This window comes from Mobula hypostoma, chromosome 11 (assembly GCF_963921235.1).
Source record: "Mobula hypostoma chromosome 11, sMobHyp1.1, whole genome shotgun sequence".
NCBI classification, from domain to species: Eukaryota; Metazoa; Chordata; class Chondrichthyes; order Myliobatiformes; family Myliobatidae; genus Mobula; species Mobula hypostoma.
This window is the reverse complement of record NC_086107.1, coordinates 47,948,839-48,020,927: the sequence shown is the minus strand read 5'-3', so window position 1 is coordinate 48,020,927 and position 72,089 is coordinate 47,948,839. Positions and strand designations below refer to the sequence as shown.

Genomic DNA, 72,089 nt, shown 5'->3' with positions numbered 1-72,089 from the left:
CATCTCCTTTGTCTACCCTGCTTGCAATTTCCTCAAAAAATTGCAGTAGGTTAATCAGGCAGGATTTTCCTTTCAAGAAACCATGCTGGCTTTGGCCTATCTTGTCATGTGCCTCCAGGTGCACTGTAATCTCATCCCTAAAGATCGATTTCAACAACTTCCCAACCACTGATGTTAGGCTAACAGGTCTATAGTTTCCTTTCTGCTGCCTTCCACTCTTCTTAAATAGTGGAGTAACTTTTGCAATTTTTGACTCATCCAGTACAATGCCAGAATCTACTGATTCTTGAAAGATCATTGTTAATGCCTCCGCAATCTCTCCAGCTACTTTCTTCAGAACCCAAGGGTGCATTCCATCAGATTTATCCACCCTCAGACCATTAAGCTTCCTGAGAACCTTCTCAGACATAATTTTCACTGCACAACTTCCCTGATGCTCTTGAATGTCCGCTATACTGTAGATATCTTCCACTGTGAAGACTGGTGCAAAATACGTATTCTGTTCCTCTGCCATCTCTGCGTCTCTTATTACAATATCTCTACTGTCATTTTCTATTGCTCCTATATCTACCCTCAACTTTCTTTTACCCTTTATATACTTAAAAAAGCTTTTATTATCTTCTTTGATATTAGTCACCAGCTTCCTTTCATAATTCATCTTTTCCTTCCTAATGACCTTCTTAGTTTCCTTCTGCAAGTTTTTAAAAGCTTCCCAATCCTCTATCTTCCCATTATCTTTAGCTTCCTTGTATGCCCTCTCTTTTGCTTTTACTTTGGCTCTGACTTCACTTGTCAGCCATGGTAGTGTCCTCCTTCCATTCGAAAATTTCTTCTTGTTTGGAATATATCTGTCTTGCACTTCCCTCATTTTTCGCAGAAACTCTAGCCATTGCTGCTCTGCTGTCCTTCCTGCTGGTGTCCCTTTCCTAGCAACTTTGGCCAGTTCCCCTCTCATGCCATTGTAATTTCCTTTATTCCACTGAAATACCGATACATTGGAATTTAGTTTCTCCTTCTCAAATTTCAAAGTGAACTCGATCATATTGTGGTCACTGTTCCTTAAGGGTTCCTTAACCTTAAGCTCTCTTATCACCTCCAGATCATTGCACAACACCCAATCCAGCACAACTGATCCCCTAGTGGGCTCAACAACAAGCTGTTCTAAAAAGCCATCCCTTAGACATTCTGCAAATTCTCTCTCTTGAGGTCCAGTACTGGCCTGGTTTCCCAATCCACGTTCATGTTAAAATCCCCAATGATTATCATGACATTGCCCTTCTGACACGCCTTTTCTACCTCCTCCTGTAATTTGTAATCCACATCCCGGCTGCTGTTTGGAGGCCTGTATACAACTGCCATTAGGGTCCTTTAACCCTTGCCATTTCTTAACTCAACCCATAGAGACTTTACACCTTCCGATCCTATGTTATCCCTTTCCAATGATTTAATATTATTCCTATACACAGGACCACACCACCCTCCCTGCCTACTAACCTATCTTTCCGATACACCATATATCCTTGGACGTTAAGCTCCCAATGGCAGCTATCCTTTAGCAAAGTTTCAGAGGTGGCCACAACGTCGTACTTGCCAGTCTGTAGCTGAATTTCAAGATCGTCCATTTTATTCCTTATGCTGCATGCATTCAAATGTTACACTTTTATTCCAGTATTTGTTGCTTTCTGTTTTAACTGCACTACACCTCTGTTGCCTTGTAATTCGACCCACTGGCTGTGATTATGCTTCATCTCCTGCCTGTTGTTTCTATCATCTCTGTTGCACGCTATCTTTGATTTATTTGTTTCCTCCTTCCTCAGCCCTATCACTCCAGTTCCCATCCCCCTACCAAATTAGTTTTAGCCCCTTTGGCCAAAAGTTATGCCAATCTTATAACCTACTCTAATGTCAATAATCAAACCGTTCCCTCCTACATTGTTCTGTCCTCCAGCTACCTATCTAAGAGTTTCTTAAAGGTCCCTAGTGTATCCACATTACCACCATCCTTGGCAGAACATTCCATGTACCCACCATCCCGGTAAATCTCCTCTGAACCCTCTCGAAAGCTTCCACCTCCTTCCAAAAATGAGAAAACCAAATGAGAACACAATACTCCAAGTATGGTCGAATGAGAGTTTTACAGAGCTGCAAAGTTAACTTGTAGCTCTTGAACTCAATCCCTCGACTAATAATCCCACACCAAATGCTTTCTTAACAACCCTATTGACTTGCATGGGAACCTTGAAGAATCTATGGATTTGGACCCCAAAATCCCTCTGTTCCTCAACATTACTATGAATCCTGCCATTAATCCTGACTTCTGCCTTCCAATTCACCCTTCCAAAGTGAATCACTTCACTTTTTTTTACGGGTTCAGTTCCTCCTGCTACTTCTCAGCACATCTTTGTACCACACCAATGTTCTGTTTTAACCTACAACAACCTTCTACATTACCCACAACTCTACCAACCTTGATGTCATCTGCCAACTTACTAACCCACCTTTTCATTTCCTCATCCAAGTCACTTATAAACATCACACAGAACAGGGGCCCCACAACAGCTCCCTATGGTACACTACTGGTCACTAACCTCCAGGTAGAATATGTTCCATCTAAACCACCTTCTGCTTTTTATGGGCAAGTCAATTCTGAATCTACACAACCAAGTTTTCTCAGAATCCTATGCCTTTTGACTTTCTGAAGAGGTCCTTTATCAAACACCTTACTAAAATCCATATGCACCATATCCACGGCTCTACCTTCATCAATATGCTTGTCACATCCTTGAAGAATTCAGTTTGGCTTGTGAGGCATGACCTACCCCTCACATAGCCATACTAACTACCCCTAATCCAGTTATGCTTCTTCAAATGCTCATAAATCCTGTCTCTAAGAATCTTCTCCTATAATATGTCTACCACTAAAATAAGACTCAATGAGCTATAATTCACAGGTTTATTCCCTAATTCCTTCTTTGAATAAAGGAATAACTTTTGCCACCCTTCAATTATCAGGTACTACTCCTGTGGCCAATGCGAATGCAAAGATCATTGCCGAAGATGCAGCAATTCCACCCGCCACTTCTTATAGTAATCTGGGGTATATCGCGTCCTGCACTAGGGAATCCTAATACTTTTTAAAAGTTCCAGCACATCATCTTTCTTAACACCGACATGTTCTAACATATCAGCATGCTTTATGCTGACCTCACGAATGTCAAGATCCACTCACTGGTGAATGCTGAAGCACAATGTTCATTAAGGACTCCCCCACCTCTTCTGACTCCAGGTACGTGTTTCCTCTTCAATCCCTGATCGGTTCTACCTTGACTGTAGTCATCTTCCTGTTCTTCACATATATGTAGAACACCTTGTGGTTTTCCTTATCCTACTCACCAAACAAAAATGCAAAGTTCTAAGTAAATTTATCAAAGTACATGAGTTTGAGTACAGAGAGGAAATTAAGAACCTGGTGGCATGGTCCGAAGACAATAACATATCCCTCAACATCAGCAAGATGAAGGAATTGGTTGTTGACTTCAGAAGGAGTAGCGGACCGCACAACCCAATTTACATCGGTGGTGCGCAAGTGGAACAGGTCAAAAGCTTTAAGTTCCTTGGGGTCAATATCACAAATGACCTGACTTGGTCCAACTAAGCAGAGTTGACTGCCAAGAAGGCCCACCAGTGCCTTTACTTCCTGAGAAAACGAAAGAAATTTAGCCTGTCCCCTAAAACCCTCACTAATTTTTATAGATGCACCGTAGAGAGCATTCTTCTAGGGTGCATCACAACCTGGTATGGAAGTTGTCCTGTCCAAGACCGGAAGAAGCTGCAGAAGATCGTGAACACGGTGCAGCACATCACACAAACCAATCTTCCATCCATGGACACTTTACACCGCACGCTGTCGGAGCAGTGCTGCCAGGATAATCAAGGACACGACCCATCCAACGAACACACTTTTCGTCCCTCTTCCCTCCAGGAGAAGCTTCAGGAGCTTGAAGACTAGTACAGCCAGATTTGGGAACAGCTTCTTTCCAACTGTGATAGGACTGCTGAACGGATCCTGACCCAGATCTGGGCTGTACCCTCCAAGTATCCGGACCTGCCTCTCGGTTTTTTTGCACGACCTTACTTTCCGTTTTTCTATTTTCTATTTATGATTTATAATTTAAATTTTTAATGTTTACTAATTTTTACTATTTTTATTATTTTTAGTATTTAATATTTGTAATCCAGGGAGCAGGAAGTGCAGAATCAAATATCGCTGTGATGATTGTATGTTCTAGTATCAATTGTTTGGCGACAATAAATTAAAGTAAAGTAAAGTAATATGACACAGCAAATGAACACTGATGCAGCCAACTGGTTTTTGAAGTCACATAATTAGTTAAATGGAGATCTGTTTTTGGAGACCTGTGTGTAGTCATGGTGTTTCAATTGATAGTAGTAAAAATACACCTGTATCTGGAAGGTCCAACTACTAGTGAGTCAGTATCCTGGCAAAAACCACACCATGAAAATAAAAGAACACTCCAAGCAACTCCATGAAAGGTTATTGAAAAGCACAAGTCAGGAGATGGATACAAGAAAATTTCCAAGTCACTAAATATCCCTTGGACTACAGTTACGTTAATCATAAAAAAATGGAAAGAATATGGCACAGATGTAAATCTGCCTAGAGCAGGCTGTCTTCAAAGACTGAGTGATCATGCAAGAAGTGGACCAGTGAGGGAGGCCACCAAGAGACCTATGACAACTCTGGAGGAATTACAAGCTTCAGTGGCTGAGATGGGAAAGACTGCACATACAACAACTGTTGCCCTGGTGCTTCACCAGTCACAGCCTTATGGGAGAGTGGCAAAGAGAAAGCCACTGTTGAAAAAGGCTCCCATGAAATCTCGGCTAGAGTTTGCCAGAAGGCACGTGGGGGACTCTGAAGTCAGCTGAAAGAAGGTTTGATAGTCTGAGGAAACCAAAATTGAGCTTTTTGGCCATTAGACTAAATGCTATGTTTGGCGTAAGCCACAAACTGCACATTATAAAAGACACACCATTCCTATCTTGAAGTATGGTGGCGGCTTCATCATGCTGTGGGGATGCTTCACTACAGCAGGCCCTGGAAGACTTACGAAGGTAGAGAATAAAATGAATATAAAAAAATACAGGGAAATCTTGGAGGAAAACCTGATGCAGTCTGCAAGAGAGCTGCAACTTGGGGAATTTGTTTTCTGGCAAGACAATGACCACAAGCATAAAGCCAAATCTACATAGGAATAGCTTAAAAACAACAAAGTTAATGTTCTGGAGTAGCCAAGTCAGAATCTAGACCTCAATCCAATTGAGAATTTGTGACTGGACTTGAAAAGGGCTGTTCGCTCACGATCCCCATGCAATCTGACAGAGCTGGAGCAGTTTTGTCAAGAAGAATGGGGAAAAGTTGCAATGTCCAGATGTGCAAAGCTAATAAGAGACCTATCCACACAAACTCATGGGCTGTAATTGCTGCCCAAGGTGCATCTACTAAATACTGACTTGAAGGGGACGAATACTTAAGCAATCAATTATTTTGTGTTTTATATTTGTAATTAATTCAGATCACTTTGTAGAGATCTGTTTTCACTTTGACACGAAAGAATCTTTTTCTGTTGATCAGTGTCAAAAAAGCCTAATTAAATCCATTGTGATTCAATGCTGTAGAACAATAAAACATGAAAACTTTTGAGGGGAGGGGCAGTTGAATACTTTTTATAGGCACTGTATATATACTTACTGAATTTTATAGTTTTATTATGTATTGCAATGTACCGCAATGTTCACACCATATGCCAAAGATATTAATCTGATTCTGATTCTGATGGAAGCTTAATTCTGAGGAAACCTTTAGGGGTGTCACAAAGAGGGAGACTAAAGGGATACAATCAAATAGGACTGAAGTAATTGCGTAGTTCCATGGTAAGACCACTCATAAAGTACTGTGACGATTCTGGTCCCTTATTGCAGGGAAGGTTTAATGGTTTTCAGATGAATGCAACAAAGATTTTCACAGAAAATCATGAGATATAGGGGGCAGTCTTGTGGAAAAAAAATGAATGTAATTGGTGTGTATTCTGCAGAATTTTGTAGAGTTTAATGTAACACTGTGAAGGAGCTTGATAGTATGAATGATGAGGGATTATCTTCTTTGACTGGAGAATTTAGGACTTTGGTCTCAGGATAAGGAGTTGAGCATTTAGGACTAGGATCAGGGGAAATTTCTTCTTTCATCGCGCTATGGCTCCTTAGAATCCTATCCCCTTGACAGCAGTTTACATTCAGTTATTGTGCTCCTATAGATTTAAGATCAATAGGTGGGATTGCAGAATATTAGATATGATCAAAGAGCTGTATCGTCTATTCTGGTTCTGACTTTTTATGTTCTTCAATAGGTGGAAGCTTTGAAGAGTGGGAATGCACGAGTTGTAAGATTTGGAAAAGATAGGTGTGAATTTAGAATTATGGTGAAAGAGTGAGTTAAGGCTGTAGAGATGATAGGTAAGGGCTGAGCAGAGCTTCAGTGAATTTGTTTATGGAGCTTGGAAAGAAAGAGGGTGTGCAGGAAAGGAAAGGTGTAGTAAATTGGTTTATTATTGTCATACTTACTGAGGTACTGTGAAGAACACATCCTGCATTCATACAATTCATTACAACTTTGCATTGAGGTAGTCCAAGGTAAAACAAGGGCAGAATACAGAACAAAGTGTTACTGTTACAGAGAAAATGCTGTGCAGGAAGACATAAGATGCAAGATCATAATGAGCTAGATTTTAAGGTCAAGAGTCCATCTTTTCATATTAGGGAACTGTTCAATAGTTTTATAACAGTTCTTAAGCTGTTCTTAACCCCGATTGCATGTGCTTTTAGGCTGTTGTAACTTCTGTCTGATGGGGTGGGGGGAAGGAGAAGAGAGAATATCCAAGTTAGGTGAGATCTTTGATTAGGTTGCCTTACTGAGACAGCAAGAAATATAGACGGAATCCATGGATGGGAGGTGGGGGAGGTGGTTTCTGTGATGTACTCTGAGCTGTGTTCACAACACTCTGTAGTTTCTTGCAGTCATGCAGAGCAGTTGCCATACAAAGCTATGGTGAATCCAGATAGGATGCTTTCTTATATACATTGATAAAGTTTGGTGATGGCCCAAGGGGCCATGCGAAATTTCTTTATCCTTCTGAGAAAGTAAAGGCGTTGCAGAACTGTGGTTGTGGCATTTACTTGGTTGGACCAGAAAAGGCTGCTGGTGATGTTCACTCCTAAGAACTTGAAGCTCTTAACCCTCTCAAGGTCAACACTGTTGATGTAGACAGGAGCATGTGCACCAAACAGCCCTTTCCTGAAGTCAATATCTAGCTCCATTGTATTGCTGATGTTGAGAGAAAGGTTGTTGTCATGACGCCACGTTATTAAGCTATCTCTTTCTTGTACTCTGACTCATCATTATTGGAGATATAGTCTGTTATGTTGATATCACCTGCAAAATTGTAGTTGGAGTTGGTCTAGAATCTGGCCACACGATCATGAGTACACAGGGGAATAGAAAAAGGGGTGAATATGTATCCCTATGGAGTACCAGTGTTGAGAATAATCATGGCAGAGGTGTTTTTTATCTATCCTTGTTGATGGTGATCTATTGGTTAGGAAGTCAAGGATCCAGTTCCAGAGGGAGGTGCTGAGTCCCAGGTCTAGGAAGTTTAATTGATCGTGAACAATCATAAGTCTTACTGGAAAATATGTGCATTTCCCACAATTGTTTTGTCACATCAGAAAGAAAAAAAGCAATGGCATCAGGTAAAATTACTTGGTTATAGTCATCTACTGATAAAATATTAGACAGAAGCAAGTAGACAAAGAAACATAAAGTTAAGCTATAATGTTTTAAGTTCATAACAATTTAATAATATTCTTCTGTAAACTTGTACTGTTTGCTCCTCATTGTTGGATGAAATAGCAGTTGATTCTTCACATTTAAGAAGAGATATTGCACTTACATGATGTTAATGACAATTTGATCATGTTAGAAAACATGGAAACAGCAGTCTTTACACCAGTGGTATTTTTGAAATGTTTTGAGCTCTTAGTGTGGTGTTGGAATGGAAGGATCTGCAAGACTTCAACCTGTATACAAATACTTCTGATTTGCTATGGAGGATATTTAATGAAATGTTAATTCTACAAATACGATAATGCCTAGAAGGATCTATTTATTTAGTGATACAGTGCAGAGTAGACCCTTCCAGCCCTTCAAGCCACGTTGCCCCAGCAACTGAATAACCCTAACCTAACCACAGGACCATTTACAATGACCAGTCAACCTAGCTGGTATGTCTTTGGACTGTGAGAGGAAACTGGAGCACCCAGGGAAAACTTATGCATTCCATGGAGAGGATGGACTCCTTACAGAATGGCACCAGAATTGAATACTGAACTCTGGAACATACTGAGCTGTAAGAGAGACATGCTAACTTTACACATTGCACATTATTCAAATAAATGAGTTATGATCCAAGGTATTGCTTTCCACTCTGAGTACGAATAGAATAATGCTTGTTGCACGTCAGAAACCATTACCGTTGGTAAACACAAGAGATTCTTCAGATGCTGGAAATCCAGAGCAACACACACAAAGTGCTGGAGGAACTCAGCAGGTCAGGCGGCATCTATGGAAATGAATAAACAGTCAATGTTTTGGGCTGAGATTCTTCTTCAAGATTGGAAAGGAATGCCAGAATAGAAAGGTGGGGGAAGGAGAAGTGGGAGGGATTAGCTAGAAGGTGGGTAAGAAAGGTGAAGGGCTGGAGAAGAAGGAATTTGACAGGAGAAGAGAATGGACCATATAAAACAGAGAAGAAAGAAGTGCTCCAGGGGAATATGATGGGCAGGTGAGGACAAGAGTTAAGAGGCCAGAGTGAGGAATAAAAGAAGAGGGAAGAGGGAGGGAAAATTATCAGAAGGAGAAATCAATATTTATGCCATCAGACTGGAGACTGACTCGATGGAATATGAGGTGTTGCTCCTCCACTCATCATGGCAGAAGAGGAGGCTGTGGACCAACATGTCGGAACAGGAATGGGAATAGGAACCAAAAGTGTTGGCTATCGGGAAATTGCGTTTTTGGCGGATGGAGCAGGGGTGCTTGACAAAACTGTTCTCCCTTTACGCTGGGTCTCAGCAATAGAGGAAGCTGAATTGGTAGCACTGGGTACAAAAATTGACCACAACAAATTCAGAGGTGAAGTGTTGCCTCACTTGGAACTGAATGAAATAAGGAAGGAGGCAAATGGGCAGGAGTATCTTTTCTGTCGCTTGCAGTGATATGTGCCAAGAGAGATTACCATCAGTTGCGTAAATAGGGAACTGCTCCAGATAATTGACAGATTTACACTTTAATGTTGTTTATGTTACAATAGAAAAGAGAACTGAAGATTCTCCCCCTCGGAGAAAGGGAAATTGTAGACTAATCTGGGAAACAATGTTGAATACCAAGGCAATTAATTCAGTTACTTTGAGATGACATGGTCTCCAGAGGACAATGGACTAGCACAATAATTACAAACTAAGTAAATAATTTATCAGCTCAAATCTGGTTTCTGTTTCCAAATCTTAACACTTCGCAGCACCTAGACACTGCACTTCCTAAAATGAAGTAGTTCATCTTAGAAAGTGGTGGCGGACGGCGGAGGAGCTGTGTGGCCCCAGTTGTAGTGAGGACTGGGCCTCAACTCGCAGTGTCACCTGTTTACAGCTGCCAGGTATTGAATCCAGTGCGCTCCTCCAGGGGCCGTGTGGTGTGGAGTCCAGGCTGGAGTGGGTGCTGTAACCCCACCCCCCAAGTATTCGCTCGGCAGTAGGCAAGCTGTATTGTAGTTGACTGCAGATTTCTGCGGCATTCATGGACTCAGGGCCTCAAGCTGTGGTGTTGACTGTTTAGAGCCACCAGAAGAGAGGCATCAGAGCCAGTGCGCTCCACCAGTGGTGGTGTGGCAGGGCATCTAGGCTGGAGTCAGTGCTGCACCCCAGTGTTTGCAGAAGACTAAATGAATTGTGATTGACTGCAGGTTTCTGTGGCATTCATAGACTCAGGGTCTAAACTACTTTTTTTCAGGGCTGTATTTTACTGATACCTTACATGTGCCTGCTATCTTGTATGTGCTATGTGTGTTTTGTGCTGTGTGTGACTGTTGGTACTGTGTTTTGTACCTTGGCCCCGGAGCAACACTGTCTTATTTGGTTGTATTTATGGATATTCATGTATGGTTGAATGACAATTAAATATGAATTGAATTAAATTGAATTGATATTTGCACAATATTTTTTTCATCTTTATAGAATTATATGATTTCATTCAGACTCCTGGAACTCGCTCTATTTTGCTAATCTCCTGTCTGATTGCAGCAGCAGATATTTGCTTTCCGACTATACATACTTGAAGAATCATGGCTTCATCATGCATTCCTCTGAAGTTTCAAATCAATTTAAAAACTGGAAGACAGAATTCTAATTTGAAGGTTTAAGTAAATCCTGGATCTCTGAAGCATGTGTAATTGATTTGGTGCAGTATCTTAAACTAGTCTATTGCTTAAAAATTATCTTTTAAGTTCCCAGAACATATCCTTAGTATGTTGACTGAAATTATTCTAATTTTAAATTAGAAAACAAATTGAGTTCATCAAAGACATTTGAACAGGTTCATAATTTTATAAATTGCTGAAAATGACCCCAAGTAATCAGTCCTGTACCCCATCTTGTAATTATTCTCTCTGAACTATTTACCAGCCTTTTATTCATTGCTATATTTTCTATTGGTGTGCCATTTGTTAATGTGAATGGTTCATCTGTATCTATCATACCAGCAGTCCTTGCCAGAAGCCATAATTAGCTTGATGTTTTCTATCTGATCTTTGCCATCAGCTGGCAAAAGTTTTGAGAGGACAGTCATTGAAATAATTATGTTAATGAAGTTTTCAATAATAGAAAAAGAAAATCTTGTAAGTATTCAGCAGGTCAGGCAGCATCTGTGGAGGGAGAAATAGTTAATGTTTCAGGTCTGGGACTGTTAGAAATTGGAATCATGATGAAGGGTCTGAGACCTGAAATGTTAACTTTTTTCTTTACTGAGTGTTTCCAGCATTGTCTGTTTTTATTTCAGATTTCATGTGTAGACTTATGATATTCAATTAAGTTTTCAGGTTCTGTCTTAAGTTGTATGTCAGTCATCAGCTTATTACTTCAGTATTGACCCAGAAGTAGGATACGGAATGCTGACAAGCTCAGATCTATAGATACATACTTTCTCTTGCACGTTCCCATTTTTAAGCTCATCTGTACATCGCAGCATATTTAAATATTATTCTATTCCATGTTTGCTTAACCATTCCAATTAATCTATCTTACTCTGATATGGTTTTCTGGAAGTAAACTTCCTAGATTGGTGCCACTGAATCCACTTGCTCCTGCTGGTTATATTCTATGAATTCGGTTTGGGACTGTAAGAAAGATTCACAACAGGAAGTCCTAATGGAATTTTTTGCTTGTATTATTCAAACTGAAAGTGATCACAGGCAAGATGTACACCGGGTCAAATCAGTTTTCAGTTGAGTTCAACTGAGGAAAAAAAAATCAACGCTATGCAATCCAGTTTCCAGGTATCAACCCCCTTTGGTTAGCACACCATTTTCGTGTTGATTCAGAATGTGAATAGGGTTTAACTTCATTGGTTTATGTCGAGAAATTTGTTAACTTTGTGGCAGCAGTATAATACAATACATGATCAATATAGAAAAAAGAATTACAGTAAGTATATTAAATAGTTATATTAAAATAAGTAGTGTAAAAACAGAAATAAAAAAACTAGTGATGTACTGTTCATGGGTTCGGGGGTGGGGAGGGGGTAAGAAGCTGTTCTTGAATCGCTGAGTGTGTGCCTTCAGGTTTCTGTACCTCCTTTCTGATGGTAACAATGAGAAGAGGGTATTTCCTGGGTGGTGGGAGTCCTCAATGATGGACGTGTCATTTCTGAAGCACCGCTCCTTGAAGATATCTTGTATACTCTGGAAGCTAGTACCCACAATGGCAATGACTATTTTTGCCACTCACTGCATTTCATTTCTATTCTGTGCAATAGCCCCCGCTCGCCCTCCACCATGTACCAAATAGTGATGCAGCCAGTCAGAATGCTCTCCACAGTATATCTATGGAAGATTTTGAGTGTATTAGGTAACAAACCAAATCTCTTCAAACTCCTAGTAAAATGTAGCCGCTGTCTCGCCTTCTTTATATTTGCATTGATATGTTGGGACCAGGTTAGAGCCTCAGAGATATTGACACCCAGGAATGTGAAATTGCTCACTCTCTCCACTTCTGATCCCTCCATAAAGACTGATTCATGTTCCCTTGTCTTACCCTTTCTGAAGTTCACAATCAGCTCTCTAGTCTTACAAATGTTGAGTGCAGGATTGTTGCTGCGACATCACTCAACCAGCCAGTATATCTAGCTCCTGTACACCTTCTCATCTCCATCTGAGATTCTGCCAACAATGGTGCTTCTATCAATTTTGGAAATATTTTCTCCATAATCAACCTTCCTTTTTTTTTATGAATATCTTTTCCCAACAGCTCACTGGGGTGGTTAAAATCTGCACCTGTGCTTTAGGCACCAAAGTGACTCTAGTGTAAGTAAACTTTATGATCTTGTTTCAGAGATTTTTACCTGCAGCGTGCAGAAATTGTCTTTCCTGTTTTAATTATGCACCACTGCCCTCACGGGTATCAAGAGCACCACACCATCCATTATTGTGATTTGTTCCATAGTTGTTGGCAGAAATAGAAAAAATTGAAGTGCTGGATTGGTCTAGTGGGGGTGGGGTAAAAGTTCTTCTGATGTCAGGGTTGACTAATGGGAGTGTATCTGGATTTAATTAACTGTGCCATGACCTGGAAACAATTGTCAGTGATTCCAAGAACACATTATGTAGAAGTTCTGTGTTCCCAAGCATTAAAACTAATCAGCTATATTTTTAAAAATTTGCCTCTACTCAAGCATAAATTTCATTACAATTTATTTTCTGCAATTGATGCCAGGTTAATCCTTTGAAAGAATATACATAATAAATGAGAAGAGTGAGTGAAATTCTTTACATCTGCTTTGGAATATGGTGGTAGTGCACAGACTCAGACCCAAGCAATGTAAGCCAAATATTAAACTGTGAAACTACCTCACCACAGATCAAGTTGCATACAGATTAAATTGTCAGCAATGTTCTTTAACTGTAGCCAACAGAAACAGAAAGAATGACTGAAACAGTTTTCCTCTTTCCCTTTCCTTATAGCCTGCTGCTTCTGGCAGAATTTAGAGTTCTAGTATTTTTTAGGAGAAAACGAGTAGAGGGTGTATTAGGTTTTACATCGCATCCTGCACCCTCTCCAAACAGAAATCCAAAGGAGGAGTTTCCCTCGGTGCAATGGCAGGAGCTCAATCATAGTTTTATTTGCCAGCTGCAGTAGGCCAGTTAAATTGGTTAATTGGTTTGTACAGTGAAAAATTTTGTTTTGCATGCCATCCATACAGATCATTGCATTACATCAATGCATTTAGGTAGTACAAGAGCAAACAATAACTGAGTGCAGAAAAAGGTGGGACAGAGAAAGTGCAGTAAGAGCCCATTTTATTGTTAAGCCACCAGCTGACTTTTGAGCATGCAGTTCTTTGCAAGAGAAATGAATGTGAAAAGGACCAGAAAGCTTTAGTGGAATGATCCGATGCAGGATGTTGGAGGAAGAGAAAGACTAGTAGAGAACAATTGGAAACGTTGGAGGGAGGTAATTTGAAATGGTAGGGAAATGAAGAAGTTTGGTAGGGTTGAGGAAGGATTGATTGGAAGTCCATGCAGAGTGATTGATTATGTGGAGGGAGGATTTATTATAAGGAAACTGACTGAATGAGACCAAAAGGCACAGTTGGAAGTTGTAAGGAAGGAGATTTCAATGACTACTTGGCACAGCAGATTGGGTGGCTTGGTAGGTGAAAGTGACAGGATTTGGAGCAAGTGGGTTCACTTATAGAGAATCTTCTATTTTTGTGGAGATTAGGGAGAAGACCTAATAGTGGCAATATGATGAAACAGGTTAGTTGTTACAGGAGTGAAAATACTGTAAACATTGTTTTAAAGATCAAGCATCGTATTATGCTTCCATCTGGAAGGACAGTTGGATGCTCAATTTATCATTCTAGCTGGAGACAGCATTGCCATATTTGGAACATTCTCTCTGTACTACAGTGGAATGCCAAACTTGCTTATATGCTTAGGTGTCTGAAGTGGAATGTGAACCCACAAATATTTGTCTTGGAGATGCACTTGTGCACCTGCAGTTTGGTGCTTTATAGTAGAACTGGTTCTCGGAATACTTTTGTCAGTCTAACATGCGTGTATACTTCAGCACTGTCAGGGCCATCAATGGGTCAAACACCTAAGGGTACACCTCACAGAGAGCCAAGAATTGCAATGAATTTTTCAAGAACAAAGAAGGAGGCAACCTTTGGCAATAACACTGCAGAAATGTCTTCAAATGCGATTTTGTCCATAATGTGAAAACCTTAGACTCTATCCCAGAGTACTCTATTTGGTCCAGCCTTGACTGACTCAGTGCAGAAAAAGGCCATGATGTAACTAAAGAATAATGAGACCTTGTGTAGAGATGATTCCCTGCTAGTATTTTAAAACCTGCTGGTGAAGAGCTTTAGTTGTAAATCCACAATCACAGCACCCTCATCTGGGAAGAAGAGGTTATACTCAGAGATTCTGTAACTATGAACACCATCAAAAAAGTTAAGTGTAATTGTACATAGGTGTCTCCCTGTTGTCAGCCAATTGGATAATCTTTGCAGGAACTTCCTTAATGGCTTCAGCCTCCTCCCGCTAGCCAAAATGTTATTCCTTAAAATGCAGTATACATTTTGCCTATCTAGAATCATAAGATTTTTAATATGTGACAATTCCAACTCCAACAGCTCCATTAAGAATGCAGGCTATAACCCCCAAAACTATACTTGATCCATTTTCACCTTTTTAAGTTTCTGACTCCATCAAACTGATCATGGGATGCTTTCCAGACAAACTCAACTGACAGTAATTTGCCAACCATTAAAACAGGAATACAGCGGACACCATCTCTTTGGCCCATACTCATCTCTGGAAATTCTGGACAGTAATGATACCCATGCCAGTCTATTGTTTACTGTTACTGTTCTGCCTTCAATACCATTATTTCAAGCAATCTTATCATCAAACTCCAGAACCTGGAAATCGTTGCCTCCCTTTGCAACTGGATCGTTGATTTCCTGACCAGTGGACTACAAACAATAAGGATAGGCAGCAACACCTGCAGCACAATTAACCTAAACACTGGTGCTTCAGAGGGTTGCATTCTCAACCTCCTACTCTACTCCCTGTACACTCATGATGGTGTGGCCAGATTCTGCTCTAACTCTATGAGATTGAAAATGATACCACTGTAGTGGGCTGTATCTCAAATAACAATGAGTTGGAATACAGGAAGTGGTAGGGAGCATAGCATGATATCATGAAAACAACCTTTCCCTTAATGTCAACAAACAAAAGAGCTGGTTATTGACTTCAGAAAGGAAGGCAGTGCATGTACTCCCGTCTACATCAGCATTATTGAGTGAAAGGGTTGAGAGTTTCAAATTCCTACATGTGAAGATCTTCAGTAGCCTATCTTGGTCCAATCATGTTGATATCATGGCCAAGAAAGCTCAACAATGGTTCAACTTCCTCAGGAAGCCAAAGAAATTTGACAGGTTCCCATTGACACTGAGAAATTTTTATTAATGCACTTTAGGAAGGATTCTATCTGGAGGCATAATCACTTGCTATGGCAACTGTTCTGCATGTGACTGCAGAAAACTGCAGAGAATTGTGGACACAGCTCAGCACATCAAGGAAACCAGTCTCTCCTCTTTAGACTCTATATAATTCTCGCTGCCTCTCTAAAGTGGCAATGACAGATGAGAGAAAATCTGCAGATACTGGAAATCCAAGCAAAACACACAAACTGTAGTCCTGCTGAAGGGTCTTGGCCCGAAACGTTAACTGTATTCTTTTCCATAGATGCTGTTTGACCTACTGAATTCCTCCAGAATTTTGTGAACATAATCAAAGACCCCACCCAACCTAGACATTCTCTCTTCCTCCCTGTCCTATTGGGCAGAAGATACAAAAATCTGAAAACACAACCAAGGACTCTTCTATTCCTCTGCTATCAGAATCTTGAATGGACCCTTCATATGACTCTTGCATTTTATTGCTTACCTGTACTGCAATTTCTCTGTAGCTTTTATACTGCATTCTGCATTGTTATTATTTTACTTTGTTCAACCTCAATGCACTGTGTAATGATTTGATCTGTATGACCAATATGAAGACATGTTTTTCACTGTACTCAGAACGTGTGACAATAATAAGCCAATACCAATACAAGTACAAATGCCTGAGCACAGTTTCCTGAAGCAGATGCTCTTTTCTGAGCTCCGTCTTGGGAAGAAATGCCCAGGTGGATAGGAGATTCAAAGAAATGCTTAAAGCCCCTTTTAAAACAAGCACCATCCTTACTGACTCTTGAAAATCGCGAGATTATGGCTGCTCAGTGGAAAAGGAGTTTGTGGAAGAGTGTTGAAAATCATGAGCAAATGCACTGGGACTGCTCAGAACTGTATAGATGGTTGAAGGGACAAACCAAACTACCCATCTGCCCTCCCTGTCAGGAATCTCCTGCCCTGCCAGTGGAGACATCTGTGGTTTCTCCATTAGTCTCATAACTAACAAGATCCAAGTGGAAGCAACCTACGATCCTGAGGTACCGTCAAAGAAAAAAATGAGGTGATCAACTGCCTTGGATAGACACTGGTAAAGGTCATTTATGGAAAGGAAACTGCTCTATGTAGAACAGAAGGGAGAAGAGAAAATAAAGTGGGGAATTGCTTAAGTTAATTTGTCTAATGAAACAGGTTCAATTAACATTACTTTGAGAAAATAGGGAATGTAAAATGGCGGAGTGCTGTTGTGTGTGTTTGGGCTGATCCCGTGCAGTGAAATTTATGTTCTGGCTGCACTTTAGGGAATGTGACCTTTCAGATTCAGTCTGTCCAACTATATTTAGGTGCATTATTGAAATACTGTATAAAATATACCATTGGAAAAGATGCAACATGAGAGGTGTGTGTGGAAGTGACGCACTGAACTTCCTTTATAGATGAGACCCTGAACTCTTGCGGTCTATAGTCTACAATGAAGGTATGACTTGTGGGGTATCATTTACCCTTAAAGGCTGCTGTAACTACTGCAGTATGAGCTTTAACCTTAAAGATCAGTCTATAAAGAAAGAAAGAGGTGCATTTATATAGCATCTTTAATGATTACAGAATTCTTTTCACAAGGACGAGGAGGTCACTCAGCTGCACAATCTTGCTTTGCTATTTAATAAGACATGGCTGGATTGGAGTGAAATCTCCACTCTTATTTTATTCAAACGGACTCGCCTTTCACTCCTGTTATCAAGTACCTTTCTAAATCTGTTTTGAACATTTAACATCTGCTTTCATTGCCTTTTGAATATGAGAATTTCAAAACTTCACAACCCTCAGAGAGAGAAAAAATCTACCTCACAACTATCTTTATTGGGCAACCCCTTATTTTTAAACAGCAGCTATGTTACTGCACAGATGTAATTCCCAGATGTAAGTCAGATCAGCTGAAAGATAATTATCGGCAAGGACATCATGGATAATTCCAGTGCTTTTTGAAATACTGCCATGTGATTATTCACGAAAATTTGAGAGGGCAGAGGGCACCTCATTTTTTCCCCAAAGAATGATACAGTACGCTCAGCTCAGGTTTTGTTTTCATGAATCTGAAGTTCTTACATGGAGGCAAGAGAGGTGATATCTAATCAAATTATTCTATTCTATTTGTTAGTATTCATATTCTTTGCCCTATGATCCCACGGGCCTTTGCTACCTTTCAGCATGTTGCCTAATCAGCCATTCTTCATGCATGAGGTTTGCCTGTGTGTCAGCAGGCTGCTTAACTGTTGACTGTATTAAACCTGAGCCAGATCATGTCCTTGTATCAAAGTTCATAATTTGCATTCTCTAGCTAAAAGGTGATGAAGGGCAGGAAACCAAACTGCGTCTTTCTCACTCTCTCTCCCTCTCTCTCTCTTTCTCTCTCTCTCTCTCTCTTTCTCTCTCTCACTCTCATCTCTGACAATTGTGAGCCTCCTATTTTGACCCCACTGAATTAGCTACCTCAGCTTCGATCAAGGATTGGGCTTGGAACCCTATACCTCAAGCATAACAGAAACAAAGTTGGAGTGAAGCAGCTCATGAGAGCTGACTAAACTGAACCAAAATCTGTAGAATGAAAGATTTGCTGCAGCTGTACCTTAGCATTCTGAATCAATCCAAATGTTACTGGGAATGCTGGTGAAATCTCTCCCACAGAGTGTTTTTGCTTTGGACCCTTCCTCCTTGAGCACAAAACTTTAAACACAGAATTAACTATCTCCTACCAAACCAAGATTGATGTAGCATATATTTAGAGCACAGAAGAATCTGGGCTTAGGTTTCCAATGCAAAATCTCTCAGGCCCTGAAGCCACGTCATGGAATGCTACTGTATGAACACTTAATGCTGCTTGTCTCAAATTCCACGGGCTGCTCTTTTAGCAAAGGCATTAATCTGTTTATTTATTAAAATGGCTGAGATAAGAAAACCAAGCAAACTCCATTAAATGTTTGTAAGCTCCCATGCTACAATTTTGCAGAGATATAAGTTTCTGATAGAAATGATTGTTAATGGTATGTATTTTATAATAGAGAACATGTCCCTAAATTATTACTACTACTAGGCATCCGTTAGTCTCGTGAGACGATGGATTTGCGTCTTGGAAGGTTTCCAGGGTGCAAGCCTGGGCAAGGTTGTATGGAAGACCAGCAGTTGCCCATGCTGCAAGTCTCCCCTCTCCACACAACCGATGTTGTCCAAGGGAAGGGCATTAGGACCCATACAGCTTGGCACAGGTGTGGTCGCAGAGCAATGTGTGGTTAAGTGCCTTGCTCAAGGACACAACACTTTGCCTCAACCGAGGCTCGAACTAGCGACCTACAGATCACTAGATGAACACCTTAACCACTTGGCCACGCGCCAATACACCCTAAATTATATTTCTCACTTAACATTGTAAACTACTGATGACTCAATTCACAAAAATTGCACTGCTGATCTTATATTGGGATCTAATACTTTCAATACTTCCTTGTTTATGACAAAATTTGCTAAAAATATATACAATAAGGTGTACTAAAGTGTGTTGTATTCTTTCCTGCAGTCACTCCCAAGAAGAAAGGATTGTGGACTTCACTATGTTTATAGACAACTTCTTCTTGTGTCTGAGGAGTTAATGTCTATTTGTTCATTATGAGACTTCCATCTATCTCTTTACCATATTTCTCATCTCCTGGCTCACCTTACTTGATTGACCTGGCTTACACAGCGTGTCCTAAGCTGACCTTTCTGTAGTTTATCCAATATTCTCTGCACTAGTGTGATTTGAAGTTTCACTTGGAAGAATAGTCCATGGGACGAAAGCATCTTAGTAAATTTGGGTCCAAAGTTGGTTTGGTAATAGGAGACAGAAGGCATGATGGTGGACGTTATTTTTATGCTTGGATGCTTGTGAACACAGGATCAGGGCGGGGACATTTACTGATTTTAAAAAATTATATATTTTTTAATGACTAAGATGTAAATACAGGATGTATTATTACTACGTTTACAGATGACACAAAAACTAGTGATGTTGTTGATGTCATGAGCCCTATGGGTCTCTGTGACAAGCCGTAGACTGTTCGGCTACTAGGTTTCTCGAGTACCTATATTTACTAATTGTACCTTAACTAGAGCCATTAAGCCCTTGTGCTGTCTGTTTAATCTTGTCAAGTTAATTGTGACTGGCATGAGTTTTCAGCTTTCTATGCTTATTTAATTTCGACTCTCGATTAGTGCCGTGCTGCGGCGTCCTTGTGTGGGCAGAATGATTTGTTTCGCGGTATCACTTGGTCGTGCTTCCGTTGCTCTGTTGGTGTTCCTATGTATAACCTCTTGTTTGCATCTCTGCAAGGGAGTCCATCATTCCTCTACACCTGGGCTGTTGTCAGTGCTCAAAATGACAACAGTCTGCCATCCCTCCGGACTTGGGTTCAGCCATTGCCAGCGATCATCATGACAAATGATGACAGTGGACATATATGTAGGCTGCTGAATGATATTGATAAGCTGATAAATTGAGTAGAGCAATAGCAGTAGAATTTAGTCCTGATTGAATTAAGGCACTACATTTTGAGGTTGATAAGGGTAGGATGTATTGAATGGTAGAGCTTTGAGGAGTATTGAAGAATATGAGACTTCAGTGGCTGGTAAGTTGATGGAAAAGATCCTGAGAGGCAGGATTTATGAACATTTGGACAGGCATAATATGATTAGGAATAGTCAGCATGGCTTTGCAAAGGCAGGTTGTGCCTTACGAGCCTGATTGAATTCTTTAAGAATGTGACTAAACACAATGATGAAGGTAGAGCAGTAGATGTAGTTTTAAATGGATTTCAGCAAGGCTTATTGAAAGAGTAAAGAGGCATAGGATCTAAAGGGACAATGCTTTGTGGATCCAGAATTGGCTTGCTCACAGAAGGCAAAGAGCGGTTGTAGACGGGTCATACTCTGCATGGAGGTTGGTGACCAGTGGTGTGCCTCAGGGATCTGTTCTGGGACCCCCTCCTCTTCGTTATTTTTATTAATGACCTGGATGAGGAAGTGGAGGGATGGGTTAGTAAGTTTGCTGATGACACAAAGATTGGAGGTGTTGTGGATAGTGTGGAGGGCTATCAGAGGTTACAGCAGGGACATCGATAGGATGCAAAACTGGGCTGAGAAGTGGCAGATGAAGTTCAAACCAGATAAGTGTGAGGTGGTTCATTTTGGTATGTCAAATATGATGGCAGAATATAGTATTAATGGTAAGACTCTGGGCAGTGTGGAGGATCAGAGGGATCTTGGGGTCCAAGTCCATAGGACACTCAAAGCTGCTACGCAGGTTGATTCTGTGGTTCAGAAGGCTTACGGTGCATTGGCCTTCATCAACTGTGGGATTGAGTTTAAGAGCTGAGAGGTAAGGTTACAGCTATATAGGACCCTGGTCAGACCCCACTTGGAGTACTGTGCTCAGTTCTGGTCACCTCACTACAGGAAGGATGTGGAAACTATAGAAAGTGTGCAGAGGAGATTTACAAGGATGTTGCCTGGATTGGGGAGCATGCCTTATGAGAATAGGTTGAGTGAACTCTGCCTTTTCTCCTTGGAACGGAGGATGAGAGGTGACCTGATAGAGGTGTATAAGATGATGATAGACATTGATCATGTGGATAGTCAAAGGCTTTATCCCAGGGCTGAAATGGCTAACACGAGAGGGCACAGTTTTAAGATGCTTGAAAGTAGGTACAGAGCAGATGTCAGGGGTAAGTTTTTACGCAGAGAGTGGTGAGTGCCTGGAATGGTAGTGGAGGCGGATACAATTTTAAAAGACTCCTGGATGGGTACATGGTGCTTAGAAAAATAGAGGGCTATGGATAACCCTAGGTGATTTCTAAAGTAAGTATATGTTTGGGACAGCATTGTGGGCTGAAGGGCCTGTATTGTGCTGTAGGTTTTCTATGTTTCTATGTTTCTATGAACATCAATCCCTGAAGGTGGCAGCATTAGTGCATAAGGGGTGGAAGTCTAATGGGATGGTGGCCTTCATTAAACAGAACATGAAACATAATGGGATGGTGGCCTTCATTAAACAGAATATGAAACATAAGAACATCAAGGTTGTGATACATGCAGCCATGAATTGTACACAGTTCAAGTTGCAATACCCACAGGAAGAAGTAGGGTGCAGAGGAGATTTCGCAATTTACCAAATTCTTGCTTAGGATGGGATGTTCAGACATGTGCAGAGTCTGAATAGGCTGCCTGTGTTTTCCTTGGAGCAGTGGAGACTAAATGGGAGCTTCCACAGAGGTGCAGGCAGCCCCCAGGTTACAACAGTGTCCTGTACCTGAGAACTGCTCATACCCTGAGCTGTTTGTAAGCTGGTATTGAACAGAAAAGGTGCATGGGAGAGGTCCACAGAACACCACTGTGGACGGTCCAAAGCCTGGCTATGAAAGGAGGAGGCTTGGGAATGGGGCTAGCAACCCCATACTGTAAAAAACCCTCAGCTACCGAAATGCCAACCGAAGCTCCAATGACCTCATCCCTGGGAGAGGAAGGATCTTTGAAGATGGGCCACTCTGAGGACAGCTTGAAAGACTGACCCAGGATAGAGGACTTTGGCAGGTTGTTATTGGTGGCCGATGTCCCAGTAGGGGTGATGCGTTCAAGCAAGTTCGTCAGAGGATCACAGGAGTGCCTGTAGTGGGAGAGCGAGCAGCACAGAAAGAGCAGACCCCAGTCGGCCTCACTTATTCAGCAAATGTGAAGGTGAATGTGTTCAGTGCTCCCAGCTTTGCTCGGTTCAACTCAGTCCCTGATTGTTGCAGATTGGTGTGGGAGAGAAGACACACAGAAATGCCCCTTTCTCATCCAGCAGAAAATGCTGGCATTCCTGCAACAGTCAGCAGGTTCATTCCCATGTGTCCCACTGATCTCCCAAATGCTTGTTTGTATATATAGGGTGTCTGTAAGTTGGGTATTCAAAAACTTAGAGAACCTTTATACCAGCCATGTTCATATATTTATTATCAAAGTATACCACTCTGAAATTCTTCTCCGGGTAGTCATGAAACCAAGAAAGAAAAGAAAGGCAGTACAATCACCAACCCCCAAATCCCAGCACCCCACACAAAAAAATGAACAAAAATGGAACAGGCACATCAACCCCCAAATACCTCCTCCTGCACAAAAAAAAAGAACAAAAACAGAACAGGTACATCAACCCCCAAATCCCCCTCCCTGCACAAAAAAATGAGAAAGGTCAGTCAGATGAAAAACACAGAATATAAAATACTGTACGACTGAAGAAAAAGTCTATAGCCCAAATCCACATCCAAAACGCAGAAAACCTGGGTAACACTCTCTGGGTGCAGGGACAGATGCAATCCCATCCAACAAACACCATGTACAAAAGAAAATATAACTTTCCCAAAGCAGTCCTTTTATTTAGCGGAGTGATCAAATGGCAAGGCAGCTGCTGCTCACCTTCCACTCTCGCCTTGATGCTTCAATCTCCCTCATCGCTTTAATTGGCGCACAATGGAAGTTCTAATCAGTGAAATGGAGTGAAACACCGGCTTGTGCTCTGACTCACAGCCTGCCTGCTACGAGCTTCACGAGTGCTGCCTCTGTCTCTTGGAATCCTCCGGAGACTGCACAGCACTGGACACCCAAACGATCTTCAAACAACAAATTACAGGCTCGAGCAGTTCCAGAATCACATCCAAGATGAAGAACAAACATAAGAGACATGAATGAAATGAAATATATGGTTTCATAATCTATCCAGAAGATGTTGACTGAAGGAGCGTTGTACGCAGGTGCCATATTGCCTGTGAAATATATGATAGCCTAGATAGGGTATATAATAGGAAGATTTCCCTTACAGTAGAAGTGTCTAAAATTAGAAGGCCTAGGTCTGAGATATGGTGTAAGAGGTTTAGAAGTGATCTGAGGAAGAATTTTTCACCCAGCTGATGGATGGAATCTGGAATCCATTGTTCAAGTAGGTAGTTGAGGCAGGAACTTTCGGTATCTGAAATGTAAGAGTACTTTCCAAGCCATAGAAGATCATGTGCTGAAAGCGGGATTCGTGTATTTGGTTACTTATGTCAGCACAGCATGGTGATCTGAAGGACCTGTTCCTATCTTATATCACTCTATAACTGTACTATAGTAAGAGTTTCAGGGACACATGCAATCCCATCCAACAAGCACCATATACAAAAGAAAATATAACTTTCCCAAAGCAGTCCATTTATTAGCATATCCATACCTTTTAGAGCTTTATTATCAACATGAAATGCTCACCAGGTAGTTAACGGTTGGATATGATCCAGTGGTGTGGGATACATGCGGGATCTCTACATATTGACATTGCATTTTGTTGCCTGTTTTCAGAAGCGAAAATTATAGATGTATTATCCAGGACTAGTTTAAAAGTGCTTGCTAGACTCAATTATAAAGTGATTGGTTGAATAAATGTTGTTTGGCTATTATAGGTAATTATAGCTATTGACTATTCATGTCATAGGGACAATGTATCAATATTCCTTTGAGTTAGCAACTTATATGGGAAGCTAATTAAGTTCTCTAATGAACAATCTGTGAAATATTCTGTTCTCAATCATTTAACATTGACTTAAAGAACTGTAAGAGTGCTACTATTTATGTTACTAAAGGAAGATTTTGTGTTACATTGATGTAACCATGATTGCAAATGAAATTTGATGACTTCATTACGGAGCTCATATTCCATCCACATTGACTGAACACATACCCCTGCTGGATGTCATCCCAGAATTTAGAGACAAGGCTCCGGTCTCTGCTCACCAGGACTGTCTGGAACACGATGCATATCTCAAGGCTTTTGGCTTGGAGGCAGAATACCACATAGCATAAGGGTCACTCTTTTGAAACAGTTATCATTTCATAGACTAAAGCAACCAAAGCATTTACAAGAATCTGAAGCACTAAAATTATTTTAAAAGCAAATACATTGCATTTAACTGTATAATGGCAAACCCAGTAAAGTAATATTGAATGTACAAGGAGATAAGAATTCTCTATGCATCTGTATCAAAGGTTCAGAAGAAACACTTTTATTAATATTTTATTTGTATCAGAAATATCTACTGTAAATTACTATTAATTTTCTGTTGACCTTTTAAACCCTATATTTTTTCTCCTTTGCTTTTGATCATGAAACTCTCCCCAATTCACTCATGTTGTTTTGTCCTGCTTCTGCTACTGTGTACAGTTTCCAACATTGTACTCCAGTCTATGAGAACATTTAGTGAAAATATATGGTTAGTCTGGTTGTCAGTCAGGACTTCTGCTTGGATTTGGTGCATTTGTTCCTGCTTAAATACTCCAAATTATCCAGAGGTAAAGACAATATCATGGCTTCAGATATAAAAGTTTCCTCTAGATACCTTTCTCTACACAGATCACTTTAGGGTTAAGTTGATAATGTCAAGCTTCAGATATAAAAATTATCGAAGTTATCAAAGCTAACATTTCACAGTGTTAGCCATCTTTTCTGCTCACCTGAAGATTATTTTCCTCTCCATAGTTAGGGCCTATATTACATCACTCTGTTTTCTCATTAGATTAGATTAGATTATGAGAACACTCAGTCCTTTTTTATTGTCATTTAGAAATGCATACATGCATTAAGAAATGATAGAATGTTTCTCCGGAGTAATATCACAGAAAACAAGACAGACCAAAGACTAACACTGACAAAACCACATAATTACAACAGCAGTGCAAAGCAATACCATAATTTGATGAAGAACAGTCCATAGGCGCAGTAAAAAAAAGTCTCAAAGTCCTGAGTTGATCGACTCCCGAGTCCCTGATAGCAGGCAGCAACAGGGAGAAACTTCCTGCCATAAACCTCCAGGCACCGTCAACTTGCCAATACCTTGGAAGCAGCTGACTCCAGCCAACCCTGAGTCCATCCGTCCGAAAACTCTGAACTTCCGAGCAGCCTCTCCGATACAGCCTCCCGAGCGCCATCTTCTGCCGAGCGCCTTCGATCTCTCCCCGGCCGCTGAAACATGCAAAGCGGAGGATTTTGAGGCCTTCAACTCCAGAGGTTCCGGTCACCACACAGTAGCAGCGGCAGCAAAGCATATATTTCAGAAGTCTCATCCTAACTTTATCGAAGTTATTACCTGCATTGGACATAAACTAAATATAAACTAAACTCTGCAGCTAAGCAACTTCCAATTAGTACCACAAAACAATGAATTACCTTGCTTCTCTTTTCTTCCCCCTCAGCAGTGACTCCAATCCTTCTCTGGCTGCTTATGTGCTAAAATAATGATCAATAATCTTGGTATGAATTCTTGCTGGGCTTTTAAACATTTATCTTACCCATCACTGAGACTACATTTGCCATCTCTGAAGTATCTCCCGTCTCCAGTCTTACTTCACCTTTTCTACCATTGAAATCTTCATTCATGTTGAATTACTTCCTCACTAGAGATGAAATAAGGAGATTAGGGGGAGGGGAAGCAGTACAAGTTGACAACTGATAGGTGAGTAGGAGGCAGGTGGGTGGGTGAGGGAGGGGGATGATGTGAGAAGATGGCTGTTGATAGGTAGAAGAGACAAATGGCTGAAAAACCAGGAATCCAACAGGAGTCCCTCCTGGCACTTCTGCAAGCATGACAAATTTAACAGTTGACTCGACGCCTCTTCTCTCACCACCATTCAGGGCACTAAACAGCACTTCCAGATGAGGTTGTACTTCAGCAGCATGGGCAATTTATTGCATCCTGTTTTCCTGGTGTGGCCTCCTAGACCTTACACAGTTTGGGGTACCACTTCATTGAGCACCTTTGCTCTGTCCGCGGCAACATTTCAATTTGACTTCCCTCCCATTCTCACGTTGACATATCTATCCATGGCCTCCTCAACTGCCACGATGAGGCCAAACGATGAGGAGTAACCCCTCATATTCTATCTGGTAGTCTCCAACATGATGGCACGAACATCGATTTCTCTAACTTTCAGTAACTACTCCCCTCTGTTTCTCTTACCTTTTTTTTTGTTTTTCCCATGTTCTGGTGGACCTCATCCCTTCTCCTCCCCTGCCCTCATGACCTGTCCATCACCTCCCTCTAGCTTCCCATACCATTCCCTATATTCCATGATCTACTGTTCCCTCTTCATCTCTTTACCTCTCCCACCTATAACCTCCTCCATCCTTCCTCAACAATACAGCTTCTCTCTCACCTGGTCTCACTTATTACCTACCAGCTTGTAGTCCTTCCCCCTCCCCCCCCACCCCCCCCACCTTCTTATTCTGGCTTCTATCACCTTCCTTTCTATTCCTGATGAAAGGTCTCAGACCGGAACAGCGACTGTTTATTTCTCTCCGTAGGAACTGCTGAGATCCCCCAGCATTTTATGAGAGTTGCTCCAAATTTCACCTGCTGTAATTTCCTCCCCGATTCCCAGTCGATTACTGAAGCTAAACCATTTCTGCAGCTTTGGCTGCAGTTTGTTTTGTGTCTGGCAACCATTCTCTATGTTCAGTTTTTAAGTTCAATTTTCCACAAATGGTGCCCTTTGCATTTACTTTTTTATCATTTTTACTGGTCAATACAAATACCTATGTCAAGATGCTGTTCATTGACGTTTAAAACCATCATCCCTACTGTCCTCATTGAAAAGCCACAGAACCTGGGCCCCTGTATCTTCCTCTGCCACTGGATCCTCTACTTCCTCACCGGAAGACCACAATCTGTACGGATTGATCATTACATTTCCACCTCGCTGACTATCAACACTGACACATCTCAGGGATTTGTGCTTAGCCCACTGCTCTACTCTCTCTACACCTATGGCAGTGTGGCTAGACATAGCTCTAATGCCATCTATAAATTTGCTGATGGTACAACCATTGGTGGCATCATCTCAAATAATGACCAGAGGGCATACAGGAGTCAGATAGACCAGCTAGATGAGTGCTGTTGCAGCAACAACCTGGCACTCAACATCAGCAAGACCAAAGGGCTGATTGTCGACATCAGAAAGGCCAAGCGAGGGAACAGAACCCAATTCTCATAGAGGGATCATAAGTGGAGAGAATGATCAAGTTCAAGTTTCTAGGTGTCAATATCTCTGAGGATCTAACCTGGTCCGAACATATCAATGCAGTTCTGAAGAAGGGAAGACAGCAGCTATATTTCATTAGGGGTTTGAGGAGATTTGGGTTATCAACTAATACACTTGAAAATTTTTATAGATGTACCTTGGAGAGCATTCCGACTGGCTGCATCACTGTCTGGTATGTGTGTGTATTGGGGGGGGGGGTGTTGGTGGGTGGCTATTACACAGCAAATAAACTGCAGAGTGTGGTACATCAGCTCCATCATGGGTAGCAGCAGTACATCAGAAAGACGGCATCCATCATTAAGGACCCCCACCCAGGAATGTCCTCTTCTCACTGTTACCATCAAGAAGGTACAGAAGCTTGAAGGCACATACACAGTGATTCAGGAACAGCTTCTTCCCCTCTGCCATCTGATTTCTAAATGGACATTAAACCCATGAACACTACCTCACTACTTTTTTAATTTCTGTTTTTGCATTACTTTTTTAATTTAACTATTTCATATACAGATATATACTTACTACATTTCAGTTTTTTCCTCTGTTTATCAGGTATTGCATTGTACTGCTGCCACAAAGTTAACAAATTTCATGACTTATGTCAATGATATTAAACCTAATTCTGATTCCTATTCTGATTTCACATTTCCTCCTGCAAAAAAAGCAATTCTGTATGTAATTATAAGCTGCAAAAATAAAGAGGTAAGAGTGGTCCCCTCTGTCCATGTAGAATAATAAAAACAATCTTAAATTGGTGCCAGTACCTACTACTACTGTTTTGAATGTCGTATTCTGTTGCATTCTATAAAAAGATCCTATTCTAGCAATTCGATTAGACGTACTGTAGCTATTGAAAACATAAATGAAGGATGGAGCATTTGAGAACTGCCACATTCAAAAATCAACAAAGTTATGAGACTGGGTCTAAATTCAACTTCTTTTTCAACCTATACTTTCTGAATTTAACCAATGACTTTGCAAAGGCCATGCTTTCCGCACTTCCATAAATAAATCAGAAACGCAAGTCAACTTTTTAAATATACTTCTTCTCTTTTATTTAAGAATTGAAAACTTTAATTTTTAAAATTTCAATTCATCAACTTGTGCCTTTCTGCTTTTTTATAATGTGGATATGCCAGGACAATTCATTGCTAAACCTGTACTCCAGATGGTGAGCACAACTCTCTCTCTTCTCCTTACAATTATCTTTGATGATGGTTGACTTCAGTAGCAATCATCTGGTTTTAAAAATGTTTTGTTATTACATTTGTTTTTTATATTATACTAGTGCCTACACTTCAGAAGTATTTCCCTGACTATAAAGCTCACTGGGATGTTCTAAACAAATGAACAATACTTTATAAGCTCAAGCTTTATTTGTTATTAAGTAAATACATAACTTAAAATTTCATGGATTTGTTTGATTGTTAATATCATGAAACAATTCAGATTGTAAACATGCGTTCATTAGGAAGTTCTCATTTTTAATTTCTCATCTGCATTGAATAACCAGATCTCGATTGACCTTTTTGGTATCACAGGGCAAGGGAAGAGAAAAGTATACCTTTGTTTTTACTACTGATTGCTGTCCAGTGATCAGTGTTATACAAGGCATATGTATCAACTTCCAAACTGACTGGGCTCATAGGTAAAGGGAGCTCAGGAGAGTTTAAACGTGCGCGGAAGATGAAGAAGGATGTTGCCAGTGAATAAACAAACAGAATGTCACATGATCTTACAGAATGAGAAGGACCAAGTGAAAGATCGTTCAAAACCTAAAATATTATAAAACATTCTGTGATAGGAAACCGTGTTGTAATCTCTGCAGTATAATTTTATTTGCCTTTGATTAACTTTCATAAATTAGATTAGATTATGAAGACACGCAGTCCACTTTTATTGTCATTTAGTAATGCATGCATTAAGAAATGACACAATATTTCCTCCGGTGTAATATCACAAAACACAGGACAGACCAAGACTGAAAAAAACTAACAAAACCACATAATTATAACATATAGTTACAACAGTGCAACAATACCATAACTTGATGAAGAAGTCCATGAGCACAGTAAGAAGTTCAAAGTCTCTCAAATGTCCCATATCTTATGCAGACAGAAGGAAGAAAAACTCTCCCTGCCATGCCCGACCACAGTCTGACTCTGAGTCATCCGAAAACTTCGAGCTCTGATCAGCTCTCCGATACCGAGTGCTGAGCGCCATCTCTATCCAAACGATTCGACCACCATCTCGGTCGCCAACAGCAGGCAAAGCCGGGGATTTTGAGGCCTTCCCTCCAGAATAGTTGTCCTTGTCTGGGTTCCATCCATGAATGCCACAAATTGAACCAATTATTTCTTGATCCTTTGGATCCCAACCTTGCCTGGCAGGTACGCAAGGTCATTGGCGATCAGGTTGTTCAGTGCCATTGAGGAACCAAATTGAGCACACCCTATTTGACTCAAGTTTACAGTCTGTTATTCTGCACACTTGAACTTTGTATGCTGTCACTTCTCTCTCCCTTAATGGGCTCCCACCATATGCAGTCATTCCCTGTTCGGTAATTGCCTGGGACTGAAACTTTACTTGTGCCGCTATTAGCAATTTTTATGCTTGGTAATCTCAATTTATTTCAGTATAATAAAGTACTCCTAACTTTTTGTTGTGGTGTGAAGTTTCTGAAGCCCTGTAACACACAGGATTTATTCCCGTTTATTAATCACTTCTACTACCATTGCAAAATCCATGGTTGGGTTTCTCAGATCTTCCTTTTTTATTGTCTACATGGAAGCTGTGTAGATGTAGTGTTATATGTCAGGTTATACACACAATGAAGAAGAATATCATGACTGGTACCTCTGAATCATATAGGAGATGCTTGCACAGTTGCAAACAAGCAAATTACACTCTAATGACACACGGGCAAACTAGCATGTTTTTGCCAACCCTGGTTCTTAATTTTGCAATCTAGTGATTTTTTTCCCCCCAACCATTCATACCAATGCATTCTCATTCAGGTGGCGTTCTCTCTTCAGTGTAAGATGTGTCTTGGTACATAAATGGAGTTGTCCAGTGATTTATTCACTGTATTGAGATTTAAATAATGGAAACGTAGAATGGGAAAGTTAATTAATATACTACAATATGGCAAAATCATTCACTCCAGCTGAGTGATACATTGTAAATCTCTTGGGCCTTATAGCCTATGGAATGTAAACTTAGATTAAGATAACTACCAGCGTATAAAGTTGGTCATACCTTGGCATATTAAGATTATGTTAGCTGCCACAGGACATGTAGTGGCTGCTGGCTGACATGGAGAAATGTTGCCCTCCTATAGTAGGAATTCTCTTCTGAGTTGGATGTCAAGGTGCAACAGTAAAGCTGGGATGGTTTAATGGTGGTATATGGCCTTGAGGGGTAGAATATTTCCCTGTGCATTGGAATCCACAAATGGATTTTATTTTAAAGTGGAAATCTGTTGCACATTTAACACCGTAAATAGAAAATTCTAAGTGCGTGATTCTCCTCCTTGTGTCCTTATCCCTGTTTCCTTCATTTTACTCGAGATATAACTATTATCTGTAACATATTTCCATCACAATCTCCTCGGTGAAGGCTGGTGATGAAATCTGATTAATAACTGTACAAGTCAGGCAGTCTGGAACAGTCACCAGTGACAGTGGTGTATGAGTTATGATTAGCCTCTGGAGTAGATGTAAATTACATGGTGGACCATGACCATTCAATTTATGCCACATGTTCAGTATTTTATTGTATTTAATTTTTTACAGGGATTATAGCCGACTCCATTTCAGTGTATACCTGTTAACTGAATAGATATTCACAACCCCAAAGTATTTCCTGTCTGCACCCCTTGTATTCAATGCAGCAATTGGATACTCTAAGCTTTTCAATGCAGTTTTAAGCTTTTAGCCTCAGTCATATGTTTACCCTATCCATGGGTTAAATTGCATGGAAAGATATTTATGTGACAGGCGTTTTATAACCAAAGTTTTTCTTTTTTTTCTCTCTCCAGAAATGCTCATTCTGAATCGGAATGAATTCGATCCCTGGCTGCAAAAGTGCCCATTTCAGACAAATACCTTGTTTAAGCCGGGAATGGCAGGATTCAGTGATGCTCCTGTGTTGACATGAGTGCTATCCAACATGCACATCCTACCAACACCCTCCAGCCAGAAAGCTTTTCGCCGCATTAGCTGGGAAGCAAGTCACCACAAAGAGGGCTGAAATATGGAAACTTATTGATTCGTAAGGAACAGCACTTCAGTAAATACAACAGTATTTATATCTTATTATGTGCGGGCATGGAGCAATTGATGTAATGCAATCTGGTGTAAGTGGCAACATTTTCTGCTCTTCTCTGTTGCCTCTACTTCTGTCCAATATTTATTGTGGAATGATAAGCACCAAGGATGGATTTACAGGGAAACTTGGAACCATTTAAAAGATATACAAATGTTGTAATGGGAAGATGCTGTGTTTCTTTGGACAGATGATTTATGATGGACACAATGGAGAGCTAACTGGCTTCAGGACCGCTTAATTGTATGGCTTTTTAAATTAATTATCTAGCAAGTTATGTTTTTATATGATAATATGCATCAATCTAGCAATCACAGAAGAGTATCATATATGATAATGTTTACAAATGCTGAAAGCAGACAATCTAAAATCTTTTCCTGCAGTTGCACCTAATAGATCATTTAGAAGGTTGAAATAATCCAGTCTCATTCAATTTTACAGAGTGGTATATATACTGAGGACATCTTGAAATACCAACAAATACACTGAGTAAAATTAAAGCTTGTCTTTGCACGATCTTTGACTGCAGTTTTTTTCTAGGTATTGCTGGGTACTCTAGAGAAAAATAATTAATCAGAACAAACACTAGTAGATTATTTATGAACGCTAGGGATTCCAAAATCTGTTTCAGATTCTCCGCATGAACAGAAGGCAGAATAGTTTCTGTATTTGGTCCTGTGCATCTCCGCATTCAATCTTTTTCCCTCAAATGTCACATGAGACCTCTATGAGAGAGTTGATTGAGGATGATATGACATATCATGACATGCCTTCATTTCTGTTTCTACTGTTTCTTGTTATATCTCCTCATCACCACCCCTTTGATGTTTCAATCTGGTGTGCAGTATAGCAATGTCCTTAGGAGGATGCTTGGTGTCATTTAATAAGTGCTGCAAAGATGTCTCCCATTCCATTTTTTCATCAATGGGAAATGGGTTTTACATTATTTTTTTGAAACAGTATGATGGGCTTCTTAGCTAAAATATCCTGAGCAACTTCTACTGGCATTTGCCGTTTGAAGTTTTAAGATTGTTTGTTGTATGCTCTCAGCTTTGAGCTATGAACTATTCAGTGTAGACAACATTGCTGAAGATTTGATGGATCCTCTCCTCTGATCTGGAGGATGTGGACTGCTGATGACATTAGCTAGTTATCACAGAGATGCAAGAGAGGATAGAGAGACTGACTGAGGTTTGAGTTAAATTGAGCATCAGCAAAACTGAATTGAAAATCTAATCATAATATGATCAATGGCACTTTCACCATTCACTATAGTGACATTGAAAGAATGAATGAATTTATCTAGCTGGAAAGTAAAGTGGCAACATTTGACACAAAGAGAAGTCAAGTCAAAAGTTTAGCAGAAATCCCAAAGAAATCTATTACATCATTCTCAAATAAACTGCATTAAGACTGTATATCAACCTAAAATGTGATTAATCTTTCTTTTCCTTGTTATTATTGGGCCATTACCAAGACAGAATTGTTGCACTGTTGTCAATGTAACATAGGTAATTACAATCTATGAGGCTGACCATGGATATTGGGTCCTAGATGTCTATGCGATACACATGCGTTAGGGCCAGTATGCAAACCAGACCAATACAATATGGAAAGCAAGCTGTGGCCTGCGCAGCAGGCTCCCCTTCTCCATGCAGCTGATAAATCTAAAGAAATGGCAATGACAGTTACATTGCAGGAGTTGACAGTCAGCGTTGAGTTCAATGTATGGCTGCTTTAGGGTCTCCAGTTCCAGATATTTCCCTCAGGGTTTACTCCTAAAATCTCCCCCGTGAGTAGGTAAAGCTGCAAGGCAATGGGGGTTTGAGATCAGAGTTTCCCTTCTCCTAGCTGGGCTGCCAACCATGGCTGATGACCCCCATCTGCCCAAAATGACTGGTTTTAAGATGCCATTAGCATGCCTTTTCCTCTTCTCCTGTCAGTAGAAATGGTTCCGCCAGGTTTAGTAGCTAGGCCACAAGCGAAGGCAAGGAGCTGGACTTGTCAGAGGCTATTTGAGAAGCACGTCATTGGGAGCATTTAATAGATCGATTATGCCTATTACCTTCCCTGGCTATGACAACCTTAAAGAACCTTAGAATCTATACCTAATTCATTACCAGAAAGACAGAAATACTTTTAAGATTACAGTAGGATAATTCTATGTTTTCTAACAGTGTTAAATTGGGAATATTGGATCGGATACCCATTAAGTGGTTTGAAAATAATGACATAGAAAATTGAGGAGGGTGTTTAGTGGGTGGCTGTACCAATTTTGCCTATTTTTCACAATCAGAAACTAAAATTATCCTCAGTAAATGCAATTAGTCAGGATTTAAAAAACCCTTTAACAATTACTGCTCAACATACACTGTGCATTTTTTTTTTCAATGGGTAATGTTGAGATACTACAGTGCTAGTCATGGTCTGCTATGACACATAAAAGTTGCTGGTGAACGCAACAGGCCAGGCTGCACCTCTTCCTAGAGATGCTGCCTGGCCTGCTGCGTTCACCAGCAACTTTTATGTGTGTTGCTTGAATTTCCAGCATCTGCAGAATTCCTGTTGTTATGGTCTGCTATGAGTCTGTTATGCACAGTAAAGCCTTCTACACCATATCAAATATAAGTTAACTTTTCTTTTGCTACAAATGTTAAAAACACTTTCAGAACCATGCCCAGTTGTGATTTGAAGTGCAGTTGTGTTTAGTTGGCATTAATCAACCAAATGGAAATCTTCCCAACACTGGGAGAAAATATATAATTCTAGTCAATCCAATTTATGTTCAAAAAATTAGAAGCTTGTTTCCATTGTCAAAGTATGTGGAATTCTTGCTCTGTTTCAATGAGTAAGGTTGTTAATTGAGTTTCAAGAAGCATTAAATCGTTTGATGTCATAATTCCAAAACAATGAAACTAGACCCAGAGATATTTTTTAAAATCTGTTTTAAATTTTTATTGAAAAGAGGAAAATAGGCTTATTGGATCTGGGCCAAATTAACTATCTTTTCATTCATCAAGAACCACTTTTTAATTATAACGTTGAGAAGTGGATTCATGTCAGGATGCACATCTGGTATAGGGATCAGCATGGCTATACCATTTCCAAAACATGCAGCTGTTTTGATGGCTGTGTTGCACAATACCAGCAAGTTTGCTATGCTGTAAACCATTTAGATAATTATGTTTGGTCCACAAATTTATGTGCTGATTCTGTGGAGTACCTTCACTTTGGATTAATTCTGTAAAATTTGACGCTGGTGTGAAATGCTTTGCAATATAAAAGGAACAGCTTGCTGCAGAGTTCGGCTCATTTGTAAGCAAGGCTTGTCATTTGCTTTGAAATCTTAGTAAGCATGTCTTGAGTATAGTACAGAAAATGACTGGAATAAATGATTTATAGTCTAGAAATGCTGCTTTGCAAATTAATTCCTGGATGATAATAAGAAGAGAGTCTAGTCACTCTTTTGTTCCCTATTATTTCTTGTTATGTTTCTTTGAAAACAGACTTAAAGATTTAAAAAGTGGGATATGCTTCAATGAACTCTAATGTGCGAATATTGCATTTTGCACAGTACACTAATGCCCTAGAATGGGAAAAGCCCACACGAGGTCGTGGATACAGCCCAGTCTATCACAGGTAAAGTCCTCCCTACCACTGAACCCATATACAAGGAGTGTTGCTACAAGAAAGTAGTATCCATCATCAAGAACCTCCACCACCCAGGCCATGCCCTCCTCTCAATATTGCCATTAAGGAGGAGGTATAGAAGCCTGAAGACACATACTCAACATTTCGGGAATTGCTTCTTCCCCTCAGCAATCAGTTCTCTGGATGGACAATGAACCATGAACACTATCTCAATATTTTTCTCGTGAACGCAGCAAACCAGGCAGCATCTCTAGGAAGAGGTACAGTCGATGTTTCGGGCTGAGATCCTTCGTCAGGACCGAAACGTCGACTGTATCTCTTCCTAGAGATGCCGCCTGGCCTGCTGCATTCACCAGCAACTTTTATGTGTGTTGCTTGAAATTCCAGCATCTGCAGATTTCCTCGTGTTTTCAATACTTTTCTCCTCTCCTTTTGCATTACTTATTTAATTTCTCTCACACACACACACACACACACACACACACACACACACACAGACGTATATACTTAATGTAATTTTTAGATTTTATTATTACGTATTGCAATGTACTGCTGCTGCAAAACAACAAATTTCACTACATCTGCCAGTGATATTAAAGCTGATTCTGATTCTGGTTCTGACTGTCATTCACCAGGTTCAGACACAGTTATTATGCTTTAACCATCAGGCTTCTGAACCACTAGGAATAACATCAATTCTGAACTGATTTCACAACCTATGGACTCATTTTCTAGGACTTCACAACGCGTGGTCTCAGTATTATTTATTTATTTACTTTGCCTTCTGTTGCACAATAGTTGCTCGTTCTTGTGCACAGTTTTTCATAGATTCCATTATATTTGTTTGTTCTACTTTAATGCCCGCTAAAAGTGAATCTCAAGGTAGTATATGGTGACATCTACAGTACGTACTTTGATAATAAACCTGCTTTGAACTTTGAAAGGCCAATGATGAGCATTTGAATTACTAAATTCTTGCTGGTGTTTCATCTGGTGCTCACTTGTGTCTCCCTCTACCATAGACAAGAGTCCATTATTCAAGTTCTGTTAATGAAAAAAACAAAATCACAATAAAATATATTAGCAAAAAATTGTAATACAAGCAAGTGGTAAAGATCACATGGACATCTGGTCGATGTGTACTGGATATATCAGCAGCGATAAGGTGCCCTCGATGTTTCATAGTCATAGTCATACTTTATTGCTCCCGGGGGAAATTGGTTTCTATCACAAAACTAATACTAACATTGTAATAAAAATTATTTATAAAATGCTCAATTGTGTTTTGTGACCATCAGCTCTTCTGCTGTTGATACTTCAGTGCAGCACTGTGAAGAACCAGTTTGTCTCAGCGGAAAACATAAGCTTATCTCTATTTTTTAATGAAGTACCTATTCTTGTTATTTTAAACTACTATGTTCCTGAATGTCAAAGAAAAATATTGTGACAGATATGATCTAAGATCATTGCTATCAATTATAATTAGAAAACATAAGCTGCCTATTTTTAGTTGGGAAAACTATAAATCATTGGAGGATAATGCTTCAATGTAGAGCTGGCAGAAAAATGCTATTGTCAATCCCAATGATATATTGTGATATCACTTGCAGCACTCTCTGATATTGCATTATTCAAAATTATATAGTTGCTTCTCCTGCTTCTCTTTCATGAGAAATTGCATAATAAATCTATTTATTCAGTAATATATACATCTTCCACAAGCCAAAATTCTTCCTATTGTATAATTTTAACAGACACCTCTTTGATATTTAAGACAAAATAACCTATATTTACTATAATGCACATTTCACCTCTCTTTCAATATTTGGCTCTTCCCCTTCTCTTCACATATCCTTGTGGAACCGACATTTGGTGCTTCATTGGTAATGTGAACCCAGAGAGTGAAAGGACTAACCTGTGAATATTCATGTAATTTATCATTCCAACTGTTCCTCTTGTTGATACTTTGGGCAGTGACAACTCTTTGTGTACAGCTCCAAAAGGAATTGTTAAATATTCCCATTTAGTACTACTGCAGCTGAAATCTACATTCATAGTCATAAGTATTTCAATAAGCAACAATGTTTCAAGGTTTTTAACAAATCCATTGATCTTCAAATTGGGCAGACTCTGAACTGTAGACCACTCAGCTAGGAAGTGCGGTTTCTCTTTAAGAAAGCATGGTCACTGCACTGTGCTGCAGGTAAAACTGAAATGTAGTGGCCTGAGCCCCCCACTCCCTACCATCCTCTTAGCTACTGTACGGTCTCTGGAACATAACACTGAAGAACTTGGAGCAAGATTGCAGTACCAGAGGGACATCAGGGACTGCTGTTTCCTTTGCTTCGTAGACACATGGCTCACCCCCAGCAATCGAACACAGTGCTTCAGCCTGAGGGCTCCACCTTCCACCACATGGACTAGAGAGCAGCATCAAGTAAAGGCAAAGCTGGTGGTAATTGCTTCATGATTAAGTTATCGTGGTGCACGGACATGGTGGTTCTGTCCCCATCCTGCACCCATCTCCCAGTCAAGTGTCACCCATTCTATTTGCCGAGGAAGTTTTCCATCGTCATCCTGGTTGTAGTGTACGTTCCACCCCTGGCCAATGTCAGGGAGGCACTGGAGGAGCTTGATGCCTTCCCAATCATTGTGGGGAAATTTAATCAGGCCTGCTTGAAGAAGTCCCTGGTCAACTACCACCACCATATCATCTGTAGAACCAGAGCAGCCAACAGATTTGACCGCTATTACACCACCATCAAGAACACTTACTGTGCCATCGCACACCCACACTTTGGCAAATTCAGTCACCTGGATGTACTTTGACTCCCAGCTTACAAGCAGAGACTGAGGACCATGAAGGTTTGATCAAGGGTGAAGGAGTGATTACAGAATTACTTTAAATAAGTGAACTGGGATGCCATTCAGGAATTCATCTTCTCATCTGAGTGAATGTTCTGCAGCCATCACTGACTTCATCAAGTCTCACTTTCAGCTGTGGATTGATGTTTAATATCCTCAGTGCTAAATATGCTTTACTATTTGTGCAATTTGATCGAGGTGCTTCGGTGTGGAATTAGCCTGCTGCCATTGACAGACACAGTACTGAACTGACTGACTCAATGGCTCCTAGGCCAGTTTCACTCACCTCAGCAGTTTGTAGCTGTGAACTCGCTTTTGGGGGCCCCTGCAATTTGATGTTTAACATTCTGTGTGTTATTTGCTTGCTTTTTGTTGTTGGTGTGATTTGTTCTTTTTTTCTGCATGTCTGATAGTCTTGTGTGGCATTTTTCTTTAAATGGGTTCTATGGTGTTTCTTTGTTGTGTGGCTACAAGAAGACTAACCTCAAAATCGTCTTCTGTGTGCTTACCTTGATAATACATTTCAATAGTTCAATTTAAAACAAAAATAAAAGTAATTAAATTTACTTTGAACTTTGAATGTATATGGATGAGTGTGTGTCTTTGAGAACATACCAGACATACCCAAACTAAAAGCCATGGATGAACCATGAGATTTTCAGTCTGCAGTGCTCCATCTGTGGCCAGTGAGGCCTAACTCTGAAGTTGAAGTTGAAATTGGTTGCAATTCACCATTGGCAGAGTTTGTGGGCCATTACTTTCTACAAGGTAAAGCCTAACATCACAAGAGGCTTCACTCCCTGATGAGCTGAATGCCTTTTATGCATACTCTGAAAGGGAGAATAATACATCTGGCAACCCTGTGATTTCTGTCTCAAAGACTGACTTCAGAACATTTTTCAAGAGTGTGAACTTCAGCAAGGCCCTGACGGTGTACCTGGCAGGATACTGCAAAACAACTGGCTGGAGTGTACAAGGACATCTTCAATTTCTCAATGCTACAGTCAGGCATCAATCATACTGATCCCCAGGAAGAGTAGGGAATGCTGCCTCAACAACTGTTGGCCAGTAGCACTTATATCTACTGTAATAAAGTGCTTTAAGAGGTTGGTCCTGGCTAAGGAAGGACATGGATTGCAGCAATTTGCCTACTACCACATTAGGTCTGCACTGGATGCAATCCCACTGGCTCTCCACTCAGGCTTGGACTACCTGGACAGCAGCAATATCTACATCAGTCAACAACAGGAATTCTGCAGATGCTGGAAATTCAAGCAACACACATAAAAGTTGCTGGTGAACGCAGCAGGCCAGGCAGCATCTCTAGGAAGAGGTGCAGTCGACATTTCAGGCTGAGTCTACATCAGTCTACTGTTTACTGAACACTCAGCGTTCAACACCATAATTGCCTCAGTACTAATCAACAAGCTTCAAAACCTGGGCCACTGTATCTCCTTCTGCAACTGGATCCTTGACATTCTCATCTGGAGATCACAATCAGTACAGATCAGAAATAACATCTTCTTCTCTCTGACCTTCAACATAGGCACACCTCAAGGATGCTTTCTGACCCCATTACTCCACTCTCTCTGCACTCATGGCTGGTGGATAAGCACAGCTCAAACGCCATCTATAAATTTGCCCTTGACACATCTCAGCAAATCTCAGATGGTGACAAGGTGTTGTTCAGGAGAGAGGTAAGTTGGCTAGTGTAGTGGTGTCCCAACAACAGCCTTACACTCAACAAAGGTAAGAACAAGGAATTGATTGAAGGAGAAATCAGGAGAATGCACAGCAGTTCTCTTTGATCAGCAATGGAAAGGATGGGCAGATTCAAGTTGCTGTGTGTCAGCACTTCCGATGATCTACTCTTGGCCCAACATATTGATGCAATTATGAAGAAGGCCCAACAGTGGCTACATTTCATTCGGAGTTTGAAGAGATTTGATATGTCAGCAGACCCTTACAAATTTCTACAGATGTACCGCGGAGAGCATTCTGTCTGATCGCATCACTGACTGGTGTGGTGCGGCCACTGTATAGTATAAGAAAAAGCGGAAAAGGATTGTAACCTTAATCAGCTCTACCATGGGCATTAATCTTCCCCCATAGAAGATATCATCAAAGGGCAATGCATCAAGAAGGCAACAGACATCATGAAGAATCCTCACCATCAGGCCATGCCCTCTTCCCATTACTGCCATCAATGAGGAGGTACAGGAGCCTAAAGACATGCACTCAGCATTTTAGGAATAGCCTTTTCCTCTCTGCCATTAGATTTCTGAAAAGTCCATGAGCCCATGAACAGTATCTCACTATTTTACTCTTTTCTTGCATTACTTAGAGTATTTATATTTTATGTATTCTAATTGCAATTTATATTAATTTTTCTGTATTTCACTGCACTGTTGCCACCAAATAAGAAATTTTGCAAAATGAAACATCAGTGATCGTACTGATTTTGATTCTGATTCTGATTTTATTTGTATGTCTCAATAATTAATGCTCCCTCTGGTGGAGTTGGCAAGGTGTTTCATGTCAGCTGGGCTCTCTGGTGGGTGAAGCAGCTTTATTTGTTCTTGATTACCAGAATAACAGTTTGTAGATGCAGTCCCTATCACGCATTGGAAACAGAAAAGAAAGAATTTGTTAATGTCAGAAGGACTTTCAATGATAATCAAGAAGGTGGTGGGCTGACTGGCTGTTTGTGTTCTGCTTCTTCATAAATATCCGTAGATAATAATGGCTGTATTTTCAACACAGAATTTCAGTTTGATAAGATAATTCAGATGGGTTCCTTATGGGAATATAGAACCAAGATGTTCAAAAATAGCAAAAGGTAATGTAAAATAAACTTAAAAGAGATGTGCAACACAAGATGCTGGAGGAACACAGCAGGCCAGGCAGCATCTATAGAAAAAGTAGAGTTGACATTTCAGGCAACTAGCTCCCAATTACCACTCTTGTTACAATATCATATTAAGTGCAAGTGTATCCCACAGTGTGAATCAAACTGGAAAAGTGTTCATTTATATTGAAGTGCATTTGCGTCTTGTGATATTCTGAGCAAAACAGTCAGCGGGTAACCTGCATAAAGGGTGAATGTTGCATGAAGAACCAATTAATTCATGATCTTGTTATTTTCTTGTACTGTTTCCTATCAGTGAAAGCAGTATTACCTGGCAGACAATTAAATTTTTGTCTTGTGGACATTTTTCTACTTGAATTCATTTTGTCACTGCAATTATTTTCCTCTTTTAGCTGTTTAGTTGTGGGTATGAGAAGGGAAATTAATATATAGTCTCATGATAAGGAAGAAGTTCTACTTCACTTGCTTGGAGGAATAAATTACAAGATATTCATTGACTATAAGATATAAAATAAAATACATTTTTATTGAGTGATGAATATTTTTGGAAGTTAAACTTCCTTTTCTTTTTCAGCTGAAATACAGCTGCAGATAAATGCTGCCCATTTTTTTAAACTAAAAGCCAAGAAATCAAAAACTTCCTAAAATCTGGAAATTTCAACCACATTAATGGGGGAGGGGTAAAGCAGGTGGAATGTGGGAAAATTTCGAAAGCCTATACAGTGTGGTGTAAAATCCAGTTTCAATCCTTTCTCCTTTTATATAACACTATTTTTTCTCTCCTTCCTCGATGGAGCTCTTACATCATGAATCTTTCCTTATGCACAGGTTAAAGTGTGCAGGCTCTTTTACTCTTTCCACCCATCTACTTCATACCAGGGTGACTATTCATTGAAGTTATGCTGGTTTCATTCATGTATACTGCTCGAGACGACTGACAATACTGAGATGTTTCAACAGTTAGTATGCATCCTCTTCTAGTGGAATCTCAAGTTATGCAAAGTTATCTGCCAAATAACTAATATTTTAAATGAAGCCAGTGGAGCATTCTGAGCAGCCTGTAACATAGCTGTCATTGCACATTGCTTAATTGTATAATTTAGAAGTTTCCTCACGTTTCAGTCTTGGGCACTTAAGTGATATTAGCTATAGTATTTCAAAACCATCTCTGACTTAAGATTGAAACAGTTCTTCATGGTACTGCTTACACATTAAATGCTTGGTTATATTCATTACCAAATGAGGCTTCCTGGATGTTTAATATCCCATTTCATCCCACAGCTCCAGCCCTTATCTGGGACAAGTTGTTGAAAAGTTTACATTTTCTCTCCCTCTTCTGTTTAATTTCCCAGGCCATGCAGAATGGTCAGAGCTCAGGACGAGAAGTTGGCAAACATCTCCTTAGCCTCTGCCAGTGCTTCTCTAGAGCGGATCATGAGAAAATGTTTGTGTAGGAGTTGCTGTTACTCGATTGCTTGGCTATTTACTTTTTATCTTCATTGGTTCAGAAAAGGAGAAATTGCTCCCTTTTTTTTCCTCGTAAAAAATGGAAATGACGGACAAGAAAAGGCCAGCTGGCCCCCGAAGTTTGTCGCACACTCTGTAACTGAAGCATCATTACTGGACACTTGGTACTCACTCGAACAATTCCCATTCCTCACTCACACAAATGCAGTTTCTCAGAGGCACGAGCAAAGGAAACTTCTCTATGATTTCTTCAGCCATGTGATGTAGTGCAAGAGAGCAAATGTGCTTAGCATTTATGTGAAGCACCCTGATCCAGTCTAAGCTCATCTTTAGGAAATGCAAAGTGACAATATTCATCTCACTAAATGCCAATGCATTTTGAAGGTTTAATTCTCCCCATATAAGAAGAGTCACCTGACTCCCCATCTAGTTCTATATTTGCATAGTTTAAAGACATGGTCCCTCTCCAGTTTTTCAAAGTCAAAGGATTTATGAATAGCCATGGAATCCATTCAGTTTATTAATTTATGATGTTTTTAACCTCAAATATCTTGTGTGTAGTAAATTATAGTACTGAACCATATTTTAATAAAAGGAAAAGAAAACTTTTGTGCTGCTTCACGGCATTCTCAAAATGATAGCACATCACCACAGAGCTTTGCATTCACTGATGTGTGATAAAGTGCTACGGCCATTCCACAGTAGCAGTATCCTAGAAGCACCAATGAGATGAATAACCAGAAAGTTTGCTTTTGTAGGAGGCATGCTAGCTGTGACACCTTTCTGCTGTCTTTCATATAGTCATGGAAGATCTTCAACACCTACTGCATTTGAGCATATTGCTGCTTCTACTTTTTTTTTCCAAACCACATTTCTATCAATGATTTGTTTTGAAGCTTTAGGTAAATTCATATGGAACAAATTAGGGATCATGATACTCAATATTGTCATCTTCTGTCATCTGACCCATTGAAAAACCTGCATAAATTTGTGGTGCAGGTTCGTTAAGATGGCTTCAGTAAACACCATGCACTGATGCCAGAGCCCATTGCCTCACTGAATAAGCACAGTTTTAATTTTATAAGTGGCTGCACCACATTACACCGGCTGGTGCTAAACAGAGCCATACCTGGACCTCTTTAAGAGGAGATGCATTGTTGCTACAGGCAGTTGTGGAATACATCCAGAGGTCTTTGCAGCTTCAGAGAACGGACGCAGGACGTAGATGATACCGGGCAACTTGGCTTTTAAAATGGGAAATTAGAGATATCTATTAGCAAGTTGGAAAGGGGAGAGGAGGAGCCAGGAAGTCCTCCAAGCATATATTCGAGATTCAGTGTGTGGAGCTCACAAATGAGGCCAGTGCAAAATATTGAACAGCATGAATGTAAATGCAGTGCTTCAAGAAGTCTAGGATCTCAAATATATGGTCGAAGTCAATGAGTGCATCATCAAATTCCTTCTTTCATTATTAGTATCAAAAGTCTTACTTTTTCACCAAACATTTCCATCACTCATCTTCCAATAACCTCTTTAAATCAGAGCTAACCTTAATGTTCAAATTCCCTGTCTCCCCCTCACACCCTTACCATTATCCCATCGGCCACAGCTCAGATGCCCACAAACTTATCAATATCAGGCATATCAATGGAACACATTGTAAGACATTCACGCACAAACTCTTGCAGGAGAAAGAGACCCATATTTGGTACCATCAGCAGCAAACTCTTTGGGCACGTAGTTTCAAAGTCTCATCCCCCTGGAGTGCTGGTGATTATTAGAGTGGTTGTCACCAATTTCATGGGCAGAGGTGATGCAGAAACCAATGAAACTTGACAACATAGAGAAAGGGGAGCAGGCCATTCGCTCTGTCAACCTTCTTGCCATTCAATATGATCCATGCTGGTCTTCTTTCTCAGGATCAAAACTGCTTTCTCCTTGTGGGTTCCACAATTCCACAGGTCACTACCCTCCATGTATCTCAGTCTCAGTGCTAAATGTTGTTCCTCTTTTCCTGAGATTACGACAAGTGGATCTGCTCCCCTCAAACAGAGGAATCATACTCCTTTTATTCAGCCTGTCCAGCCCTCTCATTATTCTGCATTCTTCAATGAAATCTCTTATTTCTGTAAACATAATTGAGTACAAACTAATTGCCCCACTCTCCATATGTCATTCCAAACTTCCCAGGGGCCACATCTGGTAAATGTTCTCTATAACAAGGATATCCTTTCTTAGTAAGGAGACCAAAGCTACACACAGCGCTCCAGGTGTGGGCTCACCAAGACTTGTATATCTTTGCTCCTTTACTCAAGAACTTTGCCTTTCTTTGTGCTTCTGAGACATGGATTACTTACAGTCAACTGCTCAGGGCACTAGAAAAATATGATCAGCCTCTGCAAAATCACTGGAAGAATAAGTGAATATTTCCCAATCTGTCATTATTTCAATAGTACTCTGCTTCTCTGTTTCTCCTACTGAAATGGATACTTCCATTTTTTTGGGCTGTATTTCATCTGTTAAGTACAGTAAACTCTTTTGACTTGTTTAAATTGCTTTGAAGCCTCTTTACATTCTCCTTACAACTCAAATTTTCTCTATCTAGTTTCATGTTCTTGGTAAACTTAGAAATATTGCATTTGATTCTCTTGTCCTATTGTTGTTGTACTGTATATTGTGAATATTTGGATTAAAATCATTCTTTTCTTCCTTTTTACCTTCCAGTTCTTGCTCAACTTCAAATGCCTTCATATAAAGTCCAGATGAAGGGAATTGACCCAAAATAATGACTGTCCATTTCCTCCACTGATGATGCCAGATAGACCAAGTTCCTCACAAACAAGAGAAAATCTGCAGATGCAAGAAATCCAACCAAAATAAAATGCTGGAGGAACTCAACAGGCCAGGCAGCGTCTATGGAAAAGAGTACAGTCGATGTTTTGAGCTGAGAGTCCTGATGAAAGGTCTCAGCCCAAAACGTTGACTGTACTTTTTCCATAGATGCTGCCTGACCTTCTGAGTTCCTCTAGTATTTTGTAAGTTCCTCCAACATTTTGTTTTGCTCCAACCCTCTTTGTGCTTTATAATGTGGATGGTGTAGATAATTAGCTCTTGATCGTGGCTCTATACTATGAGTCTATCATTGTAACTTTGTCTCTTCAGATCATCACAGCCACCAACCTGGCCTGAACAGCAGAACAGCTGAAGAAGGTGCCCTGTTACTAGATCAGCCACCAGCTTTGATACTGATATAGAGGAATCTCAAGATGGGTGTCTAGAAATTGCTCCACCATGAATCATCCAACATCACTTGTGAAAATCACTTAACAATAAATAAATTTGGCGGTGAGGTCCATGCATCATGATTGCAGTGAATCCCTGTGTAATGCTGTGCTGAAACTGATATTAATAGATTCATCACTGGGTTCTCCAATGCTCTACAGCAGATCTTCATTGTGAAGTGTGATCTTTCCAGCTGGTTCTTAAAGTGACATACCAGAATGCAAGCAAAACTCTTCGAGTTCAGTGGTGCTACTACTGAATGAATAGATGCTGCAATCCTGGGAGGTGCTGGAGAGAGAGTTTTCTCAGGAGTAGAGAGACAGTCTAATGAAGAAATGGCCATAGAAGGCTTGTTCTTTTTAGACAGAGACCAGTGAGAACCTTCAAGATGGCAGACAGTAGCTTCTGGCAAGAAGTGCCCTGGAAATTTTCAGTAAGAAAGTGATTACCTCCATTCTGGAGAAGCCTGCAATGTGGGTGAACCTCTATGCCCACTTTCTGTTCTGGTGGGCTGAAGGAAAAGTGGACTAAGTCTTTCTCTGAATACAGAATTTGGGTGAAATCCCCATTGTTTCAGTAAAGCAAAAACAATAAGGTGTGGCAGCAATCAGCAACAACAGCCTGAAATGACCCAATTTATTGACATTCCTTATCACCTGCTATCTACTGGAAATATCCTGTCCCCATTTGACCTTTGAAATACAAGACGTCACATTTGTGGGGTTTAAGATCTATATAACAAGTTCCAACAGATCTATATCCATTTGTATCTCAATAGCTTTACTTGCTATCTGTCACAATACAAATTTTACTGTTACCTGAAACTTCAGTAATTGTTCCTGCTACATTCACAGCCCTGGGTTATTAATAATGCACAAATATCAAAGGCCCCAGAATTGATGCCTGTGGTACACCACTAGTCACAGGCTTCCAATTAGAGGGACATATTTCCACTATCCTCTGGATCTCATCACAAAGCCAGTTTTGGATCAAGTTATTTAGCTCATCTTGAATCCCAGTTCCCTTAGTCTTTTGGATCCAGCCTACCATGCGGGTCTCAAAATATGAAGTCAACAATTCATGGCAAGATTTTAAGAGGAATGCCCTGATATTGACCTTAGAGGTTCTTTTGAATACTCTGTACAGGTTCGGATGCTGAGTAATTGATAGATTTTTATATATGAAAGGAACTAATGGATATAAAGTTAGAGCAGGAATCTAGTGCTCAGGGAGAAAGTCAGCCAAGACCTCAGTGAAAGTCAGGGCCATGAAGAGAGACTGAATAAACTACTCTTGCTACTCTGTGTTCTATATTCTTGTGCTTTCATTGGCAGACTTTCCATGGAACATGGGAGGTTCAGCTCCAACCCTGCAAAAATGACTTTTTGTGGAGCTTGAGCACATTCTCTCCAATGTAGTAATGGTGGCTAGCTTGATTACAAGACGTGAACACAATCATCAGGTGATATCTGGTGGGCACTGACTCTGCGTACAACTCAGCACAAGTTAAACCACACCATGTATGAATGCTGCATAGAATCTTAGCCTACTGCCATATAAACTTTGATTGCTGCTGTTGTGAATTTGGATGCAGTGATCAAGGCAGCTTTGTTGGTGTCATGACTCTCCAGAAATCTGTCCTCCAATATATGACTCAGATTGATCCAATATTCCCTTTGTGGAATGACAATGATGCCACAGAACACAATTTCCAGTCTCCCTTTGGCATGACAGTGCTAATGTTCCTATACATCATTCCACTTCCCAATATCTGCCGTCCAGACTGAGAAACCTAACAGTTAATGTATGCAACGTAAACAGTGTTTTGGATTTTTGAATTTAATTGCCTGAAGTTCTTGTACCATTTGCACATGAACAATTGAGAGTGTTAGCACACTTATATATTGATAACAAATTCTTGCCCATTGATGTTAGTTTATTAAAATTATTAATTAATCAATAAAGCTATTCTTAGTGCTGAAGTTGCATTTGTCACTGTCCCAATCATTAATTCCCTATCTTGCTCCTAATTTCCTTTGATTGTGCCACGGTTCTGACCATTAATTTCCCATTTGCTTCTAATTCTCCCTGATGACAGCACACCTGGTTTCCAACAAGACCTGCAGCATAAGAACCCTGGCGTTACAGCCACTAGTCTCCAGATCGTTGGTTTCGCCTGTGTGGTGATTAACGTTTTCCGGCTGCTTAGGACCGTGTGTTCTAAGTTTTACTCCAGTTTCAGAATTTATCTATAAAACCCTGACTCAACCTCCATGCCTGTGTCCTGCACTTGGGTTTGCTTCATTTGCTCCATGCAACAGAACAATCTGCCACAATGGACCCAGCGGACACAAACCCTGCAACAAGCCCTCGCCAGCCAGGGCTCCCTACTGGGTCTGCACGATCAGCTTCTCCAGGATGTCATGAAGAACCTCTGTTCCATGTCTGCTAATGTAACGAAGATAGTTGACCAGGAGGACCGTGTATCCTCTCATTTTACTCCATCCACTCCTGGAACTCTGTCTAACCAGCCCAGACAGCCTGCAGTGGCAACCCCCTATGTGTCAGCAACATTCCCGCCAAAAGAGCAGCACATACCTGAACCAGAACACTATGCTGGGGATCTGGGGAGGTGCCAGGCCTTCCTTCTGCAATGCTCCTTGGTGTTTGAACAACAGTCATCCACGTACTCCACGGTTAAGTCAAAGATTGCTTATATTATGGGGTTGTTGAGGGGAAGTGCGCTAACGTGGGCTACAGCTGTTTGGGAGAATCAACCGGATATCTGCTCTTCTTTCCCCACCTTTATTGCGGAAGTGAGAAAGATCTTTGACCACCTCATCCATGGTAAAGATGCCGCTAAGCGTTTACTCACTCCCCGTCAGGGCTCACGCAGCATTGCCGAATATTCCGTGGAGTTCCAGACGTTAGCGGCCGACTTGGGGTGGAATGACGAGGCACTCCAAGGGGTATTTCGGAATGGTCTCAGCGACATGGTGAAAGACAAGTTGGCGGCAAGAGATGACACTGACTTCCTGGATTCCTGGATCTCCCTAGCCACCAGGTTGGACAATCGTCTTCGAAAATGCAATAGGGGAAGATCTGGTCGTTCATCACCTTTGGCCACTCCACGGCACTCATTACCATCTCCCACCAGTACAAGCCTCTCTTTTCCTCCTGCTCCTAGAATAGCTCCCATTCCGGCCATTTCCACCGTGCCGGGAGAAGAACCCATGCAGCTGGGATGGAACCGTTTTTCTCCCACAGAGTGACTCTGGAGATTGAGGGCAGGGGATTGTCTCTATTGTGGACAGTCCGGCCACTTCCATGCTACCTGTTCCCTTCGGTCAAAAGGGAAGGCACCAGTAGAAAAGGGGACCCTGGTGAGCCAGACAACATACCCTTCCATCCTCCGAACCTGGATGGAAATCCAAGCTACTTTAAGTTACAACCAACAGTCCCTGCCTCTATCAGCTCTAGTGGACTCTGGCACTGAGGGAAACCTTCTGGATGAAGACATAACTTCCTGGGCCGGAATTCCTCGGGAGCCATTGAGTCCCCCTCTGGAAGCCCGGGCACTGGATGGTAGACTTCTGGCCCAAGTCACACACTGTACCCCATCACTGTCTCTTATCTCTCCGGGAACCACCGGGAGCAGGTACAATTTAACTTAATTTCCTCTCCTCAAGCTCCTATAGTTCTTGGGTACCCCTGGTTAAGTCGCCATAATCCCCACCTTGACTGGTCCACTGGGAATACAGCCAGCTGGAGTTCGTCCTGTTACTCCACTTGTCTACAATTGGCCCTGTCCTCTGTGAAAGTCAGCACAACCTTGTCTGCCTCTGAAACCCCCGACTTATCCAAGATTCCAGCAGAGTATCACGACCTGGGAGAAGTGTTCAGCAAACAACGGGCTCTTTCCCTGCCTCCACACCGACCTTACGATTGCGCAATTGACCTTCTCCCCGGAGCCCCTCTACACACCAGTTGGCTATATGACCTGTCCCGGCCAGAAAGGGAAGCAATGGAGGCTTACCTAAATGACTCCCTCGTGGCGGGCATTATCCGACCTTAATCCTCCCCTGTAGACGCAGGTTTCTTCTTTGTGGGGAAGAAAGACGGTTCACTGCGCCCCTGCATTGACTACCGGGGCCTAAATAGCATAACTATGAAGAATAAGTATCCACTGCCCCTTATCAACTCTGCTTTTGAACCACTTCATGGAGCCACCATCTTCTCCAAGTTGAACCTACGAAGTGCCTACCACCTGGTCAGGATAAGGGGGGAGATGAGTGGAAAACAGCTTTTTACACCCCTCTTGGTCACTTCGAATACTTGGTCATGCCGTTCAGTCTCACCAATGCCCTAGCTGTCTCCCAAGCCCTGATAAATGATGTCCTTAGGGACTTTATTAACCATTTTGTTTTTGTTTATTTGGACAGCATCTTAATCTTCTCCCGCAGTCTTCAGGAACACACCCACCATGTCTGTCAGGTTCTGCAGAGGCTTTGGAAGAACAAACAATTCACTAAAGCTGAGAAGTGCAAGTTTCATGTCCCCTCTGTCAGCTTCTTAGGGTACATCATCGAGAGCGTGCGAGTGAGGGCGGATCCCGAAAAGATCCGGGCGGTGGCAGAGTGGCCAAAACCCATGACACTCAAGCAACTCCAGCGATTTCTGGGGTTTGCAAACTTTTATCGCCACTTCATCAGGGATTAAAGCTGGGTGGCAGTGCCCCTTACTCGACTCAGCTCTCCTACAACCCCTTTTCACTGGGACCCTGAAGTGGACTCAGCCTTCTCGGAGCTCAAGAGGCGTTTCACCTCCACTCCCATCCTGGTCCAACCAGACCCCTCTCACTAATTCATTGTGGAAGTTGACGCCTCCAGTTCTGGGGTGGGAGCGGTCTTCTCCCAACGTTCCGGACCTGGCCAAAATTTGCATCCCTGCTCCTTCTTTTCTCAACGGCTGTCCCCTGCTGAACGGAACTACGATGTAGGGAACTGGGAGTTACTGGCCGTCAAACTTGCTTTGGAGGAGTCGAGGCACTGGCTGGAGGGAGCGGAACATCCATTTATCGTCTGGACAGATCACAAGAATCTCGCGTACATCCAAACTGCCAAATGCCTGAATTCCCGCCAAACCTGTTAGGCATTATTTTTTGGCCGTTTCAGATTCACACTCACCTATTGTCTGGGGTCCAAGAACAGGAAGCCTGATGCTCTCTCCCGTCAATATGTTTCTGAGGCGGGCCTTCCCAAAACCGAGACCATCCTTCCACCACCCTGCATAGTGGCTGCCCTCACCTGGGAGATCGAATCCATAGTCAAAGAGGCCCAATGGACTCAACCTGGCCCAGGCAACAACCTCCCAATCGCTTTTTTGTGCCCGATTCTGTTCGGTCTCAGGTTCTCCAGTGGGGGCATACTTCTCGTTTTGCCTGCCATCCCGTAATTGATTGGACTCTGCCCCTTCTGAAGAGACATTTCTGGTGGCCCTCCATGGACGTGGACACCCATTCCTTCGTCTCGGCCTGTTCTGTTTGTGCCCGCGGAAAAGCCTCCCACCGACCACCTGCTGGGTTGCTTCGTCCCCTACCTGTCCCTATACGCCCTTGGTCTCACATTGTGCTGGATTTCGTTACAGGACTACCCCCTTCACATGGGAACACTGCTGTACTCACCATGGTGGACCGTTTCAACAAAGCTGTGTATTTCATTGCCCTTCCCAAACTCACTACAGCCTGTGAGACAGCCAACTTCTTTATTCATCACTTCTTCTACCTCCATGGAACTCCCTCTGACATTATTTCTGACCGGGGCCCCCAAATCACCTCTCAAGTCTGGAGATCCTTTTGTCAAGCCCTTGGAGCCTCAGTAAACCTGTCTTCCTGCTTCCATCTGCAGCCTAATGGTCAAACAGAGTGAGAAAATCAGGATTTGGAAGCAGCACTGCGCTGCATAACTGCCAATGACCCGTCATCCTGGTGCACCCATCTCGTCTGAGTCGAGTACGCCCACAACTCCCCGTCAGCACCGCCACTGGAATGTCTCCCTTCGAATGCTCCCTTGGTTACCAACCCCCTCTGTTTCCTGCACATGAAGACGACATTGCTGTGCCTTCTGTTCAGGCCCATCTCCGCCGGTGCCACAAGATGTGGAAGGATGCATGCGTGGCCCTGCTCCGCTCAGCCGACTGCAACCGGAGGATTGCCGATCGCCATCGAATTCCTGCACCAAATTACCGGCCTGAGCAGAAGGTTTGGCTCTTGTCAAAAGACATTCCCCTCAAGAATGAATCCAAGAAATTCGCCCCTCGCGACCTGGGACCATTCGAGATTGAGAGTGTCATCAACCCCTCGGTGGTCAGACTCAAACTGCCTGGATCCATGCACATTCATCCCACGTTCCACGTCTCCCAGCTGAAACCTGTATCTGTTAGCCCTTTGTGCCCTCCTGCTGAAACCCCGCCTGGATCATTGACAACCACCCGGCATACACCGTCCGGCGAATACTGGATGTGCGCCGCTGAGGCAGGGGTCTCCAGTACCTGGTCGATTGGGAGGGATACAGCCCGGAGGAATGCTCCTGAATTCCCCGCTCCTTCATCCTGGACCCTTCCCTCATCTGTGATTTCCATCGAGACAATCCGGACAAGCCTGGTGTTTCGCCTGGAGGGGCCCGTTGGGGGGAGGGGGGAAGGGTTCTGTCACCATCCCGATTGTTAATTCCCTGTCTTGCTCCTAATTTCCTTTGATTGTGCCACGGTTCTGCCCATTAATTTCCCATTTGCTTCTAATTCTCTCTGATGACGGCACACCTGGTTTCCATCAAGAACTGCAGCATAAGAACCCCGGCATTACAGCCACTAGTCGCCAGATCGTTGGTTTTGCCTGTGTGGTGATTAACATTTCCTGGCCACTTAGGACCGTGTATTCTAAGTTTTGCTCCAGTTTCAGGGTTTATCTATGAAACCCTGTCTCTCTGTGTCAAGGCCCCTCCAGTTTGCTGTCCAATGTTGATGTCCAGGTAAGCATCCTAACTCAACCTCTGTGCCTGTGCCCTGCACGTGGGTTCGCTTCATTTGCTCCATGCAACAGCATTCTATTGCACAGTCTTTGGTTGACCATTCAAAAAAGGTATTTGAGCTGATATGAACTGTTTGGTACCACAGTCCATTGATCTCTGTCTCCCTTTCTACTTCTGAGACATGGATTACTTACAGCCAGCCGCTCAGGCCACAAGGAAATATAATCAGTAAAGTCCTTCACAATCACAGGAAGAATAAGTGAACGAATAACATCAGCCCCTGCCAGGCCAACATACTGTGCATTGAATCCTTAGTTACCCTCATTCGGTTGTGTTGGACACATAAGTTTGTTTACATACCTGACTCCCAGAACAAAAGAAGATGATATTAGAATCCAGAGCAGCAAACAAGATTAGAGTCATAGAGAAGTACAGCACAGAAACAGGCCCTTTGGCCCATCTAGTGCATGCCAAAACCATTGGAGGATCTCAGCAGGTCAGGCAGCATCTGGGTAATCAACAATTCATTTTTCAGGTTAAGACCCTTTAACTGGACTTCATCTCTCTGTTGCAAACTCTGTCATGAGAGGAGGTTACAGGCTGAGCAGAGAAAAAGATTCACCAAAAATGTAAGCATGTCCATTAACTCTCAGGAGTTTCTGTCCCATGAATGGTCAAAGTAGAGTCGGGGCATTTGGGCTGGTAATTGATAACCTCAACTCCATAAAATCTAAAGACCATAAGACCTGGGAGCAGAATTAGGCCATTCAACCCATTGAGCCTGCTCAGCCCTTCTAACATGGCTGATCCCGGATCCCACTCAACCTCATACACCTGCCTTCCCTCCTTATCCTTTGATGCCCTGACCGATCAGGAGACTATCAAATTCCGCTTTAAATATTACCCACAGGTTTGGCCTCCACTGCCATCTGTTGCAGAGAATTCCACAGGTTCACTGCTCTCTGACTAAAAAAATTCCTCCTTACCTCTGTTCTAAAAGGTCGCCCCTCAGTTTTACCCACCAGATGAAACATTCTCTCCACAGCCACCCTATCTGGTCCTTTCAACATTCGGTAAGTTTCAATGAGATCCTCCCGTATTCTTCTAAATTCCAGTGAACTGCCAAACACTCCTCGTATGTTAACCCTTTCATTCCTGGAATCATCCTTGTGAACCTCCTCTGGACTCTCTCCAATGCCAACACATTCTTTCTGAGATATGGGGCCCAAAACTGTTGACAATACTCCAAGTGCGGCCTGACTATTGCTTGTAAAGGCTTAGCACCATCTCCTTGCTTTTATATTCTGTTTGCCTTGAAATAATGCTAAACTTACATTTGCCTTCTTTACCACAGACTCAACCTGTAAATTAACCTTTTGGGAGTTTTGTATGAGAACTCCGTTCCTCTGCACCTCTGATGTTTGAATCATTGACAAACAATGTGAAAAGTAGCAGTCCCAATACGGACCCCTGAGGAATACCACTAGCCACTGGCAGCCGACCATAAAAGGCCCCCTTTATTCCCATTTGCTGCCTCCTGCCTACCAGCCATTCCTCTATCCATGCCAGTAACAACATAGGTTTTTATCTTGTTAAGCAGCCTCATGTGTGACACCTTATCAAATGCCTTCAGAAAATGCAAGTAAATGACATCCACTGCCTCTCTTTTGTCCACCCTGCTTGTTATTTCCTCAAAGAACTCCAACAGATTTGTCAGGCAAGATTTCCATGTACAGAAACCATATTTTATCATTATTCGCCAAATACCCCGAAAGAGGTGGAATGAAGTTAAGACAGTGCTAAGTGGTGACTCTTCTGCTTGCATCTTCAGAAACAGCTTCATTTCTATATTTGAGATCTTTTTTCCCTTTTCAGTGAGTGGGGGGTTCATTTGAAGACTCTGACCTGGAGTTACATTCTGACTTCGGTTCTTTGCGGGAATGGGAACTGCTCTCAGTGCCACTTGACCGGCCGCTTTTTGATATCCCAAGGATGCGGCCTGGAAGAGAAGCACGCCTTCAGGGATCCAGGATTTCATGGCCCTGGGGATGGGCTGATTCTAGGCGGGTGCCCCTGACTGAATCGTCGCAGGAGAACACAGGACATCAGGAGCAACATGTTAGCTGCCGGGGTTGTGTGCCTGGACAGCTGCAACTTTTTGTTGCTGAATTTCTAGGTACTGAGCTTGGAAAAAGCGACACAACAGACTTTTAACATCATAAATCAGCAAGTTGTTTGTTATGGCTCCCCTCTCGCTGTGAAACAGGGACATTTCTTTTTCCCTTATTAGGGAGAGAGAGCCTGTGGTATGTTGAATTGTTGGGTGAATGAGTAGTTTTTGGGGTACTGCACTGTGTCTTTATCAATGCTTTGTTGCACGCTTGAGTGTTTGGTGGAGGGGGCTGATGCTTTTTTTGCTGGTGGGGGTGGGGGGGGGTCGTTGTTTTGCTGCTGCTTGTGTGTGGGAGAGGGGAGATGGGGGGCCTTGGGATTCTAAGATTTTAATCGTCATTTATTCTTTGGGCACTTCTTTGTGGATGTTTGCAAAGAAAAAGAATTTCAGGATGTATGTTGTATACATTTCTCTGTCATTAAATGCACCTATTGAACCTTATCCTTAATAATAATTGTAAGGCATGAAAATGCCCAACGCAGGCCTCTCATGGTCTGAGTTGACGTTCCCTCAACGTTCCCCTCCCCCTTAATAATAGATTCCAACACTTTCCCAACCACTGAGGTTAGGCAAACTGGCCTATAATTTCCTTTCTTTCACCTTCCTCCCTTCTGAAAGAAGGACAGGAGCTCACAGAAAGTCTAATTATGAAGCTGTAGTAGCACATCTTAAGGTTCTTAATGTTATTGTAGCCAGGGTTGGTAGTAATGGGGACAAGCTTCCACTACCTATTAAATACTCCTAATGATGTGCACCTCAAATAGCCTCTGACAACCAAGTCCAGCTCCTGGCCTTCACGTGTGGCTTAGATACTAAGCCCAGCAGAACCATGTCTACTGGCAGGAGAAGAGGCAAAGGTGAGTTACTGGTGCTTTAAAATTAGTCACTTCAGGCAGATGGGGCCATCAGCTATAGTTGGCAGCTCAGCTAGGAGAAGAAAAACTCTGATCTCAAACCTCCGCTACCTTGTTGCTATTCCTACTCATGGGGAAGCTTCAGGAGTAAACCCCGAGGGAAAAATCCAGAGCTGGAGTCCCTAAGGCAGTCCTCCATTGAGTTCAATGTTGACTGGCAATTCCAGCGATGCTGCTGGTACCAAACTGCATCAGACTCTGCCATTCCTTTGAGTTCATCAGATGCATGGAGAGGGGGAGCTTGCTATGTAGGCAACAGCTAGCTCTCCATAGCATACTGCTCAGGCTTGTGTATCTAGACAGCTAGGATGTGATATGCCTGGTCAACTCATGACTATGGGGGCCCTCAAAAGGTAGCACATCATCTCACAACATGAGATATAATGACAGCAGCACTGGGTGCTCCAGGCAAACATTGGTATAGTTAGGCTACCTCTCCACAACATGAGAAGAAGGCCTTACCTATTAAAGACTTCACAACACTTATCAACATTCCCTGGCTCACTCAACTGGCTGTCTCTGAAAGAGTTCACAAACAAGCAGGTATTTTAACACATAGAGAAACAGGCCTTCACCTCTCTATAATATCTGGTCCCGAGGTTAGAACATAGAAAAAAAGAAGAGTACAATACAATGCAGGCCCTTCAGCTCATGATGCTTTGTTGACCTTTAACCCTACTAGATCAAACTAGCACTTCCCTTCCACATAGTTCATTTTCTTTCATCCATGTGCCCATCTAATAGTCTCTTAGATGTCCACCATGGAAAGAATCCTGCCATTACCCCTGTATTCTACCTTCAAGTTTGACCTTCCAAAGTGCACCTGTTTGTATTTTTTCAGATTGAACTCCATCTGTCAATTCTCAGCCCAGCTCTGCATCTTATTAATGTGGCTTCCCAACCTAAGGTACCTTTCTACACTATCCACAACAGCACCAATGTCATGCCATCTACAGACTTAGTAACCCACTCTCCATTTCCTCATCAAGTCACTTGTAACAATCACAAAGAACAGAACAGATTCCTGCACTGACCACCAACCTCCAGTCAGAAAACACTCCTTCAATGGGCAAGTTATTTCTGAATCCACGCAGCCATGTTTCCTTGGAACCCATGCCTCCTGAGTTTCTGAATGAGTCTTCTATGAGGAACCTTGCCAAACTAAAGTCCATATACAACAGATCTACTACTTCATTAATTAGTTTTGCCACTTTGTCAAAGAGTTCAATCAGGCTCTTGAGACATGACCTGCCTCTCAGAAAGCCGTACTGACTATGCTTAATCAGACGATGCTTCTCCAAATGCTCATAAATCCCGTCTCTAAAAATCCTCTCCAATAGTTTGTTTACCACTTAATAACCCACTCTTCCACTTCCTTATCCAAGTCATTTATAACAATCACAAAAAGCAGTCATCCCAGAATAGATTCCTGCACTGGCCACCAATCTCCAGTCAGAATACACTCCTTCTATGGGTAACTTCCAGAGTTATTTCCATTACTTTTCTTGAACAAAGAAACAAACTTTGTCAGCCTCCAATTTTCTGGTGGTACTCCAGTGGCTATTGAGAGCCCAATAATTATCACCAATGGTGCAGCAATCTCTTCCCTCACTTCCTGTAGTAACTAGGGATATCCCATCCAGCCTCTGGATTTACTATCTATTCCTGATTGAGAAATTACAGAACCTGGGTCCCTATACCTCCTTCTGCAATTGGATCCTCAGCTTTCTAACCAGAAGACCACAATCTGTGTGGATTGGTGATAACATCTCCTCCTCACTGATGATCAGCACTGGTGCACCTCAGGGGTGTGTGCTTAGCCCATTGCTCTACTGTCTATATACACATGACTGTGTGGCTAGGCATAGCTCAAATACCATCTGGAAATTTGCTGATAATGCAACCATTGTTCACAGAATCTCAGGTGGTGACGAGAGGGCATACGGGAGTGAGATATGCCAACTAGTGGAGTGGTGCCGCAGCAACAACCTGGCACTCAATGTCAGTAAGACGATAGAGCTGATTGTGGACTTCAGAAAGGGTAAGATGAAGGAACACATACCAATCCTCATAGAGGGATCAGAAATGGAGAGAGTGAACAGTTTCAAGTTCCTGGATGCGAGGATCTCTGAGGGTCTAACCTGGTCCCAACATATTGATGTAGTTATAAAGAAGGCAAGACAGTGACTATACTTCATTAGGATTTTGAAGAGATTTGGTATGTCAACAAATGCACACAAAACTTCTATGGATGTACTGTGGAGAGCATTCTAACAGGCTGCATCACTGTCTGGAATGGCGGGGAGTTGGGGGGGGGGCTACTGCACAGGACTGGAAGAAGCTGCAGAGGGTTGAAAATTTAGTTGGCGCCTTCTTGGGTACTAGCCTACAAAGTACCCAGGACATCTTCAAAGAGCAGTGTATCAGAAAGGCAGCATCCATTATTAAGGATCTCCAGCACCCAGGACATGCCCTTTTTCTCACTGTTACCATTAGGTAGGAGGTACAGAAGCCTGAAGGCACACACTCAGCGATTCGGAAACAGCTTCCCCTCTGCTATCTGATTCCTCAATGGACATTGAACCCTTGGACACTACCTGACTGTTTAAAGTATATAATATTTCTGTTTTTGCACGATTTTTAATCCATAGAATATAGATATAGCATTATTTATTTATTTATTTATTATTATTATTTTATTTTGTTTTTTTCTTCTCTATTATGTATTGCATTGAACTGCTGCTGCTAAGTTAACAAATTCCATGTCACATACCAGTGATAATAAACCTGATTCTGATTCTGATTCTGATAATGATTTTCAAATGTTCCAGCATATCCTCTTTCTTAATGTCAACATGTTCCAGCATATCAGTCTCTCCTATGGTGTCCTCATATTCATCAAGGTCCCTTTCACTGGTGAATACTGAAGCAAAATATTCATTAAGGATCCCCCTTTCTCCTGTGACCACAGGGACATACTTCTTCTTCTATCCCATATTAGCCCTCCCCTCAATTTAGTCATCCTCCAGTTATTCCTGTACCTGTAGAATACCTTGGGTTATCCTTAATCCTACACGCCAAGGCCTTCTAGCTCTCCTAAGTCCATTCTTAAGCTTCTTCCAAGCTACCTTGTATCTCTCTAGAGCCCTGTCTGATCCTTTCTTCCTAAACATTTCTTCCTCTTGGAGAGATGTTCCACATATTTTGTCAACCATGGTTCCAAATCCTTTCCTTGCCTCAGTGGGACAAACCTGTCCAGAACCCTCAGCAAATGCTCCCTAAATAACTTTCACATTTCCACTGTAGATTTACTTGAGAACAAGTTTTCTCAATTTATGCTCCCAAATTCCTGCCTATTAGCATCATAAATCACTCTCCCCGATTAAACACTTTCCCATACTGTGTACTCCTATCCCTGTCCAAGACTATGGTAAAGGACAGGGGGTTGTGGTCACTGTCTCTGAAATGCTCACCCACTGAGAACTCAGTCATTTGCCCAGATCACTGCCTAGAAACAGATCCAGTATGCCTCTCCTCTATTTGGCCTGCCTATGTACAGTATTCTATCAGGAATTCTTCTATGTAACACTAAAAAATTCTGCCTCATCTAAACCTTTTGCATGAAGGATGTGCCAATCAATATTAGGGAAGTTGAAGCCATAACAATAACCATGTTAGTTTTGCACCTTTCCAAAATCTACTTCCTGATCTATTACTCTGTGTCCCTGTAGTTATTGGGAGGATCTATAAAATACACCCAGTAGACTGATCACTCCCTTCGTGTTTCTGACTTCCACACGCACTGACTCAGTAGACGATCCCTCCACAATGTCCTTCCTTTCTGCAACTGTGATCTATCCCTGATTAGCAATGCCATTCCCTCACCTTTTTTTTACCTCTCTCCCTGTCCTTTTTTAAGCATTTAAACCCCGAAATGTCCAACTGCCATTCCTGCGCTTGTGACAGGCAAGTGTCTGTAATTGGCAGAATGTCATAGTTCCATGTACTGACCCATGCTCTAAGATCATCACCCTTGTTCTTGACACTTATTGCATTAAAATAGACACATTTCAGTCCATCCAACTGACTGCACTTGTGTCCTATGCACAGTCTATCCTTCTTCACATTCTCTCTACAAGCTTCATCAAACATTGACGCCGACTGCCCCATCCTCTGACTTATCACTCTGGTTCTCCTCCCTCTGCCAACCGAATTTAAACCACCCCTCCCCCCCCCAATAGCTGTATCAAACCTACCATCCTACCTCCTCGAGTTCAGGTGAAGCCTTTCGCGCAGTTCATCCCTTCCCCGGAAAAGATCCCAACAATCCACAAACCTGAAACCCTGCCTCCAGCACCAACACTTCAGCCACAGATTTGCCTTCAGTTTCATCCTTTTCTTACCCTCACTGACATGTGGCACAGGCAGCAATCCAGAGATTACTTTCTTTGAGTTTCTACTTTTCAGCTTCCTATCTAGCTCCCTACAGTATATTAGCTCTTCAAGATCTCATCCTGTTTCCTACCTGTATCATTGGTACCAATATGTACCATGACTTCTAGCTGCTCAAAGTTCAAAAAGTTTAAAGTTAATTTATTGTCAAAGTACATATATGTCACTATATAGAACTCTGAGATTGATTTTCTTGTGGGCATTTGCAGTAAATACAAAGAAACACCATAGAATTAATAAAAAGCTGTACACAAGATGTACAAACACACCAATGTTCAAAAGAAAATAAACTATGCAAATACAAAAAAAACCAAAATGATAATAATAAATAAATAAACAATAGCTATTGAAAACATGAGTTGAAGAGTCCTTCAAAGTGAGTCCATAGTTTATGGGAACATTCAGTGTTGGGGTGAGTGAAGTTGGCCATTCCGCCTTAAGAATCCTATGGACCCCATCTGAGATGACCCTTACCATGGTACCTGGGAGGCAACATACTTTCCAGGGGAAACTTTCACATCCACAAAATCTCTTACCTGTTCACCAGACTATTGAATCCCTTATCACCGTCACCTTCTCATCTCTCTCATTCTCTTCTGAGTCATTGAGCCAGACATATTGGCAAAGATCTGGTTCCTGCAGCTTTCCCCTGATAGGTCATGCCCTCAACAGTAACCATAACAGTATACTTGTTATTGGTTGAAGCCTGCATTATTTCTGGAGTGTAGTTGTAATGCTATGTTGCAATATAAATAGCCACGTTGGGATTGATGTCATTGTTGGCATTTGTGGCTTTAATGCATCCAAATGATGAGGTGCCATTCCAATGAAGCATTAATATAGATTACAAGAATGCAAATAGGCAGAACTAAGCAATCTCTTAAACAGTAGTTCAGATTGAACCACTATGGCCCAACCACATATGGTCATGCATGGTTGGGGTCAATTAAATAGTTTAAGGAAATAGCTTAAGGCTTTGGGCATATAACCATTCACAACAAAGACAGGATCAGCATGTGAAAGACAAAGAGAAAGCTTTGGAAATAAATTGATCTTTCTCAAATTGACAGGCTGAGACATGTGGGGTAACTCAGGGATCAGTGCTTGTGCCCTAGCTGTTCATCATTCAGCGGTGGGAGACAAGTGTCATATGTCCAGGTTTGCTGATGATCCAAAAATAGGTGGGATTGTGAGTGGGGAAAAGGATATACAGAACTTTCAAAGAGTAATGGCCAAGCTGAGTGCATGGGAAGGAACATTTTGCAAGAAGCAGAAAAGCAGACTATTTTTTAAATGGTGAGAAATTGAGTTATGATCAAAGGTATGCTGGTGTTCGTATATACAAGTCAACATGTAGAGTGGCCTTTTATATATTGGTGAGACCCGACGCAGACTGGGAGACCGCTTTGCTGAACATCTACGCTCTGTCCGCCAGAGAAAGCAGGATCTCCCAGTGGCCACACATTTTAATTCCACATCACATTCCCATTCTGACATGTCTATCCACGGCCTCCTCTACTGTAAAGATGAAGCCACACTCAGGTTGGAGGAACAACACCTTATATTCCGTCTGGGTAGCCTCCAACCTGATGGCATGAACATCGACTTCTCTAACTTCCGCTAAGGCCCCACCTCCCCCTAGTACCCCATCTGTTACTCATTTTTATGTACACATTCTTTCTCTCACTCTCCTTTTTCTCCCTCTGTCCCTCCTAATATACCTCTTGCCCATCCTCTGGGTCACCTCCCCCCCCTTGTCTTTCTTCCCGGACCTCCTGTCCCATGATCCTCTCGTATCCCCTTTTGCCTATCACCTGTCCAGCTCTCGGCTCTATCCCTCCCCCTCCTGTCTTCTCCTATCATTTTGGATCTCCCCCTCCCCCTCCAACTTTCAAATCCCTTACTCACTCTTCCTTCAGTTAGTCCTGACGAAAGGTCTCAGCCTGAAACGTTGACTGCACCTCTTCCTATAGATTCTGCTTGGCCTGCTGCGTTCACCAGCAACTTTGATGTATGTTGCTTGAATTTCCAGCATCTGCAGAATTCCTGTTGTTTGCATGTAGATTCAGTAGGAGGGTTTGACTTCAGGAGCACAGAAATCTTCTTACACTTAAATTAGGCATGGTTGAGACTGCAGTTAAAATATTGTCACAGGTTACTAAAGTCAGGAAGGGATACAATACAGGAGCTGATCATTTGATCCTTGAACGCATGTTGACAATCAACTACCTATTTACACTAATTTTGTATTTAATCCCATTTGTTGTACTTTTTATCATCTGCTTCCAAATCATACCACTAACAACTACATAAGGAGCAGGTTGCAGTGGCCAATTAACCTACCAATCTGCTTATATTTGGGAGGTGGGAGGAAATCAGAGCACGCAAAGGAAACCCGTGTGGTCACAGGGAGATCATCCAACTTCTACATAAGCAAAACGCCAACGTTCTCTGGGGTTCAACCTGGGCCTCTGGCGTTGTGAGGCAATGGCTCAGCAGCTGCACCATTGCACCATCGTGCCATCCGCAGTTGTGGTCTCCCTACCTACAAAACGGAGTGCAGGGAATGTGTTGGGCTGCTTCCTGGGATGGGCAGTTTGCCATATGTGGAAAGCTTGTATTTTGTGAAGTTTGGAAGGAGAGGAGATCTCATTGAGGCTTGCAAGATTCTTACATGACTTGACAGGATAGATGCAGAAAAGATTCATCCTGACTGTGGAGTGCAGAACAGAGGGCAAAGTCTCTGAATAAGGGATAGACCTTTTAGGAATAACAGGAAGAAATACTTCTTCATTTATTCAGCAGAATCTTTCGAACTTTTTATCCCAGAATGGTATAAAGATATGTGTTTATTCAAAAGAGAAATAGGTAAATTTCTCAATTTGGAAACAATGCAGAAAGTAGCACTGAGGAAGAAGATCGGCCATGAGCTTAATGAACATTGGAAGAGACTGAAAGGACTGGATGGTCCATTCTTGCTCCTGTTTCTTATATTCCTGTACAATTGGCCAGTGGTTCTTTATGGGTGATCCAGCTCAGTGTTTCAGTTTCATTTTACAGATTGTCAGCATTTTCCTCATGATAGATTATTGGGTATGGCTGTGTGGTACCAAGGAGAACAGGGCTGTGTGAAAATCATGCTGATATGGGGAATCAGCTAATTGATATTTTAGACTAAAATAACTGGATCGTAAATTATACCACTGGATGTTTTATTGAACTGAACAAATTGGACTGTCAAGCTGCAGGAACGAAGTAATAAAATGGTGACCAGATTATACTTGTCATCTTAAATACTGTCGAAGGGCATATCTTGTGTAATTCTATGAGCTGGGCAGAAGAAACAGAACACTCATTAATTACCAGAGCCCCAGCAGTAGAGCTTGTGACCTAGAACGGGAACTGTGTTTGGTATTGGTAACACTGCCGACTACAACCATCAACCTGAATAACTAAAATCTGCTCGTAGATCAGAGACCTACATTCCACCCTGACAGAATCCACGAATGGCCCACTGAGCTTAGGCCTGTGTTGCACATCAACACCTCGCATGTAAACACTTACTTTAAAAGAGAGCTTTAAAACAACATAAACACAGTGAACAGGGAGAGGCCACCCAAATGCAGAGGCAGGAGTAGCATATGGGCTTCATTTCAGCTATTCACACTTGAAGATCACAGGCCGTCTGCTGATGATTCAAACTATTAATTTTATTTTTATTTGTCTCTTTAATTTATGATCATGCCACAACAAAAATGTACTTTAATGAAAAGCATTGGTAAATCTCTTACGTAGGTTGAATGCCCAGTGCTCTCTAATTGGCAGAACAGAACTAACCGAACTCTGATTGGTATTTTCCTGCCTAAAGTTGACCCTCCCCATGTCTGGTGGGCACAATGGCAGTGCTGATGTATAATCATCAGTCCAGCTCACTTTTCAAATGGACAGCTGGCCAACCTGCTGGAACGGGGAAGGGAAATTAATACAACCATAGCAGATGCCGGCCTCTGTTACTGTGTGGGATTTGTAGTAAAACTGCCTTGTGCCAACTCAATTGGGGTAACAAAGAGCAAGTGTAGTTCAATATTTTGAAAGATTATTTTTCAGTCTTTTAAATATAACAGTATTTGCTCAATGGTTGCTGAGATCATTGCAGTGTTGCAAGTGTGTGTTATAAATACTCAATATATGTTGTACTCTTTAAACAATACAGAAATATGACTCCCTAACAATCTATGTGCAATTGTGTCAATCCGTTTTTCTCAGGTGGCTATAGCTCTTCATTTATTGTGCCTGGAGAGCATGCTCTTCAAGTCAATTGGCAGAAAATGGCGAAGACTCTATGTAGGAATACTTCTCAGCAGCAGTGCAAACCATGCCATAGTTGTTTTAGAAAGTTTTGTGTAGCTTCTGAAACTTCAGTGAGCACCATCAGAAGTATCTCTGCCAATGCTTCAGAAGTTTATGTCCAAGAATTCCTTACCAAATGCCTCCACAACAATACTATATTGTGGCCGTTCTTCTCAGGCGGGTTCTATACATAACAAAGAAATAGAATATTGGCTCTTCTGCTCTGTTGGTAACTAGCTTAAATTGCAAATTAGTCTGTGATCTATGGTGCTAATTTGGCTCTGGCGTGAAAAGGTTGCAGCTCACAGAAGCAGTCTGGACTCTGTTGTTTTAACAGTTTTGGTGATTTATTTGTCAGATGGTTAATGTGTCACATTGACACCCGATATCAGTGAGCTGACATTACATTGCAGAATCACTTTTGACTTCCAAGTTCCAAGCTGTTTTCTCAAGTTACACGATGCACTGCTGAAGCGACACTGCCAGGAATTTCTATCTTGAAAAGAGAGCTGTAAGCAAGAATTCAAGAATTCCAGCCTAACTTGAGAACTGTGACTTTTCTAACTTGAATCAGTTTCTTTCATGTCTGCTACAACCTTTAATTTTTTATCAGCTGAAAGCCAAAATTCCCATTTCTGTATGCCATGTTTTCTATCCTCATGCAACAATTTGCAGGACCTTCAATATTAAGTTAACTTCTTTTCTGTCTAATGTCCCAGTATGACCATTAAAGGAGTGCAAAGGGGCAGAGACAGATTTGAGGGTATCATAAAATCTTGATGAAATATGTCCCATATGTGGCTTAAAGCTTTCTCCATTTTGGGGGCAAGATCGTTCAATGGTTATTCAGAGGTGGGAACTTGCTCAAGGGTGTGCCTGTTCAATATTATATTTTTCTTTTACTAGGTGACTGGTCTGGGCAAGCTAAGAAATAAACCAAATCAAAATCAGATTATAATCACCTTTGATCTGCTTCCTATTGCTTTGTTGTGTTTAGAATTGGTGGTGTGGATTTCTGCAGAGAGCAGAAACTTGATGTTTAAAATGTAATGAGGGCTTAGAAGTGTAGTAGAGGACCCTACAATCCAGGAAGCTAGACTAATACTTTATAACTAAATAGGTCTTTAGTTCAAGCCACTCAATGACTGCATTCTTTCTTTGTTTTAGAAGACTCTCAAGTAGTAGGTCTGTGACCAGCTTATTTTAACTACCTGTCTGAAACATTGGGGCTCCAATGAACAAAAGGGCAGAAGGCTAGTAAGTTCTATTCAGGGTGGTTGAATACAGGAACATTACAAGAAGAGTGGCATCTCTACCCTGGGCACATCTGGAACTGTATGCTGAGTCATTCCATATACATCCATCAGAACATGCTGCTTTGGGATATAATTCCTATACCAACCTATTTAAACCTAGCAAAGTCAAAGTCAAGTTTATTGTCATATCACAAGTACAGGGTTGCACAGGTGCGGTGAAAAACTTACCTGAGGCAGCATCATGGGCACGTAGTATCACATAAGCAAAATTCACTAGAAAAACATAAATTAAACTTATACACAATTTCTCCAAGAAAGAGCACAAAAAACCCCAATGAAACCAAAGTCCATTTTAATGCAAAGTGGGATAGTGCTTCTAAACTGTAGTGCTTAAGGGTTTGCCAGTTGGTTCAAGAACAGAGTGATTGAAGAGAAATAGCTGTTGTTGAACCTGGTGATGTGGGACTTCAGGCTTCTGTACCTCCTTCTCGATGGTAGCTCTGAGAAGATGATGTGACCCGGATGATAGTGGTTTTTGATGGATGTTGTCTTCTTCTTGAGGGAGTACTTCTGTAGATACTACTGATGGTGGGGAGGGATGAGCCCATGATTTACTGGGCTGAGTCCACCCCTCTCCAACTTATTAAGTTCCTGTCCATTTGAATTGCCATACTAGAAAATGATGCAACCAGTGAGGATTCCTTCTAAAGTACATCCGCAGCAGTTTGTTGGAATGTTCAGTAATGTCAAACCTCCTTAACCTCAGAAGAAAATAAAGGTACAGTTGCAAATGTTTTTTTCTCTTTTGTTTCGCTTCATCACCCCTTCCTCCATCCCAATATTTATCCATCTCAATTAATTTTCCATTGTCCCCACTACGTGTTATCCTTGGCTCAATTCTCCCAGATGCTTGAGGCTTTAAATATGACTGCAGATAAGTGAACATACTGTATAATTCAGTCCAATAGTGATTGCTGTATTGACTGGGCAGTCACCATTCAGACAAAAATTTGAATTGTGCATTGGTGTGCTCACTTGGTACAGAAGATCTTATGGTTAGTCAAAGAACATCAGCCAAACCCTGGTGTCTATAACCCTCAATGAACACCATTTAAAAGCAAATTATTTAGTGAATGCCACATTGATTTTTGAAGGGAGTTGCTGCTTATAAATTGCCTGCTGCTTTGCTTGAACTATAACAGAGATTTCATTTCAAAGAAATTAATTGACTGAAGTTTTGAGAAATGCTTAATAAATTGAACATGTGAGATGTGCCCTCACTCACACAGCAACAGCATGAAACCTTCCTAACCAACATGTTCAAAATTTCAAATGTCAACATGTAAAAATAATGAGAGTCCAGTATGTCATCTAATTATAGTGATCAGTGGACAGGAGAGAACAGAGGAATTTGCTTGCAACACTACTGTGCTGATTTAAGTAAAAATATGCAGGAACATGTGCAGTGGATTATTTTCCTATATTAACTGGGCTTCCCAGACTCCCCAGATGAATAATTTTATAAAGGGAGACTAATACTGACATACTGTAAAATTGGACATTCTGAATGTTATTCTGTGACATTCACATATCCTGATTGTCAGAAAATACAGCAATGGCTTTGTTTTGACATCACAGACTATAATAGAACAAATAACTGCTAAAGTTTTGCATTCATCTTCTTCGAAATATCTGACTGAATATTTGTTGATCTCTTTTCATATGGGAAGGACTATTGGTGAGCACTCTGGAAACCCTGGTGAATGTATTTAACAGGCAGTGCTGTCTAGGCAAAGTAAAGATGATGCAGTGCCTCTGTGACGTGTGCTTAGTGGCAGGTCTCCTTTGATCTGTGTCACCAGTGAAAATGTAAAGGCTTGTCAATGTAGCAGATGGAACACACGGACACACACAAGCAAATGACAACAGGACTCCGTTCCACCAGTGTCAGTCACAGGTGGGATGGGGGGGTGGTTTGGGGCGCAGAGGGGGCGAGTTTGGATTGTGACAGGGTTAACAGGTGTCATTGGGCTCCTGAAGCCTCATCACATAGGCCTCACGTAAGAAGGAATCAGGTGGTCGGATGTTAGAAATGCAGGTCGTAACACTGCTTGTTTTGTGGGTGGTCTTGCTCTATTTTAGTATGAGTGACAGCAGGACATCACTTTTTCTTTGAAGTTTGATCAATAAGTGCACAGAATGGATTAAATTTTCAAATATTAATTTGCTATGCTTTTGCTTTTAGATAAACAAACACGAGTATGACTTTCTTTTCTCACAAACTGTGATTACATTCTAATGAGCATTGATAATAACAAGCAGCCTTCCTCTCCACTTCCTTTCTGTGCACCAAATGCCAGAAATCTCCTGTAGCCCAACCCAAGTTTCTTCCATTCATTAGGTAGCAGGGTGGTGAATATGTTATCTCAGCATAATGAGATATTTGATTATGTTCAGAAGTTCCCATGGGTTTTGTTATTGAATGAATAAAGGGCATAAAAGTGATTTTTGCCCATATATTCAAACCCAGCAAAGAAGAACACCTTTGGCTGTGAACATGGAAGGCAAATTCAGAGGGTGGAGGTGGAAGAAAAAATTGATTAACTATTAAGAATATTTCTGAGTTGAAGGTCATCTTTCTACATTTTTTGTGAATCGTTAAAACTATAAGATTTTCCTGTTAGCCAGACTGATGTTTTATAATCAACATTAATTCTTCCCATCATTTTAGATTTTAACTGCATTGGCAACTGAAATAGAAGTAAGATCTGCAACCATAGACACTGATTTATTCAGAAGTTAAGTGAATGGACATGGGTCAGTTTGTGAGTGATATTTGGAAAATTCCCAAAAGGTGGCCACAGGCAGCTTGCCCACCTCACAGAAAACAATGATTACTGTGTGATCCAGAGCAATTTTAGACATAGAAATTAGATCAGATTCGCCATAAATAAAGATCAGGAGCATAAATCAAGATGATACTTCTCCAAAATACATATAATAATCTGCATGTATATTTCATAACAAAATCCTATTTGCTGCTTTAACTGAAGACAGCTAATCCAAGGAAGATCAAATCAGCCCAGCAGCTCTTTCTGAGATGCTATAGACCTTTTCTTCTTGTACCTTACATGTTAAATTATACAGAGTTGAAATAGTACGATCAGTCAAAAGCACAAATAGCTCATGAAAATTGTTATGTTTAGGAAATCTTCATTTCCTTGCTTCTGCTTCTGATCTAAGTAGTGAAATAGAGTCACAGAACACTACAGAAGGAGCCTTCTGGCCCATCTAGTCCATGCCGAACTATTTTGCTGCCTATTCCCATCAATCTGCACCTGGACCACAGTTCTCCATACACCCCCCATCCATGTACTGTACCCATCTGAATTTCTATTACATTTTGAAATTAAACCCACATCCACCACTTCCACTGACAGCTCATTCCACACTTCCACCACCCTCTGAGTGAAGAATTTCCCCCTCATGTTCCCCTTAAATATTTTATCTTTCACCATTAAACCATGACCTCTAGTTCTTGTCTCACCCAGCTTCAGTGGAAAAAGCCTACTTGTATTTACCCCATCTACACCCCTCATAATTTTACATACCTCTATCATTTCTCCCTTCTTTCTTCTATACTCTAGAGAACGAAGTTCTAACCTATTCAGCCTTTTCCTATAACTCAGGTCCTCACGTCCTGGCAACATCCTTGTAAATTTTCTTTGTTCTCTTTCAATCTTATTGACATTTTTCCTGTAGGTAGGTGACCAAAACTCCAAATTAGGCCTCACCAACATTTTGTACAAACAACTTCAACATAACATCCCAGCTCCTGTACTCAGTAATTTGATTTATGAAGGCCAATGTGCCAAAAGCATTTTTATGACCCTATCTATCTGTAGTGCAACTTTAAAGGAAACCTTAAAGCTTTATCATCTGCATTCCCAGATCCCTCCGTTCCACCCCACCATGCTTCTTAGTGCATTACTGCTCACTGTGTAGGTCCTGCGCTGGTTTGTCCTCCCAAACTGCACCACCTCACACTTATCTGCATTAAATTCCATTTACCATTTTTCAGGCCACTTATCCAGCTGGTGCAGATCCCGCTGCAAGGTTTGGTAATCTTCCTCGCTGTCCACTACACCTCCATTTCACTGTCATTCACAAATTTGCTGATCCATTTTACCACATTATCATCCAGATCATTGACATAGATGGAAAACAACAACAACAATCCTGCAGCACACCAATAGTCACAGGCCTCCAGTCAGAGAGGTAACCATCTACTACCATTCTTTGGCTTCTCCCATGATGCCAATGTCTAATCCAATTCATTACCTCATATTGAATGTCAAGCGACTGAAGCTTCTTGACCACACTCCCATGTGGAACCTTCCAAAGGCCTTGCTAAAGTCCATGTAGACAATATCCACTGTCTTGCCTTCATCAACTTTCATGATATCTTACTCAAAAAGCTCTTTAAGATAGGGTATACATGATCTACTACGCACAAATGCATGTGACTATACCTAATCAGTCCCTGTCCATCCAAATACTTATATATCGGGTCTCTTTGACACCTTCCAAGAACTTACACACTACTGATGTCAGGCTCACCAGCCTACAATTTTCTGGCTTATTCTTAGAGCCTTTCTTAAACAACGGAACAATATGAGCTATCTTCCAAACCTCCAGCACCTCACCTATGGCTAAGGACACATTAAATATCTTTGCTACGTCCTCTGCAATTTCTGAACTAGCCTCCCAAAGGGTCCAAGGGAACACCTTGACAGGCCCTGGGGATTTATCCACCCCAATTTTCCTCAAGCCAACAAACTCCCCCTCCTCTGTAATCTGTATATGGTCCATGTCTTCACTGCTGTTTTACTTTACTTCTATAGTCTCTGTTTCCATCTCCCAAATAAATGCAGCTGCAAAAAAAATCCATTTAAGATCTCCCCCATCTCTTTGGCCTCGTGCATGTTTGACCATTCTGATCTTCCAGAGGACTAATTTTGTCTCTTACTGTTCTTTTGCTCTTACTACTGTTTGTATATCTGTCGATTTTACTTTTCCTGCTACAGCAACCTCATGCCTTCTTTTAGCCGTCCTGATTTTCTTCTTCCGTGTTCTCTTGCATTTCTTATTCTCCACACGTATCTTATTTGCTCTCTTCTGCCTATACCTGCTAGGCTCCTCCTTCTTTTTCTTAACCATGGTCTTAATATCTCTTGAAAACCATTCTAGCGGGGACAAACAAACTGTACTCTCAATATTTCACTTTTGAATGCCTCTCACTTACCAGTACACCTTTGCCAGGAAACAACTTGTCAAATCCACACTTGCCAGGTTCTTTCTCATACCATCAAACTTGGCCTTTCTCTAATTTAGAATATCAACCCGAGGACCAAACCTATCCTTCCCCATAATTATCTTGAAACTAATGGCATAATGATCACTAG

General features: G+C 41.5%; 1 long non-coding RNA gene across 2 annotated transcripts; it reads right to left on the bottom strand.

Annotated features, from left to right (window-relative positions):
- Window positions 1-41,326: 41,326 nt before the first annotated feature.
- Window positions 41,327-61,631, bottom strand: LOC134353715 (uncharacterized). 2 transcript variants are annotated; one of them, XR_010019664.1, is made up of 4 exons: window positions 61,555-61,587; window positions 57,029-57,085; window positions 44,299-44,413; window positions 41,327-41,447 (listed from the first exon to the last, which is right to left on the bottom strand). It is a non-coding gene; the product is annotated as an uncharacterized LOC134353715 (long non-coding RNA). The 2 variants fall into 2 exon arrangements; XR_010019665.1 differs by lacking the exon at window positions 57,029-57,085 and having other exon boundaries at window positions 61,555-61,631.
- Window positions 61,632-72,089: the final 10,458 nt, after the last annotated feature.